This window comes from Coregonus clupeaformis, chromosome 27, assembly GCF_020615455.1.
Source record: "Coregonus clupeaformis isolate EN_2021a chromosome 27, ASM2061545v1, whole genome shotgun sequence".
In the NCBI taxonomy this organism is placed as follows: domain Eukaryota; kingdom Metazoa; phylum Chordata; class Actinopteri; order Salmoniformes; family Salmonidae; genus Coregonus; species Coregonus clupeaformis.
The window spans coordinates 29467444-29539532 of record NC_059218.1 but is presented as its reverse complement, the minus strand read 5'-3'; the positions used below and the strand labels follow the sequence as shown (position 1 = coordinate 29539532).

General features: G+C 43.2%; 2 protein-coding genes across 4 annotated transcripts; one reads left to right on the top strand and one right to left on the bottom strand.

Moving 5' to 3' along the window:
• Nucleotides 1-35003: 35003 nt before the first annotated feature.
• Nucleotides 35004-57621, top strand: LOC121541724 (gelsolin-like). 2 transcript variants are annotated; one of them, XM_041850979.2, is made up of 17 exons: nucleotides 35004-35166; nucleotides 45288-45485; nucleotides 45947-46101; nucleotides 46369-46530; nucleotides 46916-47065; nucleotides 47250-47339; nucleotides 47492-47624; nucleotides 48013-48317; nucleotides 48677-48810; nucleotides 48907-48997; nucleotides 49191-49217; nucleotides 50695-50865; nucleotides 50986-51160; nucleotides 51261-51388; nucleotides 51474-51551; nucleotides 56719-56779; nucleotides 56979-57621. In XM_041850979.2, exons 2-17 carry the CDS (start codon nucleotides 45293-45295, stop codon nucleotides 57146-57148), a joined length of 2223 nt encoding a protein of 740 aa, XP_041706913.2. In that variant the 5' UTR covers nucleotides 35004-35166; nucleotides 45288-45292; the 3' UTR covers nucleotides 57149-57621. The 2 variants fall into 2 exon arrangements, with proteins under 2 accessions (XP_041706913.2, XP_041706914.2); XM_041850980.2 differs by lacking the exon at nucleotides 49191-49217.
• Nucleotides 57622-58471: 850 nt separating this feature from the next.
• Nucleotides 58472-70702, bottom strand: LOC121541723 (stomatin-like). 2 transcript variants are annotated; one of them, XM_041850977.2, is made up of 8 exons: nucleotides 70567-70702; nucleotides 67042-67074; nucleotides 66225-66334; nucleotides 65838-65910; nucleotides 61406-61488; nucleotides 61100-61303; nucleotides 60278-60412; nucleotides 58472-59697 (listed from the first exon to the last, which is right to left on the bottom strand). In XM_041850977.2, exons 1-8 carry the CDS (start codon nucleotides 70625-70627, stop codon nucleotides 59506-59508), a joined length of 891 nt encoding a protein of 296 aa, XP_041706911.1. In that variant the 5' UTR covers nucleotides 70628-70702; the 3' UTR covers nucleotides 58472-59505. The 2 variants fall into 2 exon arrangements, with proteins under 2 accessions (XP_041706911.1, XP_041706912.1); XM_041850978.2 differs by lacking the exon at nucleotides 67042-67074.
• Between the last annotated feature and the right edge of the window lie 1387 nt (nucleotides 70703-72089).

The window sequence follows — 72089 nt, the reverse complement described above, 5'->3', positions numbered from 1 at the left end:
ACCGGTTGCTTTTTCCTCGGAGCACCCCGTTTCCTTGAGGAGTAGTATGTTTGACTAAGCACAAATGAGTCAGTGCTCAACTCAGTCTTTTGTCCCGTACCAGCGACCTCTTGCTCTGAAACAACCCCATAGTAAGGTTTGAGCCTGTTGTGGTCTACAATGGCTTGATAAGGCCCATTACACTGTACTACTTCATACAGCACGTCTGACAGTTTCTTTAGAATTTTTAAAGGACCTTTGAATGTCTTTCTCAGCTTCCTCTGGTAGTCTCTGAACCACACATATTCATTTTCCTCATACCTCTGGGGTGACACCTTTAGATCAAAGTATTGCTTTTGTTTACCTGTAGCTTTTAGGTGATTTCTCTTTACAGCTTCCCTTAGAATGTTACGAATTTCGAGATAAGACGCTTTTTGAGTACCTGCCCCCTGAAAGGTTTGTGCACGGCCCTGCTAGCAGATTTTCCTGTATGGTTGTTGATAAGAATGCAGAAACAAAATATGCATTAAATTTGAAGCCTAAATTGCATGCCCTTTATAATCACTATAATGAACTAACCTAATTTGTTGCCTATGCAAATGTTTTTTTTATATAGAAAAACTATATAGAACGCAGCCTTAACTATATATTTTACAGCATACATTGTTTTAGGCAAACAACTCAAGAATGTGTAGGCAATGAAACAGCAAGAGGCAACTGAAAGAGTGCTATTAGGTCTAGGTTCATGTGATGAAAAGGGGCCATATCAAATCTTCATTCTCGATCACCTCTGGGGTCACCTGCCTCTGTGGAATCATAATATTCTGTACAGCTGTTGTCTGACTGTAGTAGATATTACCTACAGTACAAGGTCCACCTCAGCCCTAGACACAAGAACATACAAAGGTCAAAAATAATATTTTAATTGATTCATGCTATGACACGAGCCAATGTCATTGGAATGTATTTTCTAATTCATGTTATATCAACATTCTAATGCATTTCTGTAGAGAACTATCCTAATTTGCATGATTTATTCATTTGGTCTTATATCATAACGGAATGAAGTAGCCAATAATGGATATGGCAGTGTTTTAGGACAGTGGTTCCCAACCAGGGGAACTAGGACCCACAGGGGGTACTTGAGAGGAATCATGAGACCATAGGCCTACTTGTAAAATGCACATGGAGGGGTACATCAGGGGTACTCTGGGCAGAGCATCATTCAGTTGGTGGTACAGTAACCGAAAAATGTTGAGAACCACTGTATTATGTTGTGGAAAATAACCACCATACTTTATTACAAATAAGGTCTTACAGAGTTTTTGTTGCACCAAGAAATGACTTTATTAAGGTTTCCAACAAAGCCGATACTCGTCTGCAGACGAGCACCCCTTCTCAAGGTCTTTCTCCATCTTATATAGTCCTCTTCAGTTTCCCCGCTCTTTTATTGCTCCGCCCACTTCCTTTGTCCCTGAGGACGGCTGAACTATTACTCCAACCAATCACCCGCTCCCCTGTACCTCACCTCCCTCAAGCTGTAATCAATCAAGGAGATACCAAAGAGACAAAGGTCTAGCCCAAACTCTATTCAACCCTGGTGCCACTCTCTTCACAATGTTTGAAGAGAGAGACAAAAGGCAGCCATGGATTTAAGTAAGAGAAAGCACTTTGACCCTAGGGCAGTTTTTCCTCTACTCCCCCACACACACAGTGAAATGCCCCAATAAAATCCTAGCCCAGTAACAAACAATTCTAACTCAATGATCGTGATTAACCCAGTTCTATCTTCTAATTTATTAAAGAATATACATCATATCCCTCCTAATGGGGTTACTAATCCCATTAATTTACAAAAGTATATCATGTTTATGCTATCAATCACAATCTTTGCATTCAAGGTTATACTCATAATAAAAATATCACTATTTCTACTCAAAATAATTCCATAATAAGTGTTAGTATCCTAACACATTAAAATACATAAAATACATGCAAAATTGTTTTAATCATGATCCCTATTTAAAACAGTCATTTTGATATTATTTAGTCATGATCATCACTAAAATAATATGGAATGGGATACAAGTCAGAGAGATTATAATCTTCACCTCCAGATTTGCCCAAGTTTTGCTGCTCCTTGTAGCCATCTTTCTCACAGTCATTTGTTTTACAGTTGTTTTGATTAAAAGGGATTTCAGTAATGGCAACACACAACAAAATACTATTCCCATTACTATCAGTGCTATACCTATCATCATTGCCATTTTAGTAAACATTGCTCCCCATTTTCCAAGAGTTAAGTCAAACCAATCCCAATCACGTGCGTCCTGTCCAGCATTGTTTTAACCATACTACCTAGGACATGTTTAAGAATAGTGTCAACATCTTTAACTCACATATCTTCATTCAGATCAATCAGTCAGCTTACAATTCATAATCATCCTCAAATTAATTACCCAAAACAAATTTAGAATGACAATTCTTAGTCACCTTGGTTCCATCATTCAAAGTTAAAACTCTCACCTTGGCACATATTGATACTAACAGAATGTACCTTTATATTATCCATAATTTTAGCATTACCTTCCTCATAACGAGAATTACAACAGATCAGTATCTTAATGCATTCCTAGTCTAAATTACTATCAATTTAGCAGTGTATAATAACTCCTCAATCCAACATACTACCTCAACTAACACTCCCTTCCTCTACCGGCGCTCAATCTTCTGGCATCCTCCTTATGTCCTTCAGATAGCTTCATAGTTCATCTTGGATTGCCCATGGCAATGTCCCAATTCCAATGTCACACCTGAGCCGCCCCACCTCCACCATCATTCTGTTTTGTCCATTTTGCCAACCAGTAACTATGAAGAACGTTATATTGGAATAGATCTTTCCTCCTGCTCACTCCACATGGACTCCTGTCACATTCTTGAGAGAAAAGGCACAAAAGAGAAGGCAATTGATTGCTTTGATTTGATGTTGGATTCAGGTCTCCTGGCAGAGGTGGTGTCGGACAGGAACGTCTTCAATGCCTTTGTTGCTCCTCTTCAGCCGGGTAGAGGGTTTTTGGTTTTTATTGAGGTTTACACCGTTCTGGACCGAATGATCTCTGCTTATGCATTACGACACCATCCGTAGTAACCTCAGGAAAGGACAGATCACAGCAGTTCAGTTGAGTTAATTTCCAATCCAAAACATCCCTATTAACATTGACTATATGACAAAGTATTATGTTTAACTACTCATTCTTAATACCCATTTGTAATACTTGATCCTGCTGCCTGCTAGATTTTTCTTTGAGGAGTCCCTGTATTCCAAAGGCTATCTGTTTAAACGCCCCCTAGTTTCACATTCTCCCTTGAATTCTCCCAAATCATATAACCCAATTGTTTTATTGTAACATTCCTATATTTCCTCATAATCTATTTGATATTACTCTGGTGTTTCCCTTTTCCTTGTTCCTATTCTAACAATTGCTTACACTTCTCTCCTCCTCCTGGTTGATCATAAAATTGTTTATAGTTAGAATCCCTAAATATTACAAAAGTTGTGATTGAATCCTAACACACAGTCCTGGTAACTGTGAAGATTTTGAACTACTGTTAATTATTTAAACGGAGATGTGGTGCATATTAGACTATTTTCTTTATTTACTTTTAATGTAATATATTGTACTCATCTATACCAATCATTGTTTAACGCTTCCTTCCATTCCCTTTCTTCTGCATTTGGTATGGCTCTAACATGTAAAGGGTTTAATGCACTTTCCCAAGGAATAATTACTTCAACAACCCTACCCCCTGGAAATGTATCATTTATAAGTACTACATCCAATTGTTTATCTAAGTCTTGGGCTGTTATTCTTATGTCTATGATCCATCTGTCCTTTTCTTTTATTATCTTAAGGTTACAGTTACCCCATGTGATTTCCCCATAATCCTTGTGTTGGTTCCTCCCACACCAATAACCAGTTGACCCTCGTACTTTAATAGCGATCCCTTTGTGTATTTTAGTTATGCTTCCTGCCTGTGCAGGAATATACATTTTAATCCTATCTGCTTCCCTTCTCTGCCTTATTATTTTGCTCTTTACTATTGTCAGTATGCCATTCCCCTTATCCTCAGGGAAATTAGTCACGGGCAGAGAAATCAATGATGGGGATATCTGGTGCATCTTGGAGGTCTGGAATCTCTCGGTGGTCTCGAAGGTCTTGGAGGTCTGGAATCTCTTGGAGGTCTGGAATCTCTCGGAGGTCTCTTAGTCATCAGTTCCCTCACTCTGGTACAATGGTTTAGATGATACCCGATCGCGCTCCCCTCTATCCGTACCGCCGTTGGTGTAACCGGGACGATGATGTATGGTCACTTTAGCTGTTAACCTTCTCCTGTCACTAGGGTCTCCGGATCAGCCAGGAGTCCCTCTCAATCCATCGACATCGGTCTGCGAAGAGTGTCCTTCTATCAGCCTACCCATAAGGAAGCTCTGAGTTACTGCTGCAAGGCCACACAAGCACAGACACACACAAAAGACAACAATGCTACCCAATGGCTGGGGTTGGAACACTCCTATAGTGGGAAAAATGGATCTAAGTATCTGTCTCCGCCACTTTTACCATCATTGAGGTAGCCAACAAAACCTGGTACAGGCCCCTCCACATAGGGTCTTTCCAACTCTTTCTTCCGTAGTCTTTTACCATCTGTCACGGTTCAGACAGACGACAAGAGGACCACAATTGCGTCACACCAGAAAGTTTATTTAAACTTAAAGGGGAAAGGGATGTAGGGAGTGAGTGAAGGCTCAGGGGTTATCCCGTCCGATGTGCTGGGTCTGTGCCTCCCCCAGTGGCAGCGATGCGTCCGATGACGCGGTGGTTGGTGGTCCAGAAGTCCTGGGGAGGGAAACACAGACACAGGGGCGGAATGAAACCAGGAGCAGTACAGTTCAAGGGAAATCCAAAATACGTAGTAGCAAGGCAGAAGGCTGGTCAGAGTTACCGGGATTGAAGAGTAGTCAGGAGTCGTAATGGCAGAAGCAGGTCTGGATCTCCTGAGGCAGAAGAGTATCCCATAAACAGGCAGGTCCGGGTCACAAAACCAGGGTGAGCCAGAGCGCGAGCAAACAGGTTCGGGTGTGAGCTTTGCAGACGATCTGACACCGGAGAGCTGAAAGACAGGGCCTTAAATACTGGGAGAGGTTAGTGGGTAATGCAGCGCAGCTGGCAGAGTAATTAGAGCCGAGCAGAGCAGGGACAGGTGGAGCTAGTTAGGCTGAGTAGAGAGGGAGGTGAGCAGAGTGGAAGATAGTGGAAACCAATTAAGGTGGTAAGCCGGTGGAGTGAGAGGGCTCATGACAGAACCCCCAAGGGACGGCCCCAGAAGTCCCAAGAGCAACACCCACGCCGGGGCGGGAGGAGGGGAGCCGAGGGGAGGGCTAGAACTCCTCCGAACGGTCAGCGACGTCCTCATCCTCGGAGGAAGCCGGAGGGCCGTGGTCGGGAGATGGGACAGGTCCCGAGACAGGATCAGGCACAGGACAGGAAGCCGAGCGGGCAGGACGGTTAGGGATCCCCTCTGGGGCGGCCCCTACGGATTGCAGGTTGATCAGGATGCCGTTGGTGGAAAAGCGGTGATGAGAGTCTATCCACAATCCGACTAGCTGGCACCCAGGTCCTTTCCTCAGGTCCATAGCCCTCCCAGTCAATGAGGTACTGGAGACCCCTACCCCTCCGTCTGGACCGAAGCAGGCGGCGGGACGGTGTAAACCAGACCACCATCGGCGAGCCGTGGAGGAGGAGGACAAGGCGCAGCAGGGACCAGCGGACTCCTGGGCACAGGCAGGGGCTGCAGCAATCCCAGCTGGGGGCTGGCAGAACGACTTGTGTTGGTTGCAGATGGGGCAGGCTTGGACGAATTCCCGTACATCCTTCCTCAGAGAGGGCCACCAGAACCTCTGGGCGAGCAGGTTGTAAGTGCGGGTGGAGCCAGGGTGACAAGCTAGGGGGGAGTCATGTCCCCACTGAACGACCTGGGACCCTCAGGTCTTCGGGGACAAAAAGGCGGTCAGCTGGGCAAGTGCTGGGACCTGGCTGGTTACGGAGCCTCCAGCACCTGTTCCTCAACAGCCCAGGTCAGAGCTGCAACGATGCAGGGACTTGGCAGAATCGACACAGGGTCCTTGGAGGGTCAGGAGCGGAGTTAGTAGGTACTGGCCGAGGGGTAGTGCGCGGCAAGCAGGCAGGTTGGTGGCAGTCCTCTCCCCACTCCCTGATCACCCCGGTCACCCAGTCGAGCTGAGGGTTGTGCCGGGCGGAGCCATGGGTAACCCAGGATGAGGGTTGGCCTGGAGAGGGGAGCAGGTGAAACTGGATAGTTTCTTGATGGTTTCCGGACAGACCCATCGAGACCCGGGGCCGTGACATGAGTGACCGATCCGAGTAAGTGTCCGTCAGTGCCCGGGCAGGAATAGGAGGTGTCAAACGGAGGTTCTCCAGTCCCAGTTGGCGTGCCAGCTTGATGTCCATTATGTTGGCTTCGGGCGCCAGAATCCACCAGAGCAGCCAGGGTGTGAGTTGAGTCAGGGAGGCGGAGGTGAACTTGCAGCAGGGGTTTGCGGTCGGAGGACTGGATGGTCTTGAACTCAACCGGACTCCCCCTATGCCCGGTGAGCTTCGGCCCTTTAAAGGGCAGGTTACCACACGATGTCCATCACCTCCACAATAGAGGCAGAGGTTTGAGGTGAGCGTCGCTGGCGCTCTGCAGGAGTGAGAGAGGCTCGCCCAATCTCCATAGGCTCAGACTGATCAAGCTGACCTGGGTGAGTGGCAGTAGATGACAGGAGCCCAGTCGGATCTCTCCGAATGCCGGTAGTAGGTGGACCTTGGGCGCCCCCTCCCACGACGACGGGTCTGTATCCTACTGTCGATCCTGACAGTCAGTGCGATGGCTTCATCAAGAGTGGAAGGCAGTTCATGGGAGACCAACTCGTCCTTGATATAGTCAGCCAAACTATGGAAGAACGCGTCCACCAACGATGGTGTGTTCCAAGAACTTCGTCTAGCCAGGGTTCGGAAGTCGATGGAATGGTCTGCGACTGTACGTCTGCCTTGTCGAATACTGAACAGTTCACGAGACGCCTCTGCGGTTGGGGAATCCAGGTCAAACACCTTCAGCATCTCCTCAGCAAACAGGTCGAAGGTTGCACATGCGGGGGTTTGACGTTCGAACTCTGCTGTTCCCCAGAGTCGAGCTCGGCCCGTCAGGTGAGTGATGGCATACCCAACTTTAGCCCCCTCCGTGGCGAAGGTCCTTGGCTGCAAGGAGAACTGAAGTCGGCAGCTAGTCAGGAATGGCCGGACCTGGGTTGAATCGCCGTTGAACCGCTCGGGGTTTCCAATCTTGGGTTCGGAGCAGCGGCTGCAATGACCGGGGCAGGTAACTCGGGGGCAGGGCTGGTGGGCAGACTGGCTGGGGTCAGGTTGGTGAGGAGTTGAATGATCATGGCGAGTTGTTGTTGCTGCTGCTGGGACTGCTGCTGGTGCTGCTGGAACTGCTGATGCTGTTGGTGGCCGACCTGAAGCAGAGAGGAGATGACGCCGCTCATGCGGCCTAGCTCTCTCTCAGTGTGTTCCAGGCGTAGCATGGCGGTGGGTTGCTCAGGCTCTTCGGTTTCCATGTCGGGGGAAGTGTGCGCTGAGTCCATGATGGTCAGATCGTACTGTTACGGTTCAGACAGACGACAAGAGGACCACAATTGCGTTACACCAGAAAGTTTATTTAAACTTAAAGGGAAAGGGATGTAGGGGAGTGAGTGAAGGCTCCAGGGGTTATCCCGTCCGATGTGCTGGGTCTGTGCCTCCCCCAGTGGCGCGATGCGTCCGATGACGCGGTGGTTGGTGGTCCAGAAGTCCTGGGGGAGGAAACACAGACACAACGGGCGGAATGAAACCAGGCAGCAGTACAGTTCAAGGGAAATCCAAAATACGTAGTAGCAAGGCAGAAGGCTGGTCAGAGTTACCGGGATTGAAGAGTAGTCAGGAGTCGTAATGGCAGAAGCAGGTCTGGATCTCCTGAGGCAGAAGAGTATCCCATAAACAGGCAGGTCCGGGGTCACAAAACCAGGGTGAGCCAGAAGCGCGAGGCAAACAGGTTCGGGTGTGAGCTTTGCAGACGATCTGACACCGGAGAGCTGAAAGACAGGGCCTTAAATACTGGGAGAGGTTAGTGGGTAATGCAGCGCAGCTGGCAGAGTAATTAGAGCCGAGCAGAGCAGGGACAGGTGGAGCTAGTTAGGCTGAGTAGAGAGAGGGAGGTGAGCAGAGTGGAAGATAGTGGAAACCAATTAAGGTGGTAAGCCGGTGGAGTGAGAGGGCTCATGACACCATCACATAGTCTCCAGGGCGCAGAAAATACTCAGATTCTCCTACTCCGTTGGGCAGAGTTCCCTTCACCCATGGGAAAAAAATCTTAAGAACATTGTTAGGTTAGGTGAGACACAGTATGCTACTTACAGTGAGGGAAAAAAGTATTTGATCCCCTGCTGATTTTGTATGTTTGCCCACTGACAAAGACATGATCAGTCTATAATTTTAATGGTAGGTTTATTTGAACAGTGAGAGACAGAATAACAACAAAAAAATCCAGAAAAACGCATGTCAAAAATGTTATGAATTGATTTGCATTTTAATGAGGGAAATAAGTATTTGACCCCTCTGCAAAACATTACTTAGTACTTGGTGGCAAAACCCTTGTTGGCAATCACAGAGGTCAGACGTTTCTTGTAGTTGGCCACCAGGTTTGCACACATTTCAGGAGGGATTTTGTCCCACTCCTCTTTGCAGATCTTCTCCAATTCATTAAGGTTTCGAGGCTGACGTTTGGTAACTCGAACCTTCAGCTCCCTCCACAGAATTTCCATGGGATTAAGGTCTGGAGACTGGCTAGGCCACTCCAGGACCTTAATGTGCTTCTTCTTGAGCAACTCCTTTGTTGCCTTGGCCGTGTGTTTTGGGTCATTGTCATGCTGGAATACCATCCATGACCCATTTTCAATGCCCTGGCTGAGGGAAGGATGTTCTCACCCAAGATTTGACGGTACATGGCCCCGTCCAACGTCCCTTTGATGCGGTGAAGTTGTCCTGTCCCCTTAGCAGAAAAATACCCCCAAAGCACAATGTTTCCACCTCCATGTTTGACGGTGGGGATGGTGTTCTTGGGGTCATAGGCAGCATTCCTCCTCCTCCAAACACGGTGAGTTGAGTTGATGCCAAAGAGCTCAATTTTGGTCTCATCTGACCACAACACTTTCACCCAATTCTCTTCTGAATCATTCAGATGTCCATTGGCAAACTTCAGACGGGCCTGTATATGTGCTTTCTTGAGCAGGGGGACCTTGCGGGCGCTGCAGGATTTCAGTCCATCACGGCGTAGTGTGTTACCAATTGTTTTCTTGGTGACTATGGTCCCAGCTGCCTTGAGATCATTGACAAGATCCTCCCGTGTAGTTCCGGGCTGATTCCTCACCGTTCTCATGATCATTGCAACTCCACGAGGTGAGATCTTGCATGGAGCCCCAGGCCGAGGGAGATTGACAGTTCTTTTGTGTTTCTTCCATTTGCGAATAATCGCACCAACTGTTGTCACCTTCTCACCAAGCTGCTTGGCGATGGTCTTGTAGCCCATTCCAGCCTTGTGTAGGTCTACAATCTTGTCCCTGACATCCTTGGAGAGCTCTTTGGTCTTGGCCATGGTGGAGAGTTTGGAATCTGATTGATTGATTGCTTCTGTGGACAGGTGTCTTTTATACAGGTAACAAACTGAGATTAGGAGCACTCCCTTTAAGAGTGTGCTCCTAATCTCAGCTCGTTACCTGTATAAAAGACACCTGGGAGCCAGAAATCTTTCTGATTGAGAGGGGTCAAATACTTATTTCCCTCATTAAAATGCAAATCAATTTATAATATTTTTTGACATGCGTTTTTCTGGATTTTTTTGTTGTTATTCTGTCTCTCACTGTTCAAATAAACCTACCATTAAAATTATAGACTGATCATTTCTTTGTCAGTGGGCAAACGTACAAAATCAGCAGGGGATCAAATACTTTTTTCCCTCACTGTATGTCCTCTCATCCATCAGGAGAAGCCTTGAGATTATGAAGCGCACCTCCTTCCAGCTCATTGTAGTCCCCTCAATTCATAGACAGACCCCTACACCCTGCCTCCTATCACAAAAACAAAAAAGATTTAACCTAACCCATAACACATTATTACTACTGCTCATATCCTTAATACAATTTGCATATCTTAACACAAAAACATAAAAAATATTAAAACCATTAAAAACCATTAAAACTCCTGTAAACCCAAAATCTAAATCATTAACACCTTCCCCCCTTTGGACACATGCATCACATCGCGAGTCATGTGTTCAAAAAACAAAACAACAACATTGCTTGTTAAACCAAAAATAATAACTGAACTTAACATGACAACCCTTGATGATATCTTAACCCAATTGCATTCGTTATCAAGGATATCTCTCCTTCAAGACTAACTCTCCCACTTCATCTTTGTCCTGTTTGGGATGATATATAGGATTAATGCCAAATTATATACTTCTTTACAATTGCTTATTATAACAAACCCCTAATTAAGCATGCCTCCAAGATTTATAGTGTGGATGATCAGATCACACTATAAAGCCAGGATAGACTGCAGAGGTCATTGAAATCATTCAATTAATTGTTCCATCAAACAGTATACTACTCATTAACCACCGTCAAAACATTTCATAAATGTTGTATCTCAAGTGTACAGTATGTCTTTAGTACAGCTCTTTTCAAAATACATCACACGTATTTACTTATCCGTCAGTAAATAAAAGCCCAAATTACATGTGTTTGCCCCTTTAAGATATTTCACTTCCATCCCGTGAAAAAACCCAAAATAAAAAATAAAAAATCCTATACAGCTAACATTTCATACTAAGTGATTTGTTTGTGGTTATTTCAACACCATATAGTAAAACAATATACAAACAAAAATGGCCAGGCCTTATATCTAGTCCCAGAAAATATTTCAAAGAAAAGAGAATCACTCCCCCCTTTTTTCCTGGAAGAAAGAGTAAACATTTAGTTAGTTTCCATTTTGATACCTCTTAATCAGTCCACACAATCTAAATTCGAAATTCTCACTCTCTTGCCACATCTCCTGATCCCTCCTTTCAGACAACCCTCAAGAACATCACTTGTGACTGCTCCCTTCTCCAGTGAATTCCACAATCTAGTGCACATAAAACGAAATAAAATCCCATATGATTTAAACCCCTAGGCTTCTCCTTAGCCGCACTGCTACCACTCAATCACCCCCAACATGCTTCGTGAGTCGGAAACTCAAATATGCTATCTCTTGCCTCGTTGGTTGTACTCTCCCACATGCCCTGTGGTCCCCCTCCTATAAAATCATTTACTAATGTGATGGTTTCTCCCATTAGCGTCATCGTCATTCGACACCCATAACCCTTTACTACAATCCATAACACACAAATTCAACCCCTCTAGCGATTGTTTAAATGCAGCATGATACACCATTTGACTATTTGTAACCCTCATTCGCGCTGTCACCCATACATACTGTCAATTTACATTTCACCTTTCAGAATCCATTATCTTTGACCCTCGGAAGGATTCTTTAACCCCACTGAATGTAATACTTCCTCTCACAAATACAGTAAATTCCTCAGTGCAAGGAATCAGTGATATTTGATCCCAAGTATCTATTAAAATGTTGTTTGAGACGTGGTCTCCTACATCTCCCTCATCATTCATACTGTAGGGGATTTCCATCAATCCTTGAAGAAAGACTCCCAATCAAGACACATCAGACATTGTAATGTTTCATTAAGTGGAATACACCTATAACATAACAAACTCATAACCACTTTCCAGTATTCTAATTATTTCAATTTGCTGCCTTGATTTTAGTAAAAATATAAATTGTTGTGTAATCAATCCAGAACCTACAAAAAGTTAGTCCTGTCCCCTAGTCCAAAATAAATGCTTCTCTAGCTACCTTGATGTGGTCCTCCCCATGAGTTCTAAGACTGCTGCCATTCATCTTAGCTGGTCCCATTTCTTTGCCAATTTTCCTGTTGTGGTTGCCTAGGCAGCCATGGGTTGGTAGGACAATCCCTTCTCATATGTCCTAATTGATTACACCTCCAGCAGACACCTGGTCTTCTTGGTCCCCCCTCTTGGCATGTCTGCTGTTGTGATCGGTATCCTGGATTCTTTGGTCTGTTTCCATTTCCTTTGTTTAGCCACTGTCCAGGGGATTGGTGTGTGTACACATTCACTACTGGTAAGGCAGGAGCTCTTTGGCCTTGCTGCTGAGGCAGTGGTTGTTGAACTCCCTGGATGACAGGTGCCATGCCACCCTCCTCCGTTGGGACCAGAGTAATCATTGGAGCTTGTGTCTTTTTGTCCTTTCTTGTCAGCTCTTCCAGCTGCATCTGTGTCAGTTTTCTTTGAATGTCTCTCCCTTGATCTGTCAGTTTCTGTTCGTCCTTCCTGTATTTCTCCACTGCGTGGATAACATGGTCACAGAACTCTTTGTGTGACTGACGTTAGTCCCACCACATCTTCTAGTCTGCTTCTGACAGGCGTTGGCATTGCCTCCATCAGTGATGTCCTAAACAGTGTTGTCATCAGTGGATCCCCCTCCGGATCCCTTTCTGTTCTTGTCGCCACCTCTTGAGCTGGTTCTCCAGGTACCCTGCCGGGTTTTCTTTATCCCCCAATGGCTCCCCTCTTAGTGCTTTAGGGTCTATTTTGTCTGGATACTCTATCCTCAGAGTGTGCCACAGTCCTGGCCTATAATTGTCAAAGGCTACTCCATCCAGTATCATTTTCCGCACCGCCGGTATGAGGCCATCCGCCTGCATCAAGTTCTCCATTTTGGCCACTCCATCCACCCTGGCCAGCAATGCCTTCAAGTCTCCCACCGCCAGTAGCTTCCCCATCGTTTGTTCTTCAAATGTTCTAATCCATTTCCCTGCTCCTTCATGCAGGTTAGGCAGTCTAGTCACCAGACCTTCCAGGTCCTGCGTTCCCCAAGGCACATAATGAACCTGTGTCCCCTTTACCAAAATGGGACATTGAGCTCCATATTTTTCTGGCTTTTTTATTGTCCTTCTGTTTCTTAAATTTGCTTTTACCAGATGAGCGTACAGTGCCTTACCTAATTCTGTGACTATAGGTTTGCCTCCTGTGGCTCCTTGCTCTGATAGTCGTCCCTCTGTCTCACTCTGTTCTTGATCAGAGTCAGCATACTGTCTAAGTTCTTCACCTTCCTCATCATTTGTATTCCCCACATCTTTTAGCCCTCCATACTTTTGTTCATCTACCCCATAATGTTCTAGGTCTGTTAACATGTCCCTCAGTCCTCCATAACAGTCTATATCTAAATGTGATTTGTCTCCTCTTTTAGGCGTGGAAACCTGTTGTTTCCCCTTTTCTTCCTCTTCTATCTCTATATTCCCTGTTATTGAGACTACACCTGTAACCTGTGAATACTGCCCCCCTTCTGTGTATGGTGGTGGTGTAGTTGAACCAGCCTTTTTTGGTTCACTCTCTCTCTCTCTCTCTTCTAATTTTCTTGTTATTCTTTGTTCCCTTATCCCAAACCTATAAAATAGCACTGGAGACTTTTCCTGTCCCCCGCTATTTTCCCAGTACCCTATTCATTCTAGGTCTAGACCACACCCTACTTCCCCGATCAATATTCCTCTATTTTTCAAAAACCCTCCCGTTGTACTAACGTACTCTATTTTCCCCGTATCCGAACTTTTGTATCTGTTTTCCCGTGGTTCTCTTTCTAATCTCCGTCTCTGCATTTATTCCCAAACCTTGGCTTTCAACTCTCCCCTTTCCTTAAATTAGGTTTTATCCCTTGCCTTTCCTTTACTACCCTTCGATCATTACTGGATCAATGACACTCGTAATAACTATTTCGCATTAAATTATGCCTTTTTCTGATAATGTTATAATTGTAGCCTATTGCATTACTTTAGTTTAAAATATAAATTTGTTCATTCAACAAATCTAGAACCCACTATAAGTTGGCGCTATTCCCTCAGCATAATAGCTAAAGCTACTTGCATCCCCTGGTTCACGTAACGAAAACAAATTATCGTTTTCGAATTCACCACCTATTTGCATACACCACTGGTGTTAAGCAACCTAGTAATAACAATTAGAATTTGTCAAAGAACTGTCTTCCAGTCAAGTATTTAGACCTCTACTTGAAATCTTACAGCTCAATCTAACTCGCTGGACTGTCTCTATTTTACCCGCCAACCATAGCCATAAATTATTCTCCTTTGTTATCAATCCAAACCATTACCACAGCCAGCCCGCTATTCAATTTCTGTAACTGTCCTTTCTGATTACGCCCTAATTAGTAAAACAACACTGGTTATAATTTACAAGCATACATTTAATTCACATCCATATTCAATTGTATTCTCAGTAGCTTTCAAATTATCAACTCATTCGGGCGGCGGGTAGCCTAGTAGTCAAGAGCACCGTGCCAGCAACGGAAAGGTCCCAGGTTCTAATCCCTGAGCCGACCAGGCAAAAATCTGTCTGTGCCCCCGAGCAAGGCACCCAACCCTAACCACTCCTGTAAATCGCTCTGGACAAGTGTGTCTGCCAACTGACCACAATGTCATTCCGCGCCACGGAAAATAACTAACTATCTTTCTCCCTGTCTCCTATTCCGGTTGAGTACCGGAGTTGTTCAATTTGAAATCAACCAGCTGCTAACTCGTTCAGTCTTATAACACACATTGAACATTGACTGTTCTATCAATCTAAGCAACCCATAAATGTAATTTGAAAATCTAATGCAGAATCTATGCTTTATCTGAATGACAAGTAAATCCTCCGTTATTCCAATTCTAAATGGTCTGTATTTCTAGTATCTCGCACATACCCCATTTATCACAAAATAGCTTTGAAGGACACAGATCTCACACGCTCAACGTAAACACCTTAGCAGCCAACGAGTCAAACCCACATTCATTGATTTGAAAACAGATATAACGACTTAACCAGATGAATTATATTTTCCCCCTAATATACTAAAATTCCTTGACTATATCACCTCTGCTTCTGAAATGATAGATAATTATTATATTGCTTAAAACCTTTTCTCCCACACGCTCTATGCACTGTCACCCACCCCCCACGTTCGTCTACGTGTTTTGGCGCTCAAGCCAGCACTTATATTCTTCCACTTTTATCCACTCTCCATTAATCAATTACCCCCACATAACATACATCATATGTCAATATTATTCATCATCCACCGCATTCGTATTTCTAATGATTCTTTGTCGCCACACGCTAATTTCCCCTAATTCAGTCCGAGCGGAACATCAGTTTAACAACCTAGACCCCGTCCCTCAGTCATAGCATCCCCTCAGAATCCTATAGACTGGTCACTGATCTTACACTATTCTATGCCAGGCCGCGTTGTACACCCCCCAAGATATTATTATATAAAAAACCTTATTATCCACACGCTCTATAACATTATCATACATACCTCCTTATCTCTCCATCATATCATTCACACCACGTTGTTCTCAAACACGCTTCATCACTATTTGCATAACCTACCGGAATATTCCTTTACTATGGTCAATTTTACCATAATCCCATATCCCTTCTAAATTTCCCAACTTTTAATTACCCCCTAAAAGCTTGACCGAAATTCAATGTATCCACGTCATATGATCACCCCCGTACACGTGACCTGTTCCTTCAACAGGATTTCTCTCTCTCTCCTTTACGTTAGTAAATTAATATCCACTTACTATTAATTATTCTCTCCCTAATGCAAGATTGGGCTTTCCCCTTTCTCCACCAGCCTTAGAAGCTTCAAACGACCTAAAATAGTTACCCTTTCTCCACAAAGACAAGGATACTATTTTCAGGATTTCTTTTTGTTGTCCGATCACCCACACATATAAGCCGCCACTCGTGCTTAAATGAGTCAGACAGAATGACAAGCAGGACGAACAATAGTGTCAGACAATTGAACGAAGCTGACCAAATGACAACTTAATCACAACTGAATGAACCACAGCCGCTCAAACTAATTATTCCCCGCACAAGATGACCAGACCTACTCTATCTTATTATTGCTCTATACTTTGAAGCCCTGGTGGCTGTTCACAACCGTGCACCTCAGGATGCCCGGCGTTACTTTCCAATTTATGGCGTCACCTTCTCAGGATGACTTACTTAATTTTAGCTGTCTAATTTGTGCATTACCTCAATCAGGATAATGCACACCTACCCGAGCAGTCCTCTAATGATGAACTCCACGTTAGAGCGGTACCATAGGCCCTCTCAGTCTTATGTACAACTCTTGGCTAGCCACCTGCTCTTCCAGCCCTCTGGAGTGCTATCTTAGCTCTCCACAGCGGTACCACAGGATTTAATTTATTTACACTTTTCAACAATCACACTGCATGCATGTTTATTCCTCATTCCAACAAAAACTCTGCTTCTTCTACTTAATTTGGTCCTTATTCTGGAGAGAATTATTCCGTACACCACCCCACCCCCAGATTCAGCTTGATCGAAACACACAGTTAAAGTAAGAACATAGCTTACCTTTGTTTAATCAGTGGCCACTGAGTCTGTGTGAGTCGGTCAAACTTCATCCGACGGTAAAGCAATCAAAACTCTCTTTAAACAGCTCCTGGCAAGCTCGCCAATTATGTTGTGGAAAATAACCACCATACTTTCTTACAAATAAGGTTTACAGAGTTTTTGTTGCACCAAGAAATGACTTTATTAACGTTTCCAACAAAGCCGATACTCGTCTGCAGAGGAGCACCCCTTCTCAAGGTCTTTCTCCATCTTATATAGTTCTCTTCAGTTTCCACGCTCTTTTATTGCTCCGCCCACTTCCTTTGTCCCTGAGGACGGCTGAACTATTACTCCAACCAATCACCCGCTCCCCTGTACCTCACCCCCTCAAGCTGTAATCAATCAAGGAGATACCAAAGAGACAAAGGTCTAGCCCAAACTCTATTCAACCCTGGTGCCACTCTCTTCACAATGTTTGAAGAGAGAGACAAAAGGCAGCCATGGATTTAAGTAAGAGAAAGCACTTTGACCCTAGGGCAGTTTTTCCTCTACTCCCCCACACACACAGTGAAATGCCCCAATAAAATTCCTAGCCCAATAACAAACAATTCTAACTAATGTTCGTGATTAACCCAGTTCTATCTTCTAATTTATTAAAGAATATACATCATTAGGAGGTAATCTATCCCTACAGGTCTGCCAAGATCTGGTCTACTTTTGTCAGGGCCTGGTCAATCTGCTCCTGGCCAGTATCCCTTTTCTTCATAACCATGGTCAGGAAATCATCCATTTCATCATCCACCTCCATTGAAGAGGAGGACCTGTGGAGCAGGGGTGCTACAGGTGAAGGGCCTGCAAGAAGAGAGAAGAGGACACATTGTACAATACATATTACCAATTGATAGATTAAGTAATGTTGCTGTCCTACACACATGCCGGTGCGATTGAGATGAGTGAGTGAATTAGTGATATAGAAAAATGTGTCAATAATCAGAAATGTATTAGAGAAAAATTTATTAATAATAATGTTTATTTCTGAAACTATGCCCCCATACAAATTTCCCCTTTATAATGGTTTACATTGTTCTGCCAGTCTACAATACACCTCAGTAAATAAGTGCGGTAAGATAATCAGATCAAAAAGAGATTGTGACATGGTTGTTATGATGAGTTTCTGGTATTGAGAAGTTCAAGTTGCAAGAATTTACTTAGACATTCTGTGGAGATTTTATACCAAGTATTTATTGGATCACGAGCTCATGGGTTCATCTAACAAACGAACATGGCTTTGCCCTTCGTCAGTTGAACTAACTTGAACAAAGGAAACACTCTACCTTATATACCTTCTATTACCCTCTTCCTGGCACACATCTGGTAAGTCTCCATGGGCACTCCCTGTCTTTGATGTTCATCACTCTTTACCCCAAGTCACTATCCTGCCCATCACTCATGCTATCCTAAACGTCACTAATCTACCTTGACATAAGGAATGTAGACTTCATGACCCCAAACCACTTATCTCGTAACTCTACATCTGTCCTCACAATACTATGACATGACATCATTACAATCCATTTTCTTTTTTTTCTTTTTGTGGTAAGTGACATGACTTATCCCCAACAATTCACATATAACCTTATATAAAATACAATATTCTCCAATCAGTAGTACATATATCTCTGACTAGATCCTAAACTATGCTAGATAACTGAGAATTGATCCCTTCAACCTTTCATACCTGAATCCAACTTGATTCTCCGTTTATTTAATCAACAAAGTTATACATTCTCAGTCATCTATCTTATGTGATATCAAACCTCTCAAACCTCTATAAACTCAGTCTGAGTAAAAGATAAACACATAATTAACTACTATATATTCATGCTAATAATCTATGTAGCCAAAACCTTTTTTTTTATATATATATATGGAAAAAATCCCACATAGACATCCCCCCTTTTAAAATGACCCCTTTTTCTGAGCCATGCAACCAATAAAACATACATAGAAATAAATTGTTAACATAATGACATCAACAATACACAATAATTATACATAACCATTACTAAGTCACATGAATATTGTAATCTATACACATGAATATAAAAATAACAAAAACACCCGTCTTCATAATTTCTGCGCCGTCAGAGGAACCCCAAGTTTTTTCCATGGTCACAAGGGGCGCTATCTGATCTACCAAAATATTCATCTGTCCACATCTACGATCCTGTAAACCTTAAATTCCATGTTATACATTTTCAACTTAACATTCCTTTTCCTCAATCAACATTATTAATGGACTCTAAACAGGAATAAGACAACATAAAAGAAGAATTAGTCCTCGCCCTCCTTGTATTAACATTAACTGATACATCTCTAACTGTAATCACATGCATGTTAGTAATCGTTTGTACAGATCTTAAAATCCATCCCCGAAAAATTAGAAAACAACACCCCATAACTATTGCTACAATAATTACTATGGCCACTAGAGGACCTAGAATGCTTGCCATCCATGTTCCTATGGAATTACCACTAAAAAAAACTTTGAAAAGACTTCAACAGCATTCAAATTACCATATCCTCCTAATCTTAATATAATAGCATCCAATGCTATGTGATTATCAATTACACATTCTAATGATTAACATCTCAGACCCAATTCTTAAAAACCCATGATTGTTAAAATATACAATTTTCAACTCTGACTGTTCCTGATTATTCCTGATATGACATACACATTATAACACTCTATTATCACTCCCTGTTAAATCATTACATCCCTAAACTATTCCTGCTTTAATCATTCAACCAAATTCAGATCATATGAAAATATCATAACCCCATGATAATAACCAATTAAGTACTTGCCTATCAACATAAATATTTACCACTCTAAACATCCATATCAATATCACCCAATACTTCAAATCTATATCATTACTAATATGTTAATACTTTAACCCAATTAATCAACATATTCATGATTTCATTCACAATCCTCACCTTAACTTCCATGTTTCAAACAGTATGATTCAACAGTGTATCCTAAGACATTACCTTAATGTATCACTGTTTTAACCCATAATATCTATATAAAACATTTCTCAATTTAACAATCACTATCCTTCATTTTGAAAATAATCATACTAATACATACTAATAATTTATTTAAATCACTCATTAATCTTATAAATTATAACCAACCAAATTACTTAACTCAACCAAATTTAAAATACCCATTGTTATTGCTTCACGTTATCCTTATCTATGAAAATTAAAACCCTCAACTTAATCACCCATTACAACTTTCAGAATGTATACTTATATTATCATACATTATAAACATCCATAATTCAATTATGAACTTCCTCATCCTGATAAAAAATACAGATCATTATCTCAATGCATTCTTAATTCTATTAATTTAGCAGTGTATATACCTACTACCCAAATTATCAAATGTAGATAAATCACATTTTATTATCAACAAGCAACCCCTTTATTCCTCCCGGCACTTAAATCTTCTGGCGTCTCTTCATTATGTTCTTCAGACAGCTTCATAGTTCAAAATGACTTGCCCATGACAATGTCACAACTACAATGTCTCATTCGATTCACCACCAACTCCACAACCTCAATGTCATTTCCATTTGCCAACCATTATACCAACAACATGAGAAATGTTGCATTTGAACAGATCTTTCTCCATTCTCACTCAATGGTGAACTCCTTTCCCACTCCTTCGATATAAAAACATGAGAAAATCCTTTGATATCTTCAATTGGTTGTTGTAGACCATTTGCATGTAGAAGTGGTATTTTACAAAAACGTCTTCAATGCCTCTGATATTCATAATATGCCATTTAGCAGACGCTTTTATCCAAAGCGACTTACAGTCATGCGTGCATACATTTTTGTGTATGGGTGGTCCCGGGGATCGAACCCACTACCTTGGCGTTACAAGCGCCGTGCTCTACCAGCTGAGCTACAGAGGACTACTAGGCTACCCACCGCCCGAATGAGTTGATCATTTGAAAGCTACTGAGAATACAATTGAATATGGATGTGAATTAAATGTATGCTTGTAAATTATAACCAGTGTAGTTTTACTAATTAGAGCGTAATCAGAAAGGACAGTTACAGAAATTGAATAGCGGGCTGGCTGTGGTAATGGTTTGGATTGATAACAAAGGAGAATAATTTATGGCTATGGTTGGCGGGTAAAATAGAGACAGTCCAGCGAGTTAGATTGAGCTGTAAGATTTCAAGTAGAGATCTAAATACTTGACTGGAAGACAGTTCTTTGACAAATTCTAATTGTTATTACTAGGTTGCTTAACACCAGTGGCAAATAGGTGGTGAATTCGAAAACGATAATTTGTTTTCGTTACGTGAACCAGGGGATGCAAGTAGCTTTAGCTATTATGCTGAGGGAATAGCGCCAACTTATAGTGGGTTCTAGATTTGTTGAATGAACAAAATGACTAAAATGTAAAAATGTTTACGGGTATGGAGAGAAGAGTGCGTGGTAGTAATTGTTTTGGGGCATTGGTGTTAAGCAAATAATTGGTTCAATCTCCCCTCTATCCATACCTCCGTTGGTGTAGACTGTGTGATGATGCATGAACATTCTTCCTTCACTAGTTCTATGATCATGCAGAGTCCTTCTCCATTTATCACCATCTCTCTGTGGATTGTGTCCTTCTATCAGTGTACCAATATTCCCTGCTTCCAATAACACACAAACAAAACAAAACAATGCTCCGCCAAAGCGGTGCCATCTTCCTCCTCTGCGTTAGAAAAGTCCTACAATGGTACATATAGATCTAGGAATCTCTCTCTCTTACTTGCCCCTCCACCAAGGTAGCCATCAACACCTATTACTAACCTTCCCACTTGGGTGTTGTCATAGTCTCCAAGTTGCAAAAAATGTCCAGATTCTCCTGGTAGGTCTGGCAGAGAAGCCTTCACCTTTTCGAAAGAAAGTCTGCATAACATTGTTAGTTGAGACACAGCATGCTACTTCATCCTGTCTTCTTATCAGTCCTGATAAGCCTTTTAGATTATGAAGTGCACATTATTGTAGCTTGTTATAGTCACTAATGTCATAGAAAGTCCTCCTCTAAATTCTCCCTTATACCACAAATACATTTTCCCCTTAAACATTTAATCTAACCCATAACACATTACTTACTACTGCTCATATTCTTAATACAATATGCAAATATACCAATAAATCCTCATACCATCAATACTACCCCCTTTTTTGAACACATGAGTCACAACGTGATTCATGCTTTCAAAAACAAAACACCAACATTGTTTATTAAACCCTAATAAAAATGAAATTAAAACGACAACATTGGATAATACCTCAACTTACTTCTATCCCGTAAAGTAATCCAAGATTAGCTACCAACAGGTATCCCTCATTCAGGATAGCTCCCTCTCTCTTTAGATATTTTATGGTTCGATTCATATATATTATTACCAAATTATAAACTTCTTCACAATTATCCTTATCATAACTAACCCCCAATTCAGCATGCCTCTAGGATTTACAGTGCAGGTGATCAAGTCACACTATAAAGCCAGGACAGATTGCAGAGGTCATTCAAATCATTCAATGAATTGTTCCATCCAATAGTATACTAAACATTACCACATTCAAAACCTTTCATAAATGTTATGTACCCCAAGTGTACATTAAATCCTCATGACATTTATTCTCATAAGAAATCATGTATACCCAAAACTCAGTCAAAAAATAAAAAAACTTCATAAAATTCACTGTGTGTGCTCCTTTAAGACATATCACTTTTGACCTGTTGAAACTCCTAACACTCAAAATAACAACCCTCTATAAACATCATACTAGGTGTGTTGTGTTTTATATGAAAAACCCAATTAAAAAACAACAAACAAAAATAGCCAGGCCATACTTAATTTAGTAGCTCCCTTTTACGACCTAAAAATAAGACTACCTAATTTTACTAACTGTTCCACCCTAGCCCTGGGCAATATTCCAATGAGATAAGGAAACCCCCTTGCTCCTGGAACATAAATTATACATGTTGTTAACATTCAATTACAATCAATAATCAAAAAATGGTAAGTACACACAAAACATGATACAGCTATACACAGTCCTATCTCATCATTAATCGTTTATATCAAACTAATTCCTCATAACTACTCCATAAAAATATTATATAAAACCTTTCACAATATGAAAACCACTCCAATTTCTTCAAGTATACAATGATTATGTTTAATTGATTACCCTTCAGATCATATCCTCTTTAATTCTCACAATAATTATTAAACCCAAAATCTCCTCCTTATTATCCAATATCAAATGATCCATTATCTTTTACATAATCAACATCAAAAGAAAATCCATGTCGTTTGCCATTGTTCCTGTCACCCCTGTAAATGTCATATTTCATTCATTACTTTGTGTAAGAATTGATATTTTATCCCAGGCATCTATTTAAAATTTGTTCTCTACGTTGTCTCCTACTCTCCCCTTATCATAATGCTATAGGAGACTTCCATCAATCCTGGAGAAAAAAAACGCCCCCTCACGAAACACTGGATAATACCACGTTTATTAAGTTAACTACACCTTCTACTATAAACCTATAACCCCATTTCTAGTAATTTAATCATCGCAAACTGTTGCATTGATGTTTTAAAATATAAACCTATTGTTTTATAATCCAAAACCCACAAAAAGATGTCTACTTAATCCATCAGGCCAACAGCAACAACTATCTCCCATCGTTCAACGTACTATAAACACATTATCGTTATCAGAAGTAATGAACCGTCATCATAACTCACCGCTGTTTAAACAAACTATATAATGTCATAATAAGAATGATCAATTATCAAATATCGTTCCTTATTCAACTATCTAGACATGTTCTTAATTTGTAAATCGTCTCCACAAAGCAATACTACCTAATAACATATTCTCATTCACCTAAATATAAATAATTACTTCTATTAAACAATCCCATTCAACATCAAGTCAACCTGTCTCATCACCCAATTAACTTACTTACTTTTTAAACCCTCTACAATATCTATCATACTCTACCGCTAATTTTCCTTATAACGGTACCTCAACAGATGACAAATTACTGTGAAGTTATAGTCAAAACATATAAAACATCAAATTCAAAGCTATGCAACTTTAATTACTATGTTATACTATTCACTATGTGTCGGTAAGACAATCCCTTTCACAAAATGTTTATCAAGTCACCTATTAATCTATGTCAATATCCTCAATGTAAAAGTTTTGCTTTCTATCCCTCTCTGGGTTTGAACCAGGGACCCTCTACACATATCGACAACATTCACCATCGACACACCATACAAAATCCGCGATCCTTGCAAAGCAACTACTTCCAGTTCATAGAGCAAGTGACGTCACCTAATGAAAACCGCACTAGCTCTCACCGCTAACTAGCTGGCCATTTCACACAAAACATTCAACCCCCTATGACTTCCTTCTCCACAACAACCATTGATCCTTGTACACCTAACGTAACCCATAATGTCCCTTACAGCGCTCTCACGTTTCAGCAAGCCCCAATGGTTAACACCCGCAAACAAAAACATGGACATTCTTCCATGTTTTACTAGTAGACAAATTAACACACTCTCAAACAGCGTTCTACATTAACCTCTATCATCTATCATAAATACTATCTTAGTTGATTACAGGGAAATTGAATGTAGTTTAGGACGCACAGAAAAGCGAATGTCTTATATTCATGGGAAGTGAAGCAAGGGAACTAAGACAATTATAGAAATATAAATAAAAAAACTAGGGATAATGGAGCTTTGTTAGAAGTATTATGGACATACTATCGTAATAAATAAACTGAACATACATGATGTTACTAGAGCAATTTAGGATGGTTAATGTTGTTACGTTAGGTTAAAAACGTACTTCTAACAAAGCTCCATTATCCCTAGTTTTTTTTTTTTATATTTCCATAATTGTCTTAGTTCCCTTGCTTCACTTCCCATGAATATAAGACATTCGCTTTTCTGTGCGTCCTAAACTACATTCAATTTCCCTGTAATCAACTAAGATCATAGCCACACAATGAAACCATCACTCCGCCATTATCAGAATGAATGAGATCTAGTCAACTATCCTTTCAAAGTAGGCTACAAGTAACACCAAACACTTGCTGTAGTTTACCATCATACAGTATATTGAAATCATCCATTTATCACAATCCAATTTATTTATAGACATATTCCACCATTCTCACTCGTTTAATCTAGCAAAACCTTATTCAATGCCCCAAAACAATTACTACCACGCACTCTTCTCTCCATACCCGTAAACATTTTTACATTTGAGTCATTTAGCAGACGCTCCTATTCCGAGCGACCCACAATTAGTGAGCTCATACATTTTTTATAGTTATACTAGCCCCCCTTGGGAATCGAACACACAACCCTGGCGTTGCAAGCACCATTCTCCACCAACCGAGCTACAAGAGTCCTGCTATTTAAACCACACACGCTTCAAATCACACATTCAACATCACCAAACCAAATACTCCGTCTTACCCATTCAATCAACACATCAGCAGTGGAATTTACACTCATGAATGCAGATTGTTACTCCATGCCATTGAAATGATAAATAAATTCCACAAATAGCGCCATTACAATGATTTCTCATCTTACCCTCTGATACCAAATGAAGTTCCCTCACTTTACTATGTTAGCTCTACCATGATAATTAGTTCAATTGAACCCTATATTGGCTTTGTACTATATTATACATTACGTCTAAAACAACATTACTTATGGTCAGTTTATTCCACTATCACATGAACCAACTACGGTATAAACTTAGAAAACCCATATTAATTACTTTCCCACCCATTACGTACGTCTACGTTTTGGGTGAGCAAGTTTAATACAGACATGGCACTCTAATTATGATTTTGTCATTACCATTTCCAAATCGTCACAACTCCTTATAGAACTGTCACGATCGTCTACGAGAGAGGAGGACCAAAGCGCAGCGTTGGTAGCGAACATATAGATTTTAATGTAATACACGAGAATACAAAACAAATGACGATCATGAAGTCCTCAGTGACCACGACTGAACATAGAACAAAAACCCACAAACACAAGGTGAAAACACACAGTTTAAATATGGCTCCCAATCAGAGATAACGAGCCGACAGCTGACACTCGTTACCACTGATTGGGAGTCACACCAAACAATGAAACACAACCAAATACAACACAACCAAATGAACACACCCTGGCTCAAAATACACAGTCCCGGAGCCAGAGCGTGACAGTACCCCCCCCTAAAGGCGCGGACTCCGACCGCGCCTACACCCCAAATAGGGAAGGGCTGGGTGGGTATTGCTCCTCGGAGGCGGCTCCGGCTCCGGGCTTGACCACCACCCTACTACAATCCCCCCGCAGTGTCCCCAGTCCGATCTGACCCAGTTAGCTGGATCAGGACTGCCGACGCGCACCCCTGGCTTGGCGCGTGAGGCAGGAATGGACCGGACCTGGCAGACGATACGCACCCTTTGCATGGTGCGTGGAGCCGGAACAGGCCTCACCAGGCTGAAGACTCGCATCCCTGGCTTGGTGCGAGTAGCAGGAATGGGCTGAATCCGGCTGACGACTCGCACCCTCGGCTTGGTGCGAGTAGCAGGAATGGGCTGAATCCGGCTGACGACTCGCACCCTTGGCTTGGTGCGAGTAGCAGGAATGGGCTGAATCCGGCTGACGACTCGCACCCTCGGCTTGGTGCGAGTAGCAGGAATGGGCTGAATCCGGCTGACGACTCGCACCCTTGGCTTGGTGCGAGTAGCAGGAATGGGCTGAATCCGGCTGACGACTCGCACCCTTGGCTTGGTGCGAGTAGCAGGAATGGGCTGAATCCGGCTGACGACTCGCACCCTTGGCTTGTTGCGAGTAGCAGGAATGGGCCGGACTGGGCTGGCGACGTGCACCACAGACCTGGTGCGGAGAGCAGGAACGGGCAGAGCCGGGCTGACGAGACGCACCACAGGCTTGATGCGGAGAGCAGGCACGGGCCGTGCCGGACTGACGACGCACACCACTGGCTTGGTGCGGGAAGCTTGGATGGGCCGGACTGTACTGGGGACACACACCACTGGTCCTACACCGGGATCTGGAACGGGCCGGACCGGACTGGCAACACACGCCAGTACCTCTCGCCGTGCCTCTACTTCCTCCATCCCCTCGACCAGTGGCCCCCGTAACCCGGCGGCCTTCTCCGGCAACCCACTGGGCCGCTCTATCGCGGCCTCCTGCTGGTCCGACGTCGTGAGCCCCCCTAAAAATTTTCGGGCGTCTCTCCTACCCGTGGACCAGGTCTCCATGTCCCTCGCCAGCCTCTCGCCCTTCTGCCATAATGTCAAGCCCTTCTCTTCCTCACTCGGCTTGACCCAGTCCAGGAGGCGAAGGAGATCTGTGAGGGATCTCCCTGGCGATGGCTCCTGGACACGCTGCTTGGTCCCATCTTGGTGGGTTTTTCTGTCACGATCGTCTACGAGAGAGGAGGACCAAAGCGCAGCGTTGGTAGCGAACATATAGATTTTAATGTAATACACGAGAATACAAAACAAATGACGATCATGAAGTCCTCAGTGACCACGACTGAACATAGAACAAAAACCCACAAACACAAGGTGAAAACACACAGTTTAAATATGGCTCCCAATCAGAGATAACGAGCCGACAGCTGACACTCGTTACCACTGATTGGGAGTCACACGACCAAACAATGAAACACAACCAAATACAACACAACCAAATGAACACACCCTGGCTCAAAATACACAGTCCCGGAGCCAGAGCGTGACAAGAACATTATAAACTTCTAGATACTCACATCAAATAATCCCTTCATAGTGTTTTTAACCATTCTTAATCGACACAAATCTCTACAAACATTTTCCCAGCGGAACCAAAATGTTTTATATAAATAGACTAATTTCCCGGACACTGCTCTGCCTGTCCAGAAAATATAGCCTAAATTGCTCTCTAAAATAACGTCAATCTCCATACCACTCCTTGATTATTCTATGAATTAATTAAGTTATATATCGTAACTTCTTATCCAAACTTATATCAAATTATTATACACATTTTTAGAACTTATTTTTTTACCCTTCAGATTCAAATTACCTACTGCTTTTTGTTCATAATATCGCCCATTTTGTCCCGTTCAATTACTTAACTTTACATTACTTTTACAAAATACTTATTCTTAACTGCTGATTTGCCTGTACTAATTTCGGCACTTCCTGTCTCTCGCTTCGAGTTTAAATGAAGCTCTGCTTTACGTTTACTGGTGACTGTTTTTCCAGATATTGCTCTACTAAGCTGGTCATTAATTACTTATTAGTTCATGCAATCATTAGTAATTAAATACTTAAATAAAATCCCCATCTGTATTAAAATGTTGTTTGCCTATTTCTGCCATTTTGGTGCTATTATTCAATATGTTACATTGCTTTGGCTCCAACTCCTGGCCATTTTGAGTAATTCATCAAAATATTAATTCAAAAAGGGCCTCAAACCCACTATTTTATAATGTTTTTTTTAACCATTATGAGTTAAACATCACAATAAAGGACTCAAACCTTTATTTCTGCTCTGTTGGGGACTCGAACCTCACAACGCTGCACTAAGGACTGTAACCTTCAACCGTAGGCCTACATACATGGCCTCAAACCATATCCTTAATGTCCTTAAATATTCATGATGTCGTACACTGTATAATCTCGTCATGTCTACCAAGGACGTTTATCGCTGAGGACTCGAACCTCGCATCTTTCTACGTTCGTCTACCAAAGACGTTTATCACTGAGGACTCGAACCTCGCATCTTTCTAATGTCTATCCTGTCGTCACGGGACTGACATAACCCATCTACCTTACTTTAGGACACAAATCTAACTTATCATAATAAAAGAGCCTACACCCAATGTTGTTAAAACCCATTCTACTACTTCTGTTTTATGTTTGGTCCTTTACTCAGACCAAACCCTGTTTAGAATAATAGCACCCTATTATCGTCAAATTTAATTAACTCCTTACATCTCATTACATAACTCAATACAACTCATCGTCCCCCTTTAAAAATATTGAATTTTAAACGTTCGTTACAGTTCAGCTTTACCACAGATAAGTCTGCTTACCTGTTAGCTGAGCTGTAGACTGCATCCTGTTTGTGAAGACGCCAATCTGTTATGATGAGTTTCTGATATTGAGAAGTTCAAATTGCAAGAATTTACTTAGACATTCTGTGGAGATTTTATACCAAGTATTTATTGGATCACGAGCTCGTGGGTTCATCTAACAAATGGACATGGCTTTGCCCTTCGTCAGTTGAACTAACTTGAACAAAGGAAACACTCTACCTTATATACCTTCTATTACCCTCTTCCTGGCACACATCTGGTAAGTCTCCATGGGCACTCCCTGTCTTTGATGTTCATCACTCTTTACCCCAAGTCACTATCCTGCCCATCACTCATGCTATCCTAAACATCACTAATCTACCTTGACATAAGGAATGTAGACTTCATGACCCCAAACCACTTACCTCGTAACTCTACCTCTGTCCTCACAATACTATGACATGACATCATTACAATGGTTTTAGACAGGGAACACATACTGTATACATCTTCAAATTTATTATTTAGCCTCAGAGTGAGATTGTTTTTTCTCATCCTTTTCAGAATCTCCAGTGTGATTTTCATAGCGCCCGGGTCCATGTAAGCTGCTATCATCTTATACACGGTGTCATGAGTGCCATCATTCTCCAGCTGGCCCTTTGGGATGGAACAAAAGCCTTCCAACACCTCAAGACCAGCTCATCCAGAATTTCCACCAGCAGATTCGGAACAGACGCCATTGTAGGTCACTAGACAAAAAATATTTGAATAGAAGGGGAAATCGTTTGATGAAGGCACAATGGACTTGCATTGGTTTAACTTTACATTACAGTGACCTTATTACTTTTTCAATATTCTTGTAATTACAGTGTAACAAGTACTGTCATTACTCATTGCTACAATGTATTCACACTGTAGGCTACTTAAAGTTACTTAGGGTTAGGGTTATGGCTTGGGTTACGGATTAAGGATAGGGGAGGTTACGGTTACTTTTGTAAACGTTGTAACTCTTTTCAACAATGAATAATTACAAGACTTGTTACACTGTAATTACACCCAGAGGTAGCGTTTCTGGTGGGCAGAGACTTTAATGCGGGGAGACTTAGAACCGCCCTACCTCACTTCCTCCAACATGTCTCCTGCGCCATTAGGGGCGCTAAAACTCTAGACCACTTTTATTCTACCAACAGAAACGCATACAAGGGCCATCCTCGTCCTCCCTTCGGCAAATCTGACCATAACTCCATTCTCCTGCATCCTGTTTACAAACAAAAGCTCAAACAGGAAGTACCAGTGATGTGCTCAATCTCTCCTTATCCCAGTCCCAATATGTTTCAAGCTGCCACCGTTGTCCCTCTTCCCAAGAGCTCCAAGGTAACCTGCCTAAATGACTACCGCCCTGTAGCACTCACATCTGTAATTATGAAGCGGTTTGAAAGGCTGGTCATGAAACACATCAACACCATCATCCCAGACACCCTATACCCACTCCAATTCGCATATGGCCCAACAGATCCACAGATGACGCAATCTCAATTGCACTTCACAGTGCCCTCTCCCACCTAAACAAGGGGGGAAATAACTTTGTGAGAATGCTATTCATAGACTACAGCACAGCATTCAACACCATAGTCCCCTCCAAGCTCATCACCAAGTTAGGGACCCTGGGAACAACACCTCCGCCACGCTGACTTTCAACCCGGGGGCCCCTCAGGGGTGTGTGCTTAGTCCCCTCCTGTACTCCCTGTTCACCCTCGACAGCGTGGCTATGCACAACTTCAAGTTTGCTGACAACACGACAGTGACAGGCTCTGGCTCTGTCGTAGCAGGCCGCGACCGGGAGACCCACGGGGCGGCGCACAATTGGCCCAGCGTCGTCCAGGGTAGGGGAGGGAATGGCTGGCAGGGATGTAGCTCAGTTGGTAGAGCATGGCGTTTGCAACGCCAGGGTTCTGGATAAGAGCGTCTGCTAAATGACTAAAATGTAAAATAGGCCTGATCACCGATGGCGATGAGACTTAGCAATGTGGTGCCAGGACAACAACCGCTCCTTCAACGTTAGTAAGACAAATGAGCTGATCGTGGACTATAGAAGAAAGAGGGGAGAGCACGCCCCCCTTCCACATCGACGGGGCTGTTGTGGAGTGGGTTCTTGTCGTTCACATCACTAAGAACTTAACATGGTCCACACACACCCGCACAGTCGTGAAGAGGGCACGGCAGCGCCTCTTCCCCCTCAGGAGGCTGAAAAGATTTGGCATGGGCCATCAAATCCTTAAAAATGTATACAGCTGCACCATCGAGAGCATCTTGACTGCCTGCATCTCCGCTTGGTATGGCAAATGCACTGCCCTTGACTGCAAAACGCTACAGAGGGTGGTGCGGACACCCGAGTACATCTTTGGGGCCGAGCTCCCTGCCATCCAGGTCCTCTATATCAGGTGGTCAGAGGAAGGCTCAAAACATTTTCAAAGATTCCAGCCACCCAAGCCATAGACTGTTCACTCTGCTACCGTCCGGCAAATGGTACCTGAGCATCGGCTCTCGGACCAACAGGCTCCGAGACAGCTTCTACCCCCAAGTCATAAGACTGCTAAATAGCCATTCTGCTAAATAGTCAATTAATGGTACCCGAACTATATGCACTGATGCTACATACACTCACTAGACTATATACTGTACAGTGCCTTCAGAAAGTATTCACACACCTTGAATTTTTCCACATTTTGTTGTGTTACAGCCTGAATTTAAAATGGACTAAATAGAGATTTTGTGTGACAATATGCCATAATGTCAAAGTGGAATTATGTTTTTAGACACTTTTACAAATTAATTAAAAATGAAAAGCTGAAATGTCTTGAGTCAATAAGTATTCAACCCCTTTGTTATGGCAAGCCTAAATAAGTTCAGGAGTAAAAATGTGCTTAACAAGTCACATAGTAAGTTGCATAGACTCACTCTGTGCAATAATAGTGTTTAACATGAATTATTTATGACTACCTCATCTCTGTACCCCACACAAACAATTATTACACAGATTTAACCACAAAGACCAGGGAGGTTTTCCAATGCCTCGCAAAGAAGTGCACCTATTGGTAGATGGGTAAAAAAAAAAAAAGTAGACGTTAAATATCAATTTGAGCATGGTGAAGTTATTAATTACACTTTGGATGGTGTATCAATACACCCAGTCACTACAAAGATACAGGTGTCCTTCCTAACTCAGTTGCCGGAGAGGAAGGAAACCGCTCAGGGATTTCATCATGAGGCCAATGGTGACTTTAAAGCAGTTACAGAGTTTAATGGCTGTGATAGAAGAAAACTGAGGATGGATCAACAACATTGTATTTACTCCACAATACTAACCTAAATGACAGAGTGAAAAGAATGAAGATTGTACAGAATATATTCCAAAACATGCATCCTGTTTGCAATAAGGCACTAAAGTAAAACTGCAAAAAATGTGGCAAAGAAATTCACTTTATGTCCTGAATACAAAGCGTTATGTTTCGGGCAAATACAACACATCACTGAGTACCACTCTTCATATTTTCAAGCATGGTGGTGGCTGCATCATGTTATGGGTATGCTTGTCATTGGCAAGTACTAGGGATATTTGTAGGATACAAATAAACTGAATAGCACTAAGCACAGGCAAAATCCTAGAGGAAAACCTGGTTCAGTCTGCTTTCCAACAGATACTGGGAAACAAATGTTCCTTTCAGCAGGACAATGACCAAAAACACAAGGCCAAATATACACAATACAGTGCCTTCGGAAAGTATTCGGACCCCTTGACATTTTCCACATTTTGTTACGTTACAGCCTTATTCTAAAATTGATTCAATTGTTTTTTTCCCTCATCAATCTACACACAATACCCCATAATGATGAAGCAAAAACAGGTTTTTAGAAACGTTTGCTAATTTATTACAAATAAAAAATGGAAATATCACATTTACATAAGTATTCAGACCCTTTACTCAGTACTTTGTTGAAGCACCTTTGGCAGTGATTACAGGCTCGAGTCTTCTTGGGTATGACACTACAAGCTTGGCACACCTGTATTTGGGGAGTTTCTCCCATTCTTCTCTGCAGATCCTCTCAAGCTCTGTCAGGTTGGATGGGGAGCGTCGCTGCACATCTATTTTTAGGTCTCCCAGAGATTTTCGATTGGGTTCAAGTCTGGGCTCTAGCTGGGCCACTCAAGGACATTCAGAGACTTGTCCCGAAGCCACTCCAGCGTTGTCTTGGCTGTGTGCTTAGGGTCGCTGTCCTGTTGGAAGGTGAACCTTCACCCCAGTCTGAGGTCCTGAGTATTCTGGAGCAGGTTTTCATCAAGGATCTCTCTGTACTTTGCTCCGTTCATCTTTGTCTTGATCCTAATTAGTCTCCCAATCCCTGCAGCTGAAAACCATCCCCACAGCATTATGCTGCCACCACCATGCTTCACCTAAGGGATGGTGCCAGGTTTCCTCCAGACGTGACGCTTGGCATTTAGGCCAAAGAGTTCAATCTTGGTTTCATCAGACCAGAGAATCTTGTTTCTCATGGTCTGAGAGTCTTTAGGTGCCTTTTGGCAAACTCCAAGCGGGCTGTCATGTGCCTTTTACTGAGGAGTGGCTGCCGTCTGACCACTCTACCATAAAGGCCTGATTGGTGGATTGCTGCAGAGATGGTTCTCCCATCTCCACAAAATCGCACGATACATGGCCTCATTCATTCTTTCCTTTACACGGATCAGTCGTCCTGGTCCCTTTGCAGAAAAACAGCCCCAAAGCATGATGTTTCCACCCCCATGCTTCACAGTAGGTATGGTGTTCTTTGGATGCAACTCAGCATTCTTTGTCCTCCAAACACGACGAGTTGAGTTTTTACCAAAAAGTTATATTTTGGTTTCATCTGACCATATGACATTCTCCCAATCCTCTTCTGGATCATCCAAATGCACTCTAGCAAACTTCAGACGGGCCTGGACATGTACTGGCTTAAGCAGGGGGACACGTCTGGCACTGCAGGATTTGAGTCCCTGGCGGCGTAGTGTGTTACTGATGGTAGGCTTTGTTACTTTGGTCGCAGCTCTCTGCAGGTCATTCCCTAGGTCCCCCTGTGTTGTTCTGGGATTTTTGCTCACCGTTCTTGTGATCATTTTGACCCCACGGGGTGAGATCTTGCGTGGAGCCCCAGATCGAGGGAGATTATCAGTGGTCTTGTATGTCTTCCATTTCCTAATAATTGCTCCCACAGTTGATTTCTTCAAACCAAGCTGCTTACCTATTGCAGATTCAGTCTTCCCAGCCTGGTGCAGGTCTACAATTTTGTTTCTGGTGTCCTTTGACAGCTCTTTGGTCTTGGCCATAGTGGAGTTTGGAGTGTGACTGTTTGAGGTTGTGGACAGGTGTCTTTTATACTGATAACAAGTTCAAACAGGTGCCATTAATACAGGTAACGAGTGGAGGACAGAGGAGCCTCTTAAAGAAGAAGTTACAGGCCTGTGAGAGCCAGAAATCTTGCTTGTTTGTAGGTGACCAAATACTTATTTTCCACCATCATTTGCAAATAAATTCATTAAAAATCCTACAATGTGATTTTCTGGAATTTTTTTTCTCATTTTGTCTCTCATAGTTGACGTGTACGTATGATGACAATTACAGGCCTCTCTCATCTTTTTAAGTGGGAGAACATGCACAATTGGTGGCTGACTAAATACTTATTTTCCCCACTGTAGCTGTAGGTCTACTTTAGCCTTACCAGCAGATGGTGCCATGGTCTCTCCAACAGGCAAACTTCACTGACATTCATAATGACTCACTCCAACGGTGAAGACGTAAATCAAAAGGTGATATTTATCTGTCAAAGCGTTGTCAAAATAAACTGCAACATAATTTAATCGTTTTTCAGTGTTTTATGGCCACGTTTGGATGCATAACATTAACAAAAAGAGGGGCCATTTTTATTATGTGCTTTCGAACAATCCATTAAAAACAGAGAGTCTGCAAGACGCTGCTGTAGGCCTACTCCATCCAAGTCATACAAAATTGGTGGGCTGTAATAGTCAACTATCATGCTGCGTTGTCATCTGTGGTTGTCATCCAGACAGGGAGTGGTTAAATGCCAGCTTGCTCTGTTTGTAGCTGAGCGAGGCCTTGCTTGTGTCATATAGGGGAGTTGCCCGGCCCAGACCAGACGTACCAACACACCCTGCCAAGCAACACGGTCCTGCCGAATTAAACCCTCTCCTGTCCCGCAGCACCAAAATACCCGCCGAGGCCTAGAAAACGTCTAAATCAGACAGCATAAGGTAAGAAATGCAATTATGTTAGACATTGTGGACCGCCCCTCTGGTGCCTTTGTTACAATGACCCATCAAATCAATGCAGCAATGTAGAAGCCGTTTAAAGCTCTGATTTAACCAGAACCGGACCGTTATATTCTTTCGATGATCATTATAGGCTACGAGATATATTCTGAAAACGAAATTTGCAATCAGTACTATACTACTGCCGATGTTTCGCTGGTTGGACACTATTTGCAGCAACTTTAAGTGAGGGTGATCGAGTATTTTTTCCCCCTTCTGTTTATGGGTCCTATATTTCGTCAATGTTAATTTGTTCTGCGTAATTGGAGTAAAACAACCATCGTTATGAATGACCAAATGTTAACAGAGACACAATGACTTAAATTGAGCTATGTCAAATCATGATATCTGAGGATGCCATATATGGACAGAGACTGAACAACGTGGATTCAACCATAGGAAAAGCAATGACATTTGCCAATCAAAACAGAACAAAAAGAAAAGAACGTAAAACTGAGGTCGCTTTACATTTCCATGCACAATACATTTGATAACACCATTATTATATTAAGTATGCTATACTTTCATGCTGCCCTTATAGTGTAAACTATAGTTTATGAAGCTGTAACAATGTTTTAATAAGATTGTTTACATTTGTATAGACCTTTTTATATGCACAAATTCTAGAAAGATTTTCTTCTTACATTATTTCTGGTCACTTTTCATTTTGGAATATCAAAATATTCCTGTGTTAATGTATATTGTTTGAAAGGGTGAGAAAGGGTGTGTCAATCAAATGCCAAACATTGCTCATTTGTTTAGGCCTACTGGGCATATCCCATCAACAGCTGGGCATTCTCCTGTCTTTAAATGGACTTCGTAGTCACCATAGGAACACTCACAACTCCAAAAACTGGCTTTGCATGATGAATAACCAATATAAGAGGAAGTTGGTTTCCCACTCAACACTGTGTGCGTGTGTGAGTGTGAGACATAGCACTCTGGCATAGCACTCTGGCATTCAGTCAGCAGGGGAAGTGTTGTGTCTAAATCTTACACACACAGCTGTGAGATGGCCCAGACCAGGGCCAGCTGTCTGACACCACAGATTACAGCACACCTAATCCCCATGTGCCTCACTTTATCACACTTTATATACTGTTAGCTGAAACAATAACCAATCAGTGTGTGTTTATCTGTGTGTGTGTGTGTATGTGTGTCGATACTTTAATACGAGAGAGAGAGAGAGCAGTATGTAGTATGTGTAGCATGAATGTGTGTGTGTGTGTGTGTGTGTGTGTGTGTGTGTGTGGATGAGTGTAAATCTGTGTGTGTGTGCATGCATGTGATCTAAGGTGCGGAGTGTCATTTGTCTTTGACTTTGGACCCTTTCGGATACAGTACCGCCCACACACAACTTTAATGTCTGACCCGATAACCAGACGTATGTATTTACACTGCCATAAAGTGCAGTCTCTGATGCTCTTCCTCTCCAGGTGATGTTATACTATGTGTAAACACTGGGCCGAGTTACAGGGGACTGTTGTATGTAGAGGCAGTGAAGGGGTTAAAGGAGATAGCCATTCAGTCTATCTGAGGAGGCCTGTAGAGTTGAGAGCAGGAAGCTGATACACACTCAGCTGAGGGAGAGGCCTGAGTGGAGAAAATGAGTCACCCCTGAATCCCCCACTAAGTGCTGAGGAATCTCTCTTGCAAACAGAACTTTAGATTATCAATGCATTATGCATTGATTGGATTTCCAGACGTAACACTTGAACTCTAAGATCTGATCGATGAGCAAAAATGAGGGAACAGCCAAGCAGTAAAGTTCTAAAACATCCTCTCTTCTCATTTGTTTAATGTAATCAGTCACACGATTGGTTTATAGAAACAGCTCTCAGTGCAATGCAGTGGATCAAATCCAGCATCCCTCCTTCCCAGTTTGAAGGCTTTGCAGCAGCCAACCCAGTAGACATTCCAAGCTTTTCTCCAGTTCATCTGATACTGAGGAAAGTGCTGGTTCACGGGGGAGGGGTGCACCGTGCAGGCCAGCAGCAAGTCTCCGGGGGTGAGAATCCTGGAATGACTGACTCACTTTTACCTGGTTGTGAAGAAGAGGGAGGGGTTATGACTTGCTGAGGTCCTGAGGTTTTGCATGGGGTAACTTAGTCTGTTTTCCCCATGTGCCAATGAGACTGGGACCAGTAGTCAGGTGACCTGTTCTATTTATGCTCCCGATTGTGGTCTACTAAACTACCCCCTCTGGGTCACTAGCCAGAACACAGAGCAGATTATCCTAAGAGAAGTGACTGAGTGTAGCTTGTGTTGAAACATAACATGCATATAGTAACTTCTGCTAGTATAGCCTAGCTAGCACTGGCGTAGTTACTTCAATTGTTTAAGCATATGTTGCACAACAGTGATTCAAATACTTTTTCAGAATATTGACAATCTTAAGGGGGTTAGCCATCAGTGACGGAGTTGACAAGCCACTGACGGAGTTGATAACATACTCAAAACAGAAATACGCTACGTGCTTCAGCACTCTGCGGTCCCGTTCTGTGAGCTTGTGTGGCCTACCACTTTGCGGCTGAGCCGTTGTTGCTCCTAGACGTTTCCACTTCACAATAACAGCACTTACAGTTGACCGGGGCAGCTCTAGCAGGGCAGAAATTTGACGAACTGACTTGTTGGAAAAGTGGCACGTTGTATGACGGTGCCACGTTGAAAATCACTGAGCTCTTCAGTAAGGCCATTCTATTGCCAATGTTTTTCTACGGAGATTGCATGGCTGTGTGCTCGATTTTTATACCCCTGTCAGCAACGGGTGTGGCTGAAATAGCTGAATCCACTCATTTGAAGTGGTGTCCATATACTTTTGTGTATTCTTGCTTCTAAAAATAAAAGTTCAATATAAACATTTGTGCAGTGTCTTCGGAAAGTATTCAGACCCCTTGACGTTTTCCACATTTTGTTAGGTTACAGCCTTATTCTAAAATGTATTACATTGTTTTTTTCCTTAATCAATCTACACACAATACCCCATAATAACAAAGCAAAAACAGGTTTTTAGAAATGTTTGCTAATTTATTACAAATAAAAAACGTTATCACATTTACATAAGTATTCAGACCCTTTACTCAGTACTTTCTTGAAGCACCTTTGGCAGCGATTACAGCCTCAAGTCTTCTTGGGTATGATGCTACAAGCTTGGCACACCTGTATTTGTGGAGTTTCTCCCATTCTTCTCTGCAGATCCTCTCAAGCTCTGTCAGGTTGGATGGATGGGAGCGTTTTGGACAGCTATTTTCAGGACTCTCCAGAGATGTTCGATCGGGTTCAAGTCCAGGCTCTGGCTGGGCCACAATGACGTTCAGAGACTTGTCCCGAAGCCACTCCTACGATGTCTTGGCTGTGTGCTTAGGGTCGTTGTCCTGTTGGAAGGTGAACCTTCGCCCCAGTCTGAGGTCCTGAGTGCTCTGGAGCAGGTTTTCATCAAGGATCTCTCTGTACTTTGCTCCATTCATCTTTCCCTCGATCCTGACTAGTCTCCCAGTCCCTGCTGCTGAAAAACATCCCCACAGCATGATGCTGCCACCACCATGCTTCACTGTAGGGATGGTGCCAGGTTTCCTCCAGACGTGACGCTTGGCATTCAGGCCAAAGAGTTCAATCTTGGTTTCATCAGACCAGAGAATCTTGTTTCTCATGGTCCGAGATTCTTTAGGTGCTTTTTGGCAAACTCCAAGCGGACTGTCGTGCCTTTTACTGAGGAGTGGCTTCCGTCTGGCCACTCTACCATAAAGGCCTGATTGGTGGAGTGCTGCAGAGATGGTTGTCCTTCTGGAAGGTTCTCTCATCTCCACAGAGGAACTCTAGAGCTCTGTTAGAGTGACCATCGGGTTCTTGGTCACCTCCCTGACCAAGGCCCTTCTCCCCGATTGCTCAGTTTGGCCGGGTGGCCAGCTCTATGAAGATTCTTGGTGGTTCCAAACTTCTGCCATTGAAGAATGATGGAGGTCACTGTGTTATTGGGGACCTTCAATGCTGCAGAAATGTTTTGGTACCCGTCCCCAGATCTGTACCTTGAAACAATCCTGCCTCGGAGCTCTACGGACAATTCCTTCGAACTCATGGCTTGGTTTTTGCTCTGACATGCACTGTCAACTGTGGAACCTTGTATAGACGGGTGTGTGCCTTTCCAAATCATGTCCAATCAATTGAATTTACCACAGGTGGACTCCAATCAAGTTATAGAATCATCTCAAGGATGATCAATGAAAACAGGATGCACCTGAGCTCAATTTTGAGTCTAATAGGAAAGGTGCTGAATACCTGTTTTCGCTTCGTCATTATGGGGTATTGTGAGTAGATTGCTGAGGAAATGTTTTTATTTAATCCATTTTAAAATAAGGCTGTAACGTAACAAAGTATGGAAAAGGTAAATACTTTCTGAAGGCACTGTAAGTATGGAAAATGATTAATTTTTTAATCCCCAATAAAAACAACCATTTTATCAGATCTTTCAGCACTTTAACAGAGTTCACGTTAGAAAAAAATCTGATGGAGTTGATGTTTTACGGAGTTGACAAATTTCATTTTTCTTCTTCATTCAAGTGGTATGCAGAGTAGCAATTTTGTTTTTCTTCAGTTGCTTTATGACTCTTAAACCGAATTATCTATCAGGCAGATGGAGTTGACAGTTTATGGTTGTGACCATGGTGATTTCAATATTGTTTGTTTAAATCTATCAAAAGTAGAGACATTTTACAGACCTTGAGTGGTCTTGTTGCACTACATGTACAGTAATGAGGACATGAATAAGGGGTCCTTATGGTATAGTTGACCCTGCTCATTCCTGATTAATTTAGGATTTTAGACCAAATCTCCAGACACATCTTTTAAGAATCACAGTCTTTAGAGAAATATTGTTTAAAGCCACTATTGCAAGAAACTACATAACATACTTTTTCAGTTAGTATCCATTATTGCCAGTTTTTTTAAATAATTTTAAACACTTTTTTGGGGAGTTTGAAATGGGGATCCTTTGCTCCGGACAAGGGCATTTCCAGGCATAGAGCTGACATGGAAATGTATAAAATTGAAAGTATTTAGAAAATTCCAAAAACAAATATTTTCCTTATAAAATTCCCCTAAATGTAAATGTTAAGCTCAAATAATGCAACAAAATCAATTTTTTAAACTATAAAAATAAAGTTTCCCAGCCGGACTAGGATTGCCCCGATTTTCAAGAATCCCTAAACTAATTTCCTGCTATTCTACACATTTTGCCATGAGGAATTTCATGCAATGCAAACAGATGAAGGCATGGAAACACAGTGAGCTCCAGGTGTTGTTCTCTCTATCTGGAGACATGGTAATGTTCGTGGTGTTGGACAGAGTTTCAGGTAACAGCTGAGTTGGGCTGATCTGTCAATATAGATCACTGTGAGCTTGCAGTAAATCTGACTTTATGATCTGGTGTTTATGAAATGGTTATATATTAAACTGAAACAGGAATATACAGTGAGGGAAAAAAGTATTTGATCCCCTGCCGATTTTGTACGTTTGCCCACTGACAAAGACATGATCAGTCTATAATTTTAATGGTAGGTTTATTTGAACAGTGAGAGACAGAATAACAACAACAAAATCCAGAAAAACGCATGTCAAAAATGTTATAAATTGATTTGCATTTTAATGAGGGAAATAACTATTTGACCTCTCTGCAAAACATTACTTAGTACTTGGTGGCAAAACCCTTGTTGGCAATCACAGAGGTCAGACGTTTCTTGTAGTTGTCCACCAGGTTTGCACACATCTCAGGAGGGATTTTGTCCTACTCCTCTTTGCAGATCTTCTCCAAGTCATTAACGTTTCAAGCCTGACGTTTGGCAACTCAAACTTTCAGCTCCCTCCACATATTTTCTATGGGATTAAGGTCTGGAGACTGGCTAGGCCACTCCAGGACCTTAATGTGCTTCTTCTTGAGCCACTCCTTTGTTGCCTTGGCCATGTGTTTTGGGTCATTGTCATGCTGGAATACCCATCCACGACCCATTTTCAATGCCCTGGCTGAGGGAAGGAGGTTCTCACCCAAGATTTGACGGTACATGGCCCCGTCCATCGTCCCTTTGATGCGGTGAAGTTGTCCTGTCCCCTTAGCAGAAAAACACCCCCAAAGCATAATGTTTCCACCTCCATGTTTGACAGTGGTGTCACGCCCTGACTCAGGGTGTGTATATTCTTTGTTGTGTATGTTCTATGTTGTACGATCTAGTATGTATGGTTCTATGTTGGCCGGTGTGGTTCCCAATCAGAGGCAGCTGTCGTTCGTTGTCTCTGATTGGGGTCAATACTTAGGCAGCCTATTGGCACTAGTGGGTTGTGGGATCTTGTTCCGTGTAAGGTATGTTGTGTGTGCTACCTTGGACTTCACGTTTCATTTCGTTTATTGTTTTGTTGAGTGTTTATTAAGTTAAAATAAACATGTATGCATCTCACGCTGCGCCTTGGTCCGTCCCGTCCTTCAACGAACGTGACAGAAGATCCCAACAGACCTGGACCAAGCAGTGTGCCGAGGAGGAGCAGAGAGGATGGACTTGGCAGGAGATAAGAGAGGATCTGACAAGAAAGATGGAGGCCCTGAAAAGGATCAGGGTGGAGAGGCAACCCCAATAAAAAAAATTTGGGGGGCACACGGTGTGGACGACGAGGCAGCAGGTGGCCGCGACAGGGCGGATCTGCTGGTTAGGAGAGGAGGCCACCATATTACGGGGGCTATTGGTTCAGAGGGAGCAGGAGGTATTTGGTCAGAGGGAGGCGCTACAGGAGGCTAGAAGGGAGAAGGAAGGTGTAGAGGCACGGCGAGAGGAGCTGGTTAGGCAGCAGAAGGAGCGGGGGTTAATAAAGGAACCCAGTCCTGCTCCTCGCACCAAGAAAGTGGTGCGTGTCGCCAGTCCGGTCCGGCCCGTTCCTGCTCCCCGCACCAAGCCAAGTGGTGCGTGTTCCCAGTACGGCCCGGCCCGTTCCTGCTCCCCGCACCAAGCCTGTGGTGCGCGTCGCCAGCCCGGCCGTCCTGTTCCTGCTCTTCGCACCAAGCCAGTGGTGCATGTTCCTAGTCCGGTCCGGCCCGTGCCTGCTCCTCGCACCAGACCAGTGGTGCGTTTGTCCAGTCCGGCACGGCCCGTGCCCATTCCACCGGTGCCTGGTCCGGCACCGGTCAGCTGCTCCACTCCGGAGCCAGAGCAGTCCGCTCCACCGGTGCCTGATCCAGTTCCGGTCAGCCGTTCCACTCCGGAGCCAGAGCAGTCCGCTCCACCGGTGCCTGATCCAGCTCCAGTCAGCAGCTCCACTCCGGAGCCAGAGCAGTCCGCTCCACCGGTGCCCAGTCCAGCTCCGGTCAGCGGCTCCAGTCCAGACCATGACGTCAGCCCCTCTCCAGGTTCAGGGTCTCCCACACCAGGGTCCAGACAGGGCCTGGCGTATCGTGGGAGGAAGGAGAGGGGAAGTAGCGCGCTGAGGTCCAAACCAGACCAGGGGCGCAACAGAGAGGCGGACAGTGAGAGGTTGTCACGCCCCAAGCCGGATCCACCTCCGAGGCAGAATGCCCGGCCCCTACCCTGTTATGTTTATGTTGTGCGGTCGGAGTCCGCACCTTTGGGGGGTACTGTCACGCCCTGACTCAAGGGACTCTTATATGTTGAGTCAGGGTGTGTATATTCTTTGTTGTGTATGTTCTATGTTGTACGATCTAGTATGTATGGTTCTATGTTGGCCGGTGTGGTTCCCAATCAGAGGCAGCTGTCGTTCGTTGTCTCTGATTGGGGACCATACTTAGGCAGCCTATTGGCACTAGTGGGTTGTGGGATCTTGTTCTGTGTAAGGTATGTTGTGTGTGCTACCTTGGACTTCACGTTTCGTTTCGTTTATTGTTTTGTCGAGTGTTTATTAAGTTAAAATAAACATGTATGCATCTCACGCTGCGCCTTGGTCCGTCTCGTCCTTCAACGAACGTGACAGGTGGGGATGGTGTTCTTGGGGTCATAGGTAGCATTCCTCCTCCTCCAAACACGGCGAGTTGAGTTGAGCTTGCGGGCGCTGCAGGACCTTGCGGGCGCTGCAGGATTTCAGTCCTTCACGGCGTAGTGTGTTACCAATTGTTTTCTTGGTGACTATGGTCCCAGCTGCCTTGAGATCATTGACAAGATCCTCCCTTGTAGTTCTGGGATGATTCCTCACCGTTCTCATGATCATTGCAACTCCATGAGGTGAGATCTTGCATGGAGCCCCAGGCCGTGGGAGATTGACAGTTCTTTTGTGTTTCTTCCATTTGCGAATAATCGCACCAACTGTTGTCACCTTCTCACCAAGCTGCTTGGCGATGGTCTTGTAGCCCATTCCAGCCTTGTGTAGGTCTACAATCTTGTCCCTGACATCCTTGGAGAGCTCTTTGGTCTAGGCCATGGTGGAGAGTTTGGAATCTGATTTAATTGATTGCTTCTGTGGACAGGTCTTTTATACAGGTAACAAACTGAGAGTAGGAGCACTTCCTTTAAGAGTGTGCTCCTAATCTCAGCTCGTTACCTGTATAAAAGACACCTGGGAGCCAGAAATCTTTCTGATTGAGAGGGGGTCAAATACTTATTTCCCTCATTTAAAATGAAAATCAATTTATAAAATTTTTGACATGCTTTTTTCTGTCAGTGGGCAAACGTACAAAATCAGGAGGGGATCAAATACTTTTTTCCCACACTGTATATGTTGTTTATGATCCAGGGTTTGTTCTCCACAGTGGAACATGTGTAAAAGGACAGATACCCGTGTGAACGAAAACAACATCAATATAAAACTTTTAGATGATCATGATGGCTAAGAGACTTACTACCATGTCTTCATGTCAGAAAAGAGATCCTAAAAATAATGTGTGGCTGTTTGTGAAATGAGTCAAAGGTTTAAAAAAGGAGAGGAGACCGAGGAAAAAATAACCCCAGATTCTTCGGGTCAGGGTTGCATGAATTCTGAACCAACTACTTCTCTCTCCCAAACAAGGTCACGAGCAGATTCTTTCCATGGTTGTGGCCAGTGGGCTGTCAAGAAGAATGGCAAGGCCTGCTCTGATGCTGACGGTTAGTCATACAAACGGAGAAGGAGCCTGCTCAAACCGCAGTCTTTTTCGAAATAAATGAGTTGGAGTCTAGAGTCCAAAGGCACACAGATGGGCCGCGGTGCAGAAAATGCTGTGTTTACTCTCTAGAACACGGGCTTATTTAGGTACACAGAACAGCCTGTTTAAGCTGTCTGGAACATTACATGTGGATCTAATTGATTCAGGGTGTGTTATGCTGTGTGGATGTGGGCCTACAGTAATAGTCTTTTTTTTTTTTTTTAACTGTTGTTGTGTTTTGGAAAATTGATAAAGTCACTGCTTATCTTGATTAGTCACTGCTTACGAAGCTGAAAAAAATATAGATGTCTGACACTTCCCTCTCAGTGGGCAACACCTTACGGGTCTGGGTGCTGTGGAAACAGTGTGTGGCAGGGCTACTGTACAGGAACCAACTGAGGCATGATTGCCTGGCAGCTAGACAACTGGCAGAACATTTGGAAATGCTTTTCTGTGGTCACTAAAGTGACCTGCAAAGAGGATAGGAGGAAGGAGTTGTCTACGACTCGAGTTAGACATTAACAGTTCTTAAAAATCTAATGCCAAAATGACCTCAAGTAGAGTAGGTGGTAATCTCACTGAGCGTAGGCACCCACTTATGTTGTCCTGTGGTGACACCGCTGCTGGGGCTGTCTGTTCCAAACTGAGTCACAGCACTTCCTGTTCAGAGAGCGAAGGAAACACCCAGAGCACAGGGCACCAATGAGTCACTACACCAACTGGACATTAATAACTCACTACTTGAAACTTTATATCCATGGCAACATCTCTGAGTAAAGGGAGTGGCTCCCCTCTGCAAACCATGCCCACAAATACTAAAGATCGACTTTTATTGTCTTCACAGAATTACCTATTTCTCTTAGCAGTAACTGTCTTATCCTAACTATAAATGGTTAACAACGATCTTCTATATATCATCCATACCTTCTAACCCAGTGTGTGTGATTTCTCCATGCAGGCAGCATGGTGTACCATCCTGAGTTTGAGAAGGCTGGCCAGCAGTCGGGCCTGCAGGTGTGGAGGATTGAGAAGTTTGACCTGGTGGCCGTGCCAGAGAACCTGTATGGAAGCTTCTACACAGGAGACGCCTACCTCGTCCTCAACACCATCAAGCAGCGCTCTGGGAACCTGCAGTATGACCTGCACTTCTGGCTGGGTGAGGACAGAACCAGGAGCATGATGGGTTGCATAACAAAGCCTGGTGGATATGATTTGAGGTCATAGAAATATAATTACTAGAACGGGCATCTTCCTTGAAGTCAATGTACTGTGATCGGTGGCCATATTGAATGTAATTCTATCTCTATGATTGATGTACACCAGCAGAGTTCTGAGTCAGGCCCATTTCATTGTATTGATCATGCCTGCTGTTAGGTTGCCTGTTAGATAGAACCTTAGCATAATGTAATGGGAAATGTACTAAGTGAGTGATGCCCAAGCTAGCTTCATTCATTGTACCGGTATGTATCAATTGGGTTTTGCTTAGGGAAATAGTAATCCGTGACATCTGTGAAATCTAGCAGACTAAGCAGCCATTGTGGGTTGGGCCTCCATTGACAGACAAGAGAGCAAAATGTTGCAATTCAGTGTGTAACATCCGTGGTTTCTCTGCTCCAGGTGATTTCTGCACCCAGGATGAGAGTGGAGCAGCAGCCATCTTCACAGTCCAGATGGATGACTATCTGGGGGGTAAACCCATCCAGTACCGCGAGGTCCAGGGACATGAGTCCAAAGTATTCCTGGGTTACTTCAAGGCTGGACTGAAGTACTTGGTGAGATATTATTTGAGATTTTCTTTTTGCATTATTGCTACAATCCTGCCAATGACACATGATATTGCATTCATACCTCAGGCGGGGGTATTGTTATATACCTGAATGGTTTTGGAGTAACCAACCTAATCAACCTTTTTAATGGGAATAAAGTATAAAGTATTCCTCCATACAATTCCTAGAAATTGGAATTGTATGGAGGAAATGTGCCCTAGAAATGTGAATGACTGCATAATACCTGTGCCGTATCTTTTGTCACTGTTTTAGAAAGGAGGTGTGGCATCCGGGTTCAAACATGTGGTCACCAACGAGGTGGTTATGCAGCGGGTGCTGCAGGTCAAAGGTCGGCGTGTTGTCAGGGCAACGGAGGTGCCTGTCAGCTGGGACAGCTTCAACCAGGGAGACTGCTTCATCCTGGACTTGGGAAGCGTGAGTTACCATCAGCCTGAGGGAGACATGGCGTCATCAAACATTGGTGTCACATTTAAATTATAAAACGGAGAAGCATATGCACATTGTAGGTTTCACATCTTGCTTACAATAAAATATAAACATTTAATAGAGAGATTGCAAGAATTTTAAGGATATTTGTACAAACTAATTCCATGTCGATGCTGACCACATGATAATAATGATAATGATAATGATAATGATGATAATAATAATGATAAATGGGATTTTATGCGCCTTTAAAAAAAAAACAAGGACACTGTACAGCAAAGGGTATAAAACAAAACAAGAATAAGAAAATGAAATTAATAAAAGCTCCTTAGCTTATTCCTGTCTTTTGTGTTGTGTGTCCCTCCTCTCACAGGATATCTACCAGTGGTGTGGTTCCCAGAGCAACCGCTTTGAGAAGCTGAAGGCCACCCAGGTTGCCAAGGGTATCCGTGACAACGAGCGCAGTGGGCGAGCCCGCGTTTACGTGTGTGACGAGGGGGCAGAGAGAGACAAGATGATAGAGGTGAGATCATAAACAATTAAAGAACAGGAGAGTCTTCTTACTCTCTTTATCTCTCTCTGTGTCTGTGATTGGTTGATGTCTATTATGGTGTATAATGGACATTTTAATGAACTCCAGCTGTGGTAAAAGTATTGTTTTATTTTCTGAAGTACTTCTAAAAGGGATCTTCTCTGTGCGTCTTCAGGTTCTGGGAGATAAACCAGACCTGCCTGAAGGATCCTCTGATGACATCAAAGCAGATGCCTCAAACAGGAAGATGGCCAAACTGTACAAGGTGGGAGAACAGTGAACAAACCACTGAAACGAACATCCAACTGGTCTAGTTGCATTATGAGGACTTTTCACATACACCTGTGCCTAACGAGAAAAACACGTCTCTGATCTCTCCTCTACAACTCTTCCTCTGTCTCTCCTCCTCTCCCCCAGGTGTCCAATGGCAGTGGAGACATGGCCATGTCCATGGTGGCAGCAGAGAACCCATTCTCCCAGAGTGCACTGGAGTCCAGCGACTGCTTCATCCTGGATCACGGCTCTGATGGCAAGATCTTCGTCTGGAAAGGTCAGCAGGGGTCACCCAATATCAAAGAAATGTTTATGATCAGCTGATTTTTCACAGTTAGAAATACCATCAATTCAGCAAGTCAATGAAAGCACAGTAGCTAGACTTGTTTTGGCATGGTATGGCTGCTTTCATGTCCATTTGGTAACACTTAAGGTATAGCATTACAGACCACATTTAGAGAATGAGACATTGAACAGTGTCACACAGAGATTATATGATGGAACTGGAAGAGGTTTATTCTTTCCAAAGATAATGGTCCTCAGTTATATACCATGGTGATAGTTATACGTAAATGTTGATTTTCAGTCTTTAGAGTTCTAAGTGGTTGAATTAATGAAACCTATTTTTTGAATTTTTCTTCCCTCTCCCACGTACTCTCACCCAGGCAAAGAAGCCAACCTGGAGGAGCGTAAGGCAGCCATGAAAGCAGCAGATGAGTTCATCAAGAAGATGGGGTACCCCAAACACACCCAGGTGCAGATCCTGCCGGAGATGGGAGAGACGCCTCTCTTCAAGCAGTTCTTCAAGAACTGGCGTGACAAGGACCAGACAGAGGGCCTGGGTGTGGCCTACGTCTCCAACAGCATCGCCAAGATAGTGAAGGTGTCCTTTGATGCCGCCACGCTCCACGACTCCCCTGCCATGGCTGCCCAGCACGGCATGGTGGACGGCGGCAACGGAGAGAAGCAGGTAGGTGGACGAGATGAGGAGCCGGAGCATGTGTACACATTGTACGGCAAGCCTTCCCATTCATCTTTCTTAGAGTAACTATCAGGATGAGTATTGCTATGAGTAACTATCAACTTTATAAAGAAGGGCTATTATACAGTAATAGCATTCTATGAGGTACTGTGAGGCAGTCATGTTTGGGTTTCAGCCCAATGCAGTCAAAACAGGAAGGATATTAAAGTAGTAAATCTCTGATGAACAGATAGCAACCAAATGAGAGGGACATGATTCTGCATTATTCAAGCTGTATTTACATATACAGCTTTGTTTCAGTAGCCTGCCACAACTAGGGGTTACATCATGTGTATGTGTATGGACAGATCTGGCGTATTGAGGGATCAGACAAGGTGGAAGTGGACCCCTCCACACATGGACAATTCTACGGGGGAGACAGTTACATCATCCTCTACAACTACCACCATGGAGGACGCCAAGGACATATTATCTACATGTGGTAAGAGAGACATTAAAATAGAATTAAAATGATGGAAAATAAACAGTAGAAACTATCAGTAGAGATATTTTGCCTGCTAACTGGAGTCTCTCTCAGGCAGGGAAGTGATTCTTCCCATGACGAAATTGGTGCTTCAGCCATCTTGGGTGCCCAGTTGGACGATGAGCTTGGTGGTGGGCCTGTGCAGGTAATGAATGAGTGGGTGTGTGTGTGGAAGAAGTGGCTTTCTTTTCCCATCGCATATTCCTTTTTTCTATACTTTCCTCTTGGCCTCATCTATATTGAGCCCAGTAACCTCCTTCCTTACCAGTGTGTCTGCTCATTCTCCCTCTTCCTCCACCATTGCTTCCTGTCATTTCCTGCCTCTTTGTTTTTTCCAGGTTTCTGGGGCTCCTATTACCACCCAGGTACTCCCCTGTCAGGGCTGCATGACTCAGTACATAGACCAGGCATGGGGGGCTTAGAATCTCTGTATTTAACTGATATGGCTCAATGTGTTTACAGAGAAATCAGCCGGTTGAAATCAACAGGGACCCCAAACAGGACATTCCAAAGCCATGTTTATGAGGGAGATCCCTTTGCCCTCCCTGATCCTGTTGCATTATCACTCTGACACATAGCTACTGATCCCAGACCAGCCTATTATCTGACCTGCTGTGGGGACGAAGAGCTCTCTTGCTTGTCCTTAAGAAATTTGCTCAACTCAAGCAAGGACCATTGCATAGGTTATCTAGAGGCCACCAGTGATTCTAGGTTGTCTTTTATACTGCAGTTCTTTATGATTTAGCTAGATCATGCCTTGGCTCTGTATAAGGTTCCAGGCTCTGGGAATGTCTGTGACCATCTCTTGCTGTGTATCTGTCTGTGTGTGTCTGTCTATGCCTGTCAGTGTCTCACCCTCCTGTCTATATACAGTGTGAAAATGTTTGCTGTGCACTGCGTAGTTATGTTATTGATGTGTTATAATGCATGACTAACAGTAATCCTACATTTGTGTAGAAGCCCACCAGGGTGGAAACTTCAGTCACAAACCTGTTTATATTCCAAGCAACTGTCCATGATGTCTAAACGCTGACGACACCTATCATACATTTGTAACGGTATGATACATAGTCGTGCAAAATAAACAGCATTTAGAGGAACTTAATGCATAGAAATGCATGAAAATAAGTCAGCACACTATAAACATGCAACCTTGCCTCACAAGTTTTCAGTACAGAGGTACTTTCACTCTGTGCAATATGCACCTAATTTCTCTCTAGCCCTCCGTCCAGCAGTCTCCAATTTTGGGAGGAAAACATCTGAAACGAGGCTTTGTGCATGCCCACGCAGGTCCCAACATTTCAGGAATGGTGTTGAGAGGAGAACAAACACACTCTTGAGTGACTAAACAGTGAGAAAGCCACACAGTCCGTCGGCCTGGGAGGGGGAGAGAAGTCCCCTTTGTGCTGGCGGATGATGAGGCAAACTGGCTGCATCCAGCAAACAGGATGTCCTGCTGTCAGACAGCTAGACAGACAGACAGACGCACCGCATCCTGGGAGATTAGGGTAGGGAGTGCCATGGAACACTTAACTCTGTCAGAGTTCTCCTACCCTGTTGTTGTTCAGAGCTCACTGCTGCCACCCTGTGGGATATTATTGTAGACACATGCAAGGCTGCATCGCAAATAAATCTAGATTTCCAAATAGATGTAATTCAATACAATTATATTCTTCCAAAGATCCACAGCTTTTTGATTTTCCCTGCATTTGGTCTCAGAATTTCTTATTGCACAGAATATAATTTTTGTGAAATTACAGCATGAATCACCATGATTAACAATGTGTCCAACTACATCACAACAGTATAGATGTTTGTTAACTAGTTTGCTCTGTGGTCCAGGTGAGGGTAGTCCAGGGCAAGGAGCCAGCTCACCTCATGAGCCTGTTCAGGGGACAGCCCATGGTGGTGTACAAGGGAGGTACGTCCAGAGACGGGGGTCAGTCCGCTCCCGCTGAAACACGACTCTTCCAGGTGCGCTCCAACTCTGCAGGGTGCACAAGAGCTGTGGAGGTGAGTAACATCGGGATAGGGCCCTGTTTTTCTGAAATGAGCTACTCAACTGCACTATATTTAAATACATGACACTTGTGGTCATTTTCCACCCACCATGTTTCATCCATCCACCTCTAGGTTGATGCTGTGTCCTCCAACCTGAACTCCAACGACGCCTTCCTCCTGGTGACTCCAGCAGCCTCCTTCATGTGGGTGGGCCAGGGGGCCAGTGACACTGAGAAAAATGGCACCCAGCAGCTCTGTGACATTCTGGGGGTGTCCTCCTCAGAACTGTCTGAGGGCGGAGAGACTGGTATGTACTGTACGTTGTGCCAATGGACATTGGCTTTTCTTTGCTCTGTGGCTGGCTGTGGCATGTCCTAACCAACTGCTTGTTGTGTGTCTCTGTGCAGATGACTTCTGGGAGGCTCTGGGAGGGAAGGCAGCGTACCGCACCTCCTCCAGACTGAGAAGCAAGGACAAGTTGGACGCCCATCCACCCAGGCTCTTTGCCTGCTCCAACAAGACCGGAAACTTCATTGTGAGTCCCATATTATTACCATCAGCCATTCGTGGTTAACCCTTTAACCCTGGTCTTTCTAATGTTCCTGGTTCCCTCCACCCAGATTGAGGAGGTACCTGGGGAGATGACCCAAGAGGATCTGGCTACCGATGATGTCATGATCATGGACACATGGGATCAGGTAGATACATTAGCATGTGGTATTTTCTAAGATGTGAATATGATTAAGTGTGGAGATGTACTAACAGTAACACAGTGGATAACAGATTCATTTTAATGTCACTTTAATAATGTTTACATACTGTTTTACCCACTTCATATGTATATACTGCATTCGGAAAGTATTCAGACCCCTTTACTTTTTCCACATTTTGTTACGTTACAGACTTATTCTAAAATGGATTTAATTGTTTTTTTCCCCTCATCAATCTACACACACTACCCCATAATGACAAAGCAAAAACGATTTTTTGAAATGTTTGCAATAAAAAAAACTGAAATATAACATTTACATTAGTATTTAGACCCTTTACTCAGTACTTCTTTGGAGCACCTTTGGCAGCGATTACAGCCTCAAGTCTTCTTGGGTGGGACGCTACAAGCTTGGCACACCTGTTTTTGGGGAGTTTCTCCCATTCTCTGCAGATCCTCTCAAGCTCTGTCAGGTTGGATGGGGAGTGTCGCTGCACAGCTATTTTCAGGTCTCTCCAGAGATGTTAGATCGGGTTCGTCCGGGCTCTGGCTGGGCCACTCAAGGACATTCAGAGACTTGTCCCGAAGCCACTCCTGCGTTTTCTTGGCTGTGTGCTTAGGGTCGTTGTCCTGTTGGAAGGTGAACCGTCACCCCAGTCTGAGGTCCTGAGCGCTCTGGAGCAGGTTTTCATCAAGGATCTCTCTGTACTTTGCTCCATTCATCTTTACCTCGATCCTGACTAGTCTCCCAGTCCCTGCCGCTGAAAAACGATCCACCACCATGCTTCACCGTAGGGATGGTGGATGGTTTCCTCCAGACGTGACGCTTGCCATTCAAGCCAAAGAGTTCTATCTTGGATTCATCAGACTAGATAATCTTGTTTCTCATGGTCTGAGAGTCTTTGAGGTGCCTTTTGGCAAACTCCAAGTGGGCTGTCATGTGCCTTTTACTGAGGAGTGGCTTCCGTCTGGCCACACTACCACAAAGGCCTGATTGGTGGAGTGCTGCAGATGGTTGTCCTTCTGGAGGGTTCTACCGTCTCCACAGAGGAACTCTAGAGCTCTATCAGAGTGACCATCGGGTTCTTGGTTACCTCCCTGACCAAGGCCCTTCTCCCCGATTGTTCAGTTTGGCCGGGCGGCCAGCTCTAGGAAGAGTCTTGGTGTTTCCAAACTTCTTCCATTGAAGAATGATGGAGGCCACTGTGTTCTTGGGGACCTTCAATGTTGCAGAAATGTTTTGGTACTCTTCCCCAGATCTGTGCCTCGACACAATCCTGTCTCGGCGCTTTACGGACACTTCCTTCGACCTCATGGCTTGGTTTTTACTCTGACATGCACTGTCAACTGTGGGACCTTATACAGTGAGGGGAAAAAGTATTTGATCCCCTGCTGATTGTGTATGTTTGCCCACTGACAAAGACATGATCAGTCTATAATTTTAATGGTAGGTTTATTTGAACAGTGAGAGACAGAATAACAACAACAAAATCCAGAAAAACGCATGTAAAAAATGTTATAAATTGATTTGCATTTTAATGAGGGAAATAAGTATTTGACCCCTCTGCAAAACATGACTTAGTACTTGGTGGCAAAACCCTTGTTGGCAATCACAGAGGTCAGACGTTTCTTGTAGTTGGCCACCAGGTTTGCACACATCTCAGGAGGGATTTTGTTCCACTCCTCTTTGCAGATCTTCTCCAAGTCATTAAGGTTTCAAGGCTGACGTTTGGCAACTCGAACCTTCAGCTCCCTCCACAGATTTTCTATGGGATTAAGGTCTGGAGACTGGCTAGGTCACTCCAGGACCTTAATGTGCTTCTTCTTGAGCCACTCCTTTGTTGCCTTGGCCGTGTGTTTTGGGTCATTGTCATGCTGGAATACCCATCCACGACCCATTTTCAATGCCCTGGCTGAGTGAAGGAGGTTCTCACCCAAGATTTGACGGTACATGGCCCTGTCCATCGTCCCTTTGATGCGGTGAAGTTGTCCTGTCCCCTTAGCAGAAAAACACCCCCAAAGCATAATGTTTCCACCTCCATGTTTGACGGTGGGGATGGTGTTCTTGGGGTCATAGGCAGCATTCCTCCTCCTCCAAACACGGCGAGTTGAGTTGATGCCAAAGAGCTCGATTTTGGTCTCATCTGACCACAACACTTTCCCCTAGTTCTCCTCTGAATCATTCAGATGTTAATTAGCAAACTTCAGACGGCCCTGTATATGTGCTTTCTTGAGCAGGGGGACCTTGCGGGCGCTGCAGGATTTCAGTCCTTCACGGCATAGTGTGTTACCAATTGTTTTCTTGGTGACTATGGTCCCAGCTGCCTTGAGATCATTGACAAGATCCTCCCGTGTAGTTCCGGGCTGATTCCTCACCGTTCTCATGATCATTGCAACTCCACGAGGTGAGATCTTGCATGGAGCCCCAGGCCGAGGGAGATTGACAGTTCTTTTGTGTTTCTTCCATTTGCGAATAATCGCACCAACTGTTGTCACCTTCTCACCAAGCTGCTTGACGATGGTCTTGTAGCCCATTCCAGCCTTGTGTAGGTCTACAATCTTGTCCCTGACATCCTTGGAGAGCACTTTGGTCTTGGCCATGGTGGAGAGTTTGGAATCTGATTGATTGATTGCTTCTGTGGACAGGTGTCTTTTATACAGGTAACAAACTGAGATTAGGAGCACTCCCTTTAAGAGAAATCTCTGAGGGGGTCAAATACTTATTTCCCTCATTAAAATGCAAATCAATTTATAATATGTTTTGACATGCGTTTTTCTGGATTTTTTTGTTGTTGTTATTCTGTCTCTCACTGTTCAAATAAAAATTATAGACTGATCATTTCTTTGTCAGTGGGCAAACGTACAAAATCAGCAGGGGATCAAATACTTTTTTCCCTCACTGTATAGACAGGTGTGTGCCTTTCCAAATCATGTCCAATCAATTGGATTTACCACAGGTGGACTCTAATCAAGTTGTAGAAACATCTCAAGGATGATCAATGGAAACAGGATGGACCTGAGCTCAATTTCGAGTCTTATAGCAAAGGGTCTAAATACTTATGTAAATAAGGTATCTCTAAAAACCTATTTTCGCTTTGTCATTATGGGGTATTGTGTGTAGAATACTGAGGATATATATATTTTTAAGCCATTTTAGAATAAGGCTGTAACGTAACAAAATGTGGGTAAAGTCAACGGGTCTGAATCATTTCCAAAGGCACTATGTATATACAGTTGAAGTCAGAAGTTTACATACACCTTAGCCAAATACATTTCAACTCAGTTTTTCACAATTCCTGACATTTACTCCTAGTAAAAAAAAATACATCACATTCCCAGTGGGTCAGAGGTTTACGTAGACTCAATTATTATTTGGTAGCATTGCCTTTAAATTGTTTAACTTGGGTCAAACGTTTCGGGTAGCCTTCCACAAGCTTCCCACAATAAGTTGGGTGAATTTTGGCCCATTCCTCCTGACAGAGCTGGTGTAACTGAGTCAGGTTTGTAGGCCTCCTTGCTCGCACACGCTTTTTCAGTTCTTCATCGAATTGAGGTCAGAGCTTTGTGATGGCCACTCCAATACCTTGACTTTGTTGTCCTTAAGCCATTTTGCCACAACTTTGGAAGTATGCTTGGGGTCATTGTCCATTTGGAAGACCCATTTGCGACCAAGCTTTAACTTCCTGACTGATGTCTTGAGATGTTACTTCAATATATATATAATTTTCCTTCCTCATGATGCCATCTATTTTGTGAAGTGCACCAGTCCCTCCTGCAGCAAAGCACCCCCACAGCATGATGCTGCCACCCCCATGCTTCACGGTTGGGATGGTGTTCTTCGGCTTGCAAGCTGCCCCCTTTTTCCTTCAAACATAACGATGGCCATTATTTACATTTTAGTCATTTAGCAGACGCTCTTATCCAGAGCGACTTACAGGAGCAATTAGGGTTAAGTGCCTTGCTTAAGGGCACATCGACAGATTTTTCACCTAGTCGGCTCGGGGATTAGAACCAGCGACCTTTCGGTTACTGGCACAACGCTCTTACCCACTAAGCTATTATGGCCAAACAGTTCTATTTTTGTTTGATCAGACCAGAGGACATTTCTCCAAAAAGTACGATCTTTGTCCCCATGTGCAGTTGCAAACCGTAGTCTGGCTTTTTTATGGCGGTTTTGGAGCAGTGGCTTCTTCCTTGCTGAGCGGCCTTTCAGGTTATGTCGATTATAGGACTCGTTTTACTGTGGATATAGATACTTTTGTAACTGTTTCCTCCAGCATCTTCAAGGTCCTTTGCTGTTGTTCTGGGATTGATTTGCACTTTTCGCAGCAAAGTACGTTCATCTCTAGGAGACAGAGCGCGTCTCCTTCCTGAGCGGTATGACAGCTGCGTGGTCCCATGGTATTTCTACTTGCGTACTATTGTTTGTACAGATGAACGTGGTACCTTCAGGAAATTGCTCCCAAGGATGAACAAGACTTGTGGAGGTCTACCATTTTTTTTCTGAGGTCTTGGCTGATTTCTTTTGATTTTCCCATGATGTCAAGCAAAGAGGCACTGAGTTTGAAGGTAGGCCTTGAAATACATCCACAGGTTCACCTCCAATTGACTCAAATGATGTCAATTCGCCTATCCGAAGCTTCTAAAGCCATGACATCATTTTCTGGAATTTTCCAAGCTGTTTAAAGGCACAGTCAACTTAGTATATGTAAACTTCTGACCCACTGGAATTGTGAATTTATAAGTGAAATAATCTGTCTGTAAACAATTGTTGGAAAGATTACTTGTGTCATGCACAAGGTAGATGTCCTAACTGACTTGCCTAAACTATAGTTTGTAACAAGACATTTGTGGAGTGGTTGAAAAACGAGTTTTAATGACTCCATCCTAAGTGTATGTAAACTTCCGACTTCAACTGTATGCATGTGTACATATATATATATATATATATATATAAATTCTTAATCCTTTTTTATTTTTTTATTTCTTTACTTTTCTTTGGATTTGTATGTGTTGTTAGGTATTGCTGTTGGAGCTAGGAACATAAGGATTTCGCTACACCCGCAATAACATCTGCAAAATATGTGTACACGACCAAATACATTTGATTTTAATTTCAGTACATAGTCTAATGTAGGTTGAATCACCTCTTTTAGGTGTTTGTCTGGATCGGGAATGAAGCACATGAAGAGGAGAAGAGTGAGGCGATGGCCTCCGGTAAGTGAATATGGAAAACTGCTGAATTTAACAAATTATTAATTCATTATCATGTAGACTGTTTTTCATAGAGAATGTACATGCCACCCTGCCTTTTGAGTGCATTAGTCATGTCATGACCAAAATAATTTGATTGAGAAGTTTACCACTGGGAAAACTGCTCTCTATAGAACCCTAATTTAATCCCCTCCTCCCCTAGCTGTGCGTTACATTGAGACAGACCCTGCCAACCGTGACCGCAGGACGCCCATCGTGAAGATCAAGCAAGGGTTTGAGCCGCCCACGTTCACCGGCTGGTTCCTGGGCTGGGACCACGAGTACTGGACCAGCGACCCCCTGGAGCGGGCCATGGCTGAGCTGGAGCTGTGAACCGTCACCTTTAACCCCTAACCCTGCCGCCTGGCTCTACCACACACACTGAGCAGCTCCAGTCATGAGACTTTCAATGGTTGAATCCTTTATGCCCTGCCAACCTCCTTACTTCTGACTGCCAGTGGGAATAGAACAGGCTTTCATACACCTGTTGAGCTGACACAGAGCACTAGTGCACTATTTTAATCTCTCCTGATAATAATACTTTATTAGCTTTTATACATATGCAAATGAGCATGTAAGTGACCAATAATTAGGGCTTTAATGGAACCGAAGGCTTAGATAAAGCAATCTGCATGGACATTTAAATATAGTTTGTGTGAGATATTTTATACATTTATTTCTACGATGCCAACAACAGTAGGCTGTTTCTCGCTATTCAGTATCTCACAAACATCCAAAACCTAGCATATTACACTGAACAAAAATATAAACGCAACATGTAAAGTGTTGGTCCCATGTTTCATGAACTGAAATAAAAGATCCCAGAAATTTTCCATACGCACAAAAAGCTGAGGAGTATTTCTGTCTGTAATAAAGCCCTTTTGTGGGGAAAAACTCATTCTGATTGGCTGGGCCTGGCTACCCCGTGGGTGGGCCTGGCTCCCAAGTTGGTGGGCCTATGCCCACCCATGGCTGCGTCCCTGCCCAGTCGTGTGAAATCCATAGATTAGGGCCTAATTAATTTATTTCAATTGACTGATTTCCTTATATGAACTGTAACTCAGTCAAATCTTTGAAATTGTTACGTGTACATTTTTGTTCAGTATACAATCCTCTGAACCAACAGAGGCAGGGAGGCTTGGTGTGTAGTAATGCAGAAAAACACACTGCCAGACATAACCACACCAAAGTCATAAAACCATTATAGCCTTAATCTATAATACTTCATGTTCGGTATGAAGTGACTCGTCAATGCAGGGGTTCGCTGCCATAATGGAAAGGAATGCAGGAGAGAGGAACCAGGCCAGCTTTGTTTTTATTTGGTGTGTCACAACAGGAGTAGGGTACCCTTCATTAGTGCTTCTATTCTAGATCTCACTCCTCTCGTCGCTGTGGTCAGTGCATGTTGGCCTGTCTCTGTCTGCAGCCTTACAATGCGGTTCTTCATGGGGAATCCAAAGCTATGCTGCTAGAACTCTCATTAGCCACCACTTCACAGCTGTCAATGGTTTTCCCCAGGCCTGACTATCGTTTCAATAAAACCTATGTCATCGACACTAGATGTGATGAGGGTTGTCTCCATCTTATATCATTTGAAGTGTGTATATACTTTTTATTTCAAGGTTGAATCATAGTGGAAAGAACACACTACAGCTATGACGGTAACACTAACATACAAGTTTATGTTTTGAAGTACAGGTTCAAATGCATGTCAATACATAAATAAATTATAATTTACATTGACCTATCTAGAAAAAGTTTCACACCAAGGTTGCATGATATGAAAATATAAACTTGATAAGAAATCATTTCAATATGAGGAAAATAGGCTACAACAGAGCGGTTTAGTAACATTATATATAATGGAACTATGTCATTTACACATAAAACACATACCAGGTTTTATACAGTAAAGTAATTTATACTGTATAGGTTCTGTAACAGCATCTGAATCACAGTGCTTTTCCGATTCAAAGACATCTTTGGTCTGGATGGAACCTATCACTAAACTATCTGTGCCAATACGAGCACCGATCTAATAGTGCAGACTGAAATATAGCAATAAATGCTATCAGAATATGGAGGACCAATTTCCAAATCCCATACAAATAACATATGGCTTCTTTCACACTCAAAAGAGTGTGGTTATAAAATACTGCTATTTTAAAACATTAAAATGTACTTCCAATTTCCATCCAGATATGCATAGGAACTATATGAGATTAGTACATTGACCCCTTGGCAATGACTTAAGGCTTTGTGTTGTTTAAATGGTCATAGTAAAGAGGTTACTTCCCATAGAGACAGACAAACAGGGTCCCTAGTACATCCTGGTCTCAGCCTCATAGCAGTGCAGGGAACACCACACCTCAGTTGAGCTGGCGACTCAGTTCCCATTGGTTTTGTTCAAACCCTGTTCCTCTGTTCCCTTCAATGGCGTTGACACACACACACATATCAAATGTTTACATTAAGTTATTTGACCCATAAGCTTAACCAAGCTCTCTAACTATGCTACTCTGTACCAGCTGGCATTGACCTAAGAACATTTGGCACAAGAGAAACGGTTCACTCAATCACAGCCACTACATTTCTACAACAGATTCCCAAAGCAACACAATATGATATATGTGTGAATGATTGTTTCTCGTGTGTGTAAAAGTAATTGCACAGCATCCATCAGGCTCTCCTCAGTCTCTCTTCATGAAGGCCTGCATCATGTCCATTGGCAGGGGGAAGATGATGGTGGAGTTCTTCTCGGCAGCGATGGTGTTGAGCGTCTGCAGGTAGCGCAGCTGGAGGCCAGATGGAGACTCAGCGATCACCAGGGAGGCCTCCTTCAGAGCCCGTGACGCGTTCACCTCCCCCTCTGCTGCGATCACCTACACACACACACACGGCCCAGGGGACAGGAAGAAGGGAGGTGAACGCGTCATACAGAGAGAAAGGGAGAGATTGGAAAAAAAGATGGACCATTAGTTAATGAAGAGAGATAGAATTCCACAGTATGCACAGATCAAGTGAATGTGAGTATATAGAGAGAAGCCAGAGAGAGAGTGGATGATTAAATGAATAAATGCCAGAGACCTCATCTTTAACCAGCAGATTCAACATGCGAAGATGGTATCCAATTAATGTAATGGCCGATGGGAGGAGACTCGGTTAGAGGTGCCCCAACTTGTGACCTGCTATGCTCTTACTATCTATTCTAGCTTAATGAAAGGGTTTTTATGGCATGACCACTGGTTGCTAAGGAACAAGGCAGATGACATCTTGACCCTACACAAAAACATTTATCTGGATGATTTATTTTGGGACTAAATCAAGCCAAGAAAGTATATAGCTGAGAAGACAACTGGGATTCTTCACTCAGAGGAAAAGGATTTACCTCAAAAATAGACAATGCCTGTATGTCTGAGCGTGTGTGTGTTACCCTGGTCTGTATGTGTGTCAGTACTGTACCTTAGCCCTGGCCTCACGGCTAGCCTCAGCCTCTGCTGCCATGGCCCTCTGGAGCTGCTGGGGCAGTTTGACGTCCTTTATCTCCACACGCTCCACCTTGATACCCCAGTCATCTGTAGCATCATCCAGGGTGGACTGGGGAAAACACAGGTGTAAAACATTCAGCTCCACATCCAATAGGTAACCTCAGGTTATAATAGGCCCAGAACACCCCTTCCTTACACAGCATCTCTTTGAAGACTAGATGACATATCAATCTGACATACAGGTACCCTAGCAGTTAGAGCATTGGGCCAGTAACTGAAAGGTCGCTAGTTTGGATACCCGAGCCGACAATGTGAAACATTGTTGATGTGCCCTTGAGCAAGGCACTTAACCCTAATTTGCTCCAGGGGCGCTGTACTTCTGGCTGACCCTGTAAAACAACACATTTCAATGCACCTATCTGGTGTACGTGACAATAATACATATTTATATCAAACTAATAGAGATTAAAATGTCACTGCAGCAGTACTTCTGGAGGATGAAATGTCTTGAGGGACTAGGTCCAAAACAATAAGAAAGGCCATAGCCGGAAGATCAATGAATTCGTTTTCTCCAATCCTAACCTTAACCATTACATTGTACATTCTATAAACAAAGCCATTCAGTGAACTCTCGCAATATCTTCTCCTGTATTATGGCAATTATGGCTTGCTGTTCAACACTAAATAAATAACTATTATCCACACAGTCTTCTAGTACCTGCATGATGTGAAGTTGTGCATGTATGGTCAGGATATGGTCAGTACAGAGTCATTGGTGGTCGATGTGGTTCAGTACCTGCATGCTGTGGGCAATCTCATTACGATCAGACAGGATCTCAGCCAGGTTCTTGGTTCCCAGGACGTTCCTCAGGGTGGTCTGTGCCAGCAGGCGGGTGGCGGCGTCAGCGTTGGTGATGTTGGCCACAGCCAGGGTCGCATTCTGAACACGGTAGTACACCACACCATCAACACTGACCGTCACTGAGTCCTTAGTCAGAACCTGATGAGGGGGGAACAATCAGTTACACTGACAACACTGTTCATGGCTGGGTAGTACATGATAGGCTAATCATGGTAAATGGGGTGGGGGGGTGGGGCTCACCTCTTGTGGGGGGATGTCGAAGGTGATGGTGCGCATGTCCACATTGATGAAGCTATCTGTGCAGGGCAGGATGAAGAACAGGCCTGTGGGGTGTGACACACACGCACAACACACATTTAACGGCGAAGCTTAAAGCTACTCAATATCATAAAAGCTGAGAAAATGTGATTGTCAGTAAGGGTAGCATACATTATTTAACATACAGTACAGTAGAACTGAGTAAATGTCTGGCATAAGACCAAATTCACACCTGAGTTCCATTAGTCACACGACTGCTGTTGGTCATGACTCTACACATTTCCTGCATTCATAAACACCTCTTTGTTTACACACACTCGGGTTCAGCATGGTACAATACAGTGCAGTACAAACACAGAGTGCTGGGTATGATGGTGTGTAAGAGAGAGTCTTAACAGAGGCATATAACTTGTGCAACCTTTTTCCAAGCTGGGACTTCAGCCCAGTGCCAGCTGGCCCTGGTTATAGTGCAATGCAGGAGTATGCTCTAAATTTGCTATGCAAGGCATCATGGGATATGATGGAAAATTCCATGGATTCCCACCCTAAAAATGGCACTGGTTCACTCACCGGCGAGGGAGAGAGCGCAGAAATAATGAGCAGAGTTTACTTGGGGAAACCAAATACTAAACTAAACTTTGGTGTTTATGCCTGGGCTCTTAGGGCAGATGAGGAACGTGAAAGTCCCTCCGTGATAGATGGACAGGGTCTATTAATACCTCAGTCTGCTATCATGTGGCTGTTCCGGAATCCTGCCAGATCATGTTTCATCCATGGAGAGCATGACGGAAGGCTTCCCACAAACATATAAAACAGACTTGAGAGTTTGAGGTCCATAGCGTGGCTATGGTAGATAAGACTACTGCGGCCACTTTATAGTTAGTTACATTAGTACCACCCCTGCACAAGTAATGCCATGTCACCTGAAATCACTGGAGGTTGGAGATTTGTGTGGTAATAGCACATCTTCCACATTGTTAAAGGGATAGTGCAAGATTTTGGCAGTTAAACCCTTTTGTACTTACCCAGAGTCAGTAAAAGTGAAGAATATTTGGTTAATTTGGCTCCCTGATTTGCATACTGTTACTATTGCTTTTTTAGTTATAGACAACAATTATCTGCAGATAAGTTATAAAAACATTGTCTGAAGATGGCAATTCCTCACAGCAGGAACAATTTAGAGAGCCTCATTCTGGTCCACACAAATGTTTTCAGTGTGCACATAAATGTGTAGGCCCTCTAATAATTTGTTCAGGTAATAATTAAAATAGGCTCCGGTCAGCATTCTTGCCTACAAACTTGACCCAGTTTTGACAGTGCAACTACTTATTTGAAGTCGGATATGCCAGTTGTGTCTTTGAAAATAAATGAGGCCAGCATTTTTGAAGACATTTTCATGTATGCTATGTCCTGTACAGTGTTGATAGAAAGTCATACAAAATGAGAAAAGGTTCTATTGAAATGCCACTTGCCTAAAGTACACTAAATAGGCAAAAGTATGTGGACACCCCGTCAAAGTAGTGGATTTGGCTATTTCAGCCACACCTGTTGCTGACAGGTGCACAAAGCGAGGTCCATTCAGAAATTGTTTATCGAGGCCTCCCGAGTGGCACAGTGTTCTAATGCACTGCATTGCAGTGCTAGCTGTGCCACTAGAGATCCTGGTTCAAGTCCAGGTTCTGTCGCAGCCGGCCGCGACCGGGAGACCCATGGGGCAGCGCACAATTGGCCCAGCGTCGTCCAGGTAACATTTTTAAATTTTAGTCATTTAGCAGACGCTCTTATCCAGAGCGACTTACAGTTAGTGAATACATATTTTTTTTTTTTTTTTTTATACTGGCCCCCGTGGGAATCGAACCCACAACCCTGGCGTTGCAAACGCCATGCTCTATCAACTGAGCTACATCCCTGCCGGCCATTCCCTCCCCTACCCTGGACGACGCTGGGCCAATTGTGCGCCGCCCATGAGTCTCCCGGTCGCGGCCGGCTGCGACAGAGCCTGGATTCGAACCAGGATCTCTAGTGGCACAGTTAGCACTGCGATGCAGTGCCTTAGACCACTGCGCCACTCAGGAGACAGGTTAGGGGAGGGTTTGGCAGTCAGGGATGTTCTTGTTCCATCGCGCACTAGCGACTCCTGTGGTGGGCCGGGCGGTGCACGCTGACACGGTCGCCACGTGTACGGTGTTTCCTCCGACACATTGGTGCGGCTGGCTTCCGGGTTAAGCGGGCATTGTGTCAAGAAGCAGTGCGGCTCAGTTGGGTTGTGTTCTGGAGGATGCACAGCTCTCGTCCTTCGCCTCTCCCGAGTCCGTATGGGAGTTGCAGCGATGGGACAAGACTGTAACTACCAATTGGATACCATGAAATTGGGGAGAAAAAGGGGTAAAAAAAAAGAAATGGTTTATCGAGATCGGTGTGGAAGAACTTGACTGGCCTGCAGAGCCCTGACCTCAACCCCATTGAACACCTTTGGGATGAATTGGAACGCCAACTGCAAGCCAGGCCTAATCACCCAACATCAGTGCCCGAACTCATTATTGCTCGTGGCTGAATGGAAGCAAGTCTCCGCAGCAATGTTCTAACATCTAGTGGAAAGCCTTCCCAGAAGAGTGGAGGCTGTTATAGCAGCAAAGGGGGGACAAACTCCATATTAATGCCCAATATTTTGGAATGAGATGTTCGACGAGCACATACACATACTTTTGTCCATGTAGTGTATATTGTTTTGTCCTTTTAGTACTTCAAACCTAGTCTTTAAGTTGACTGTTCATTCAATCTTCAAAGCATCCTGAAATACACCTGACTCTTGACTGAGTTCTATATCAGGATCTTGATATGCTAAATGAGGACAATTTCTGATGCTTAATTGAATTTTGAGGATATGCTCAATAATTTGACAAATATTAAATCCTGATCATTCTTTCAGAAACTAGCTATAATTTTTGTATTCCCTCTGCATAAAGGCGCACGCAAACCCCAAGCTAAAAGCACTGTTATTTTAATTCCACCTTTGCCATAGATCTAAGCCCCAAGGAGTCCTCAGAATTTACCAATGGAAAATGTATGCACTCACTAACTGTAAGTCACTCTGGATAAGAGCGTCTGCTAAATGACTAAAATGTAATGTAAAAAGCTGCTTTTACCAAAAAAAATCTCCATGGGAGGGCCATACCCCTGGACCCCCACAAAAATCTCATACTAGTGTAAATACAGCTAATTAATAAGCTATCTTAAGAATAACACTACATAATGAGGGTAAACTGTCAACAAAACCCTCAGCACCACTCTTCCACTCCAACCACAAAGAGAGAGCCAAGAGAGGAGAGGTATGCTCTCTGCTCAGCACATCAGTTAGAGAAATTAGGACGCCGATTGCAACCACCCATTGCAAATACCCATTACAACATCATGGCAAAGCATGTCAAGTAGGGATAGGATCAATCAAAGGGTAATATCATTAGAGTGAAGGACAACACACAAACAAGAAATACACAAAGTGGTCTTCCGAATCGGGGGTTGGTGGTAAGCAAAAGAAAAATCAGAGAGAGCAGAGGGCTGAAGAGGGATGTGGGTGTTTATTCTGCACTACCAGTCCAGCACTATGACTAGGGCCCACTGCTGCTCATCAAGACGTCAGTCTGTAGACAGGATAGCAGTAAAGCTCTCAGATCACTTTAATTCAGACAAGAGCATTAGTTAATTGATTGCAATTGGTGCCAAATTCTGTAGTGACCGTATTTGTTGAATAACGACCTCTTTAAAAGTTCTGCTAAAGTATTCTATGAAGATTTGCAAGGAACATATTGGCATATTCAGTTTGTCATACCAGATACACCAGACATATTTTACAGTGTTACCAAGGCAAAAATCTTACCACACAAACTATGCTTAAGGAAAGAAAGACTACCACTATTTGAATTAGTGTGCTTGCTGAAAGCATGCATGAACCCTGGAATTCTGTGTACATTCTGGAATGATGTTAACACATAAGCTACTGCAGGACAGGAGTGGTTAAACTAGGCCACAGGAAGTGCAGAACAGACCTGTTGCAGTGCACCCCTGCACAGTGGTTCAATGGCAGTAGTAGTGCAGCAGCCCACCACAATGTAAAACAAATAGTTCAAAGCAGATTTCCCCCTAACCACATTAACACTGAGAAGAGGCTTGACTCCTCATAACATATTTTCACAGTTAAGGTGGTTTCAAGACAGGCCCATATCCTGTTTACTGCACTTTTCATCCATCTCATACTGTCTGTGATCATAATATGTTTAATTAAGGTTTTTGGTTGCTTTTCGGTAAGGTAAGTATGGGACCTTGAGAGAATCTGAGAATCAAAGCCAATATGCACAGTGAAACTTTCTCCAGGGACAGTGCATGTGTAGGTGGTGATGGGGAGTGTATCTATTACCTGGCCCTTTGGCTCCTCCTCGTACGATCCGCCCCAGGCGAAAGATGATGGCCCTCTCATACTCCTTCACAATCTGGGAGAGAAGGAAACACAGGCTGAGTAATCATTATAGTTGTCCCCTAGCCCGTTTTACATTTCTCACACTACCTTTTCACCGATCAGTCAACATTGAAATACCACTGATTGGGTCTCAACGATCCCCCTTTTCTTTACTTTAAAGTGAGTAAATATCTAACAATACAACTCTGGCAGCATGTGTTGCATTAAGAGGAGAGAAAGCCAATTTCCATGGGAATAAAGGCATGCTGGTAAGTGATCAATTCATAGAATAAATAGACTCACACAAATGACACCCCTAAACAGTTCGCAGTTCACGCATAACTGTACCTTAATACACATCCATATGGAGAGAGGCAGAGTTGCGAGCATCAGAAGGATGGATAATCCGACTATGATCCAACCACATAGGCCATTGTCAGTATCCGAGCTCTCCAAGGCTGAAAGACAATACAAAAACATACAAACGGAGTGAAATACAACCGAAGACAGAAAATAAACATTTTCACATCCCAGCCATCACAAGAGCAGCCCCTTCAACATCATACATTTCTGGGAACTTCTTTATTTGGATTCTTCTGTGATTTGCCAAGTGTAGCCTACGGCTGCGTTTAGACAGGCAGCCCAATTCTGATATTTTTTTCACTAATTGGTCTATTGACCAATCAGATCAGCTCTGAAAATGATCTGATGTGGTAAGACCTGCTGTGATTGGTCAAAATACCAATTAGTGGAAAAAATATCAGAATTGGGCTGCCTGTGTAAACGCAGCCTTGGTAACCTAAATTGTGCATCAGATACATAGGCTACAAACAATTAGGCAGAAAATTGTTTTAGAACTACCGGTAATACCCAGATACAGTATGCATGTGTCTCATGTCAGAAACCAGCAAAAGCATCCCATCCAGGTGACTGGGACATCACACTAACCTTTCCCTAGATTCACACCCTAAACCACACCAATCAATCAGATTGTTGTTAGATTAGGAGGAATATAAACAGTCTAGAAGAGATTAAACGTATCCACTGAGACGGTTTAAATCAAATTTGGCAAACACAAACAGCACTAACGTTTTACTCATTAAATTAAATCTATAGGCTACATAGCTAGCTATCTAACAAGCATCTATTCCTTCAAGGCGCCTACCTGTATCAGAATCAGCAAGCAAACTTCTTGAGCCTACAGAGAAATGTCATACAAAACATTCACGGTAGTAACATTACAAGCCTTGCATGAGGGGGATACACTCATATAGTAGCCCAGTAGGCAAAACTATTCTGGCGCATTCTAGGGCTAATAGTTACTAATACTAACTAACACTACACTAAGTTATGGATTTTATCTGGCAAATCCACATTGGGCAAATAACCTAACTATACTACTACCCAGCAGGGGCGTCAGTTGGGTATGGCAGTCGATGTAAACCAAAAATTTAAAAGTAGGCAAAAAAACTAAAATCAATCCAAAAAAAGACTAAAATCAATCCAAACCCAATTAAAATGCAATGGCAGTTTAGCGTATTGATTGGATGGCTTTAGGACCATGTGGAGCGTCACTTGGAGAGAAGCTGCCAGCATTCTCTCAGAGTGTGCCAGAGGGTTTACTTTGCCAGTCAGCCGCTTTGCGGGTCAGCCATTTAGGCAGTGCAACTCTTGATGTCGGCATTTGAACTCGGCCTTGTAAGCCTAGCAGCCAGCTGTTTAATGCACCAGTTACTTTCACATTGATGTCGGCATAGGAAGCGTGTCCAATGGGCTAGGGGAAGCTATATAATTACTTGTACCTATACATAAATAAGTAAAACCATTCAAAATACTACACAAACATGATTTGGCCACAGAGGATCATTAGCTTCTTTTAAAAATTAGCTGTGGATTGTTTTAAGTGCACAATTTGAGCAACGCACGTGGCAAATAGCCTAACAAACATCTGATTGTTGAGTTGCAGCGGTCAGTGAAAAGCAGTTAAATATTTCAAAATACAATCGTAGGAAAAACATAGTTTAGAAAGCAAATCGCTATTGCTGAAAAGAGAAAAACAAAAAAAACAAAAATTCTCTCTTATCAAAATTCTCAACTCCCAATTGAGTGAACAGTAGCCTATCTTATTGGCACCAGTGGAGAGCATTGGCCATATCCCCAGTGAGTGTGCACATATTCACTTTCTTTATCATTGGATCACTACCACTGGAACATGTTTTTGGGGACAATAATTTCCTCCTCCAGGCTAGATGGACGTCATTCAGTACAAGTTGAATCTCCCCTTTTCGTAGACCTAGATTAGATGGTTGCATTCAGGCTAAGGTCATTTTTACTGATCTGTTTGTCAGTGTCAGCAGAGTAGGCTACTAATTTGTGTCATAAAAAAAGATGTTACTTATGTGTCTCCAGTCATATCAACTTTTGTAGAATTGCATGAAATGTGTTTATAAAAAGGCCACATTTTTCCTGTGCAACGAAAGGAGAAGAAACATCTCTGATCAGGCCTACTCTATGTCACTATGTACTCAGGCATGCATTGTTCAGAACTGTCTGTTTTGCTAACAGTGATTGAGTTATATTATTAGCCTAAATTATGACTATGCAATCTACTCACATTAGGAATAGTAGCCTATCTTACATTAGTCTGCAAATGCAATAATACAGTGCCTTCAGAAAGTATTCACACCCCTTGACTTTTTCCACATTTTGTTGTGCTACAGCCTGAATTTAAAATGTATTAAAATTGTGATTATTTTTGTCACTGGCCTACAAAGTGGAATTACGTTTTTAGAAATGTTTACTAATTCGTTATTTGCAATAATGCCGCTTTCAAAACAACTGGGAACTTGGAAAAATACGAGGTCAAATCATGACGTCAGTGATCTTCAGGTCAGAAAGTCTGAGCTCTAGAAAGAGGCCCGAGTTCCCGAGTTGGATGACCGTTCAAATCGATTTTTCCCAGTCGGAGCTAGTTTTTTCCCCCCGAGTTCCCAGTTGTTTTGAACGTGGCATTAGATAGAGCCTGTCAAGATCCTAATTGCGGTCTGAAGCTAGCAGTGGCGTGTATTCATGGATGCCAAGGGAAGCCACCCCAAAATAATTTACCAAGAAAAAAGAAAAATACATAAAATAACGTATCTTTCGTATCTCTGTGTTTCATAATTTTTCTTCAATTCTCAAGAGGCCGGAGAAAGCATCAGAGTGTGTGAAACAGCGCCCCTCTGTCTCTGTATGTGCAGACCATCTATCTGATTATGTCTGGTCATAAAGCGTATTACATTGTTGCCGCCCGTAGCATTGAATGTAAGGGAATCCAGCGAGCATTTGGCCTTCCTTGATAAAACAACAAAAAAGGTATAAAATAGCCTTGAGCTGAACGGAGTGAGCTCAACTGTGAATGGTCCTGGCGCACCAAAAAAAAAGTGTCAAGTGAAGCCAGTTTGGATTTGGCTTCACTCCTATCAAATCGCATTGAGACCATACGTAAATGACAGAAACAACTTAAATTGTTGTATCTCGTTGTGTTGTTGTCCTCCGGTGGCTAGCTAGCTAAAATTGGCCCTTTCCTAAATTAGCCATGGATGGAGATAGGGATTTGGACTTGTGGTTTTTACTAATTCTCCTTACTGGTCAATGATTATAATGGCAATTCTGATCCAACCATTAATTCATACATTGTGCCCCTGGCCTCAATATGTAACTAGATGTAGAAGGCTAATGTTAACTAACTAACGTTGCCCATGAAAGGAAGTTAGTCTAGCTAGCAAGCATTTTAGCCAGGTAGCCTAGGACAACAAATAAAAGCGTGTACTGTATGACAGAGTGATAGACCATTCATAAACATGAAAAGTAGGAGGATGGCATTGGCGTTTCTCTACAAGTAGGGTGAGTCAACATGTTTTTCTACTTGCACAAACACACACGCAAACAGAACTCAGAGCCATGGACAGTCACATCATATTTAGCTTACGTTGATTGGACTAAATTGTTTTTGGTATCTTTTAGTTGTCACTGTATTAGACTAAGCATAGGTGATTTGATGATGTTAAAATTGTGTTGGAATAGAGGCAGTTCCTGTTTTCTTTGCGACTTAAATAACTCTCCGTGGTTCTAAATCAATAGGCAAGATGTTTAGTGGTCTGAACTTGCTTGACCATGCTGTAGGTCAATAAGTTGTTTGTTTACATGCAATATGCTTTGTGGACTTCACTGGATAGAGGTTGCTCTCCGGTTTTGTGATAAAACAAAGGGGTGGTTGAATTTATCCTGCCACTTTGTCTTCTTATTGTCTCGGCCTTTAGGCCTATATATCACGGTCGCAAGGCATATGAACTAACAGGTTATAGAGCAAACAACTCAATTATCACAACACATAGGTGGTAATATGGCTTTTTTTCTGATTTCCCAGTGATTTTACCCACGCACCTGGAAGCCAGTAGCTTCTGCACAACACTGCAGGCAAACTGTGTTCAATGTAACGTCGCAAAATGTAACTACTTAGTCAGCTACATTGTGGCAAAAATGCGTGGGTTGTTGGACTTGCATTGCACACCACACACCTGCGTTTTGTAGGGCGTGTCCCTGTTCCACTACTTTCTTTGGTATTTTGTGGTCTAAAGAGATGCAAATGTGGCCATTTTGTCTATGAAAATAACCATATCCGCCGGCTTTAGTAAATAAATCGGATTACCTGCTTGACGTTCCCGTCTTTTACTCTCTCTCGAATGGGTTTCTTTGCCGTCTTCTTCCATTGTAAATTACAGTTCAGTCACTGATCTAAGAGCTGTGGCTTCAGGTTGGTATGTGTGTTGATGAAAAGCAGCTTGTGTTTGTGTGACAAGATAATACGTCATCGGGAGAGGTAGCGTACTAATTTATTTTTCTTCATTTTCATGCACTTTGTCACCACCTACTGGGTATAATGGGTCAAGCACTACAATGAAATGTGCCCATAGAGATAGATGGAGGACTCCAGTGCCTGAAAGCTCGTTTTAGCATGGGCAGCGCCATTCAGTACTTTCACCATTTTGAAGTAGTCAACTGGGTGGGACTTCCTATGGGTTAAAGAAGTATCACATAATTCCATCCAGATCATAAGGAGGGATCAGCCAATGAATTATACTCAAATTGCAAACATACCATAACTGCAGGTGGCATAAATAGCCCACATTGGCTTTATACCTGTTCAAACAACACATTCCAGGTGGCAATATGCACCTTTTCAGTTTGCTTGCCAACTCATAGAAGTAGTAGAAGAAGAAAATTGGCCACTTCAAAATGGAGATGGCTCAATGGCACTGCCCATGCTCTCACAGGCGCCATAATGGGACAGATACGATGTTGCATCCTCTAACTATCTCTATGAATGTGCCTATCCTAATACTGGGTTGGTGAATCTGATAAATCGGTCACTTTTTGATAAAAACACAACATTTGTCAGCAATGTAGATTTATGTACCCTGAACATATTTAGATATGGAGACACCCAAGATTTGGCCTCTGGGGGGCGTGGAGGCCATCGTTTGAAATGGCTGCTAACAGTAGCACTATTTAACAGTTCAGATGGATTTTTTTGTTGTTGAGACAAAAAAAACAAATTTGTCACAAAGCTAGATTTATGTAGCATGAAAACAATTAGATATGGAGCCACCACAGATTTGTCCCCCTGGGAGTCGTGGCAGCCATCTTACTATTTTACTAACTTTAATCTACAAAACGTCATGGCCTATACTTTTTTGTCTGTTAAAGTCATGGCCTATACTTCTTGGCCTGGATCTCCTGAAAACCAAAAAGTTTAAAGGCCCAGTGCAGTCAAAACCGTGATTTTCCTGTGTTTTAGATACACGTGACTCAGTCTATTAGGTACACCACCCCGTTCATGAAAATGGTTTGCTCCCACAGACAGTGAGTCATGTGGCCGTGGCTTGCTATATAAAGCACACAGAAAGACATCGAGCCATTCAGTTACTATTCAGTTGAACGTTAGAATAGGCAAAACGAGTGACCTAAGCGACTTTGCGTGTGGTATGATAGTCAGGTGCCAGGCGCGCCGGTTTCAGTACTTTAGAAACGGCTGGCCTCCTGGGCTTTTCGCGCACGACAGTGTTTAGGGTTTACAGAGAATGGTGCAACAAACAAAAAACATTCAGTCAGCAGCTGTCCTGTGGGTGACAACAGCTCGTTGATGAGAGGCCGAAGCAGAATGGCAAGAAT

Coding starts and splice junctions, on each gene's coding strand:
- LOC121541723 (XM_041850977.2), bottom strand. CDS start 70,627: ATGGAAGAAGACGGCAAAGAAACCCATTCGAGAGAGAGTAAAAGACGG. Junction 66,335..67,041: donor GCTTGCTGATTCTGATACAG/GTAGGCGCCTTG, acceptor ATTGTCTTTCAG/CCTTGGAGAGCTCGGATACT. Junction 60,413..61,099: donor AGATTGCCCACAGCATGCAG/GTACTGAACCAC, acceptor TGTTTTCCCCAG/TCCACCCTGGATGATGCTAC.
- LOC121541724 (XM_041850979.2), top strand. CDS start 45,293: ATGGTGTACCATCCTGAGTTTGAGAAGGCTGGCCAGCAGTCGGGCCTG. Junction 45,486..45,946: donor TGACCTGCACTTCTGGCTGG/GTGAGGACAGAA, acceptor TCTCTGCTCCAG/GTGATTTCTGCACCCAGGAT. Junction 46,102..46,368: donor AGGCTGGACTGAAGTACTTG/GTGAGATATTAT, acceptor TCACTGTTTTAG/AAAGGAGGTGTGGCATCCGG.